The following is a 72089-nucleotide window of genomic DNA, read 5'->3' on the forward strand; positions in this document are numbered from 1 at the left end:
TCCGCACCTTCTTTATGATCGGTGTTAATGACCCCATCCACTCTTCTACGCGCATATGTAAGATGTTGATGCTGATTTCAAATGATGATTTTGTGATCATAGTCAAATGATGATTTCAAAGACAAAATGACATCTTTCAAATAACCATCAACCACCTTAGCTTGCCCCATTTTCTCCATATGTTTTGGTACGTTCCTCAGTCTATTATTGCTGCAACAACAACTACAAAATTTATGGATTGGTCTTTGAGCTAGGACAACCCAATTGGCCTTCCCATGCATATAATATTCGTGTTACTCATTATCATATTCGTATACCAAGTGTTATGACCATTTTCCATAAAGGAGGTATACTGTATTTCGGTTAGTTGCTCGGTTCATACATGACAAAACTTAATGTAAAACACGGCAAGTTGCTCGGTTCACATATGACAAAAAAATGTCAATACGACAACCATAGCGGTGGTTGCTCGGTTCTCAACTGGAATAATATGACGCAAATGTTCCTGTTTTTATCAATTAATGCATATTTTAAGTCGATGATTTGATTTATGAGATTGACACATTATCTCCGCCGCGTATCAAACAAAATTTTGGACTTTATAGCCAATTATTTAAGCTGGTTGATGAAATTGTCTAGCTCCGTACAGTGTTCTTAATGCATGATATTTTTTTTTTCTTTTGATACTTTATGATGCATGAAAATTTAACACGAAAGTTGAACTAAAAAATAATTCAACATTCTTGGCTAATTAACTAGAAGAGAGTACAACCCCCCCATTATTCGTTCTAACAAAACTCAGTGTGTCGGCAAGACATAATTCATGGTTTTGGCCTTGGAAACTAAATGCACAAAAATGAATTAAATAATAATAAAAAAACAACACTAAAATTATTTCTTAGACTTTATGCATTATTTTAGTTTAGCGAGTTCACCTGAAAAAAGTTATTAGAATTTAAAACTAACTAATTGCTTCAAAAAAAAAAAAAAAAGAATTTAAAACTAGCTTCAATTGTCTGCAAAGTGATTCTTAACATACCATGAGAAATGCCGCAATGATATGATATCACATCTGACCAGTGGATATTTAGGTACGAGGGGTTTAGGCTTAAAAAAGAACACCGGGATTGAGCCCTCATTAATTTGGGAAGCTGGAGGCTAGAGCCATGCCAAGCCATGCATGTATTCGCACCATCGCCCCTTCATTAGGGGTGTAAATTGGGCCGGGCCGGACAGCCCGACCTATTTATTAAATGGGAAGGTATAGGACGGACCGGAACATCTCTTATCCATGAAATTAAAAGGGCCGGGCGGGCAGGGTTATTTATCTACAGTTAGTACCCATGGCCTACCCAAGCCTGTTTTGTAATTTGGCTCGGGCGGGTAGGCCGGGAGGGCCTTGAATATTACAAACAAATATATATATATTATACATATATATTGTTAAAAATAAAAAAAAATAGTAATGATACACACGTTTTACTTAAAATTAATAATCAAATACGAGAATTGAGATGGGAATAAGATAAACCAAACTTTCTATAATTTTTCCTGAATTGAATCATCAGAAAAGGAAACTGTCTTAGATTTTGCTCAATATTTTCTCTATATGGTTAACAAAGTTAGACTCCAATGGAATAAAAGTTAAGAAATACATATGAAAACTATGAGGGTTGACCGTATTAAGTATATGTACCAAGTATATTCTAGGATAAAACAAATGAGAACAGTCACTTAGGCTAGGTAAATGGATAACACTGGCGGGCTAACATGGCGGGTAGCATTGACGGGATAATAGGGAGGGTATTGGGCCGGGCAAAAAAATTTGAATTGTGGCCTGTGCCCGCCCTCTTATTTAAATAGGTTAGGTCGGGCCAGCCCGTAAAGGACCACGGTCACCCATGGGCTGTCATGGGACAGGGCGAACGGTACTGGGCCTCGGGCTGCCGGACAAAATTTACACCCTTACCCTTCATCATGCCGCTGGCTCTGATTGCCAGAGATCAGTGACTGCGTAGCCTGACCTTCACACCAACTTAAAATCACACCACTAGTGAAAATTAAAATTTCTCGCCTTGGGTGTAGAGCGATTTATAGAATTACAAAGGTCTATTTTTGGTTAGTCTCTTTTTTGAGGTTTGAACTTTCCCTATCGCGCGTAATCCACAACTTAATGTTGAAGGGTATAGTGAATCTCCCTTTCATGATAATGCATCCGCGATCAGAGGGTTGCAAATAACATTTCGTTCTCAATCAATTTAAAACTTCTCAACGTCAATGGTTACGTATATATGATCCAAATTTTGTTTCATACACTACTACAAGCACATAAAAGTGGCAACATCGTGGTAGGAATATCTTCTCCGATCGGAGAATCCTTTCGATTATTCATCGCCAATCATATCTCATCTTTGGTTCGTCGCCAATCATGTCTTATATTTTGTCGAAGAAAATCTAATAATACAATCAAAATCTAATGGAAATAGATTGATCCACATATATCTCTATGTATCAAGCAATGAGTGACATACTCCAGTGACCCACACTATAACTTAATCAAAAAACTATTGCCAAATATCAACCATAATCATCAAGACAGTGATGATAAGTAGTACTTTATCAAATTTGTTCTAGTGTGGACATGTTTTTGGATAGAAGATAGGACAGTAGTCGTCCACATATATATGCCTTTTTGTTATAAACTACTAGAAGCCTTCGATTGATCAGAAAACAACTATGAAGATAGTTTATATAAAGAGACAGAGCCATATTTAGCATCCACCTAACAAGGGCATCAAGTAAAATTGGGACTCTCATGATCCTTTTGTGTTTAGCTAATTAATTTAGTGTACAGGATTGCGAGTAAGCAAATTTGGCCTGTTAGATTGCGACCGATGTTACAGAGCAACATGGCAAAACGACTATAGGAGTTTACCAAATTTCATGGGGTTACCAACTTCTATATGATCGAAGTGTGGTTGGTGGTGAAAACAGGTAACCTGTGAAATTTGGTACCCTCACGGCAGCCTTGCAACTCAGGCAATGTGCAAGTATGTTACATTTGAAAATCACATGAGGTTTCATGTAAAATAATCCATCAACTTCAGGTTGTATGTAGTTTTTCTTTTGTAGTGTAGGTCGTAGATAATAGGATACAAGTAACACCTCTACTCATAGAGTCATAGAGAAATAAACCTTGATATTCAATGGATGAGTGGGATTAAGACTCCATCTTATTAACATCATGAAAATATGCTACGACACTAATGTTAGTGGCACCAAAAGATCTTATCATTTATAGTACTCGTATATTATAGATCCATTAACATCATGGAAACATGCTGTGACGTTAGAATTATAGATTAACAGTAAAACAACCCCTATTTTGTCAAAATAATAATAATTATAGGTTAACATAGTCTTGGTATTGACTTTGTACATATATATTTGGGTTTTGTAATCTATACCTACACACAACACAAGAGACGATCACACTTACTGCTAATCACTTTGAGATTAAGAATAGTTAGTCATTAATACGTACATATCAAAGATTAAAGTAAACAAGATAATACTCGTAGTATCTTAATAGTAGTCGTTAATACATGCATATCAAAATGAAGTAAACGATTATCTCAACAACCCGAAAATGCAATCAGAGAAGAGGACAAAAGACATGGTCATACATGGTATTCGTTGTATGTCTCTTCATAAACAGACATACTTGTACTGACGGATTTTTATACGTACGCTACTGATGGCGACTATAATTTTGATCCTCCCTTGTTAGTGGCAATCGGTCTCAACCAAAAGAGTTAATCACGGATTAGTCTCGGTCAGTTAGTCTCACTGACTCAACCAACATACATGTTTATTGAGCCAATGTACGGCTAGATATAATCCGAACAAGAATCCCCTATCAATCTCCTAACCAACGAATCCTTTAGCCATACGGAGTTTGATAATTAATCCTCGTCGAGTTTATAATTCCCTGCAGCAGTTGAGTAAATATTTGGCATTCCATGAAAACCAGTAGTACTAAGAATGGATGCAACTTAACCCAGTTCGGTCAAATCGTTAACTGACACTAGAAATATAGACTAAATTGACTCTGTACATAATTTAGTCTTATTTTAATTCATGTTCGTAATCTATACCTATCTACACACAAGAGACGATCATCACACTTATGAACCCATGACTGCTAACCACTTTGCAACAGTAGTTACTCATTAATACATACATATCTAGAATCACTAAGTATACAAGATCATCTCCACCAAAAAAATGCAATTAAATAAAAGGACAAAAGACATGGTCGTACTCGTATATATTGTTGTATGTTTTTTCCGTTAGTTATTGAAGACTAATTAATTATTTTTTAAAGTCAGTCGTGATTATTTAGGGAAGGGATTTCCTAAACCGGATAGAATTCTTGGTGGCCAAGTTTGTAACCCACATAAGTAGGTAATTAGGCCTTATAGAATTGTATCGTGTAGAAAACGATTAAGAGATCGGTGACGGATTTCTTGTATAGCTTTTAGGTCTAAAGCTAGGGTTTCGTTGTGAGAGCATATTGGTGAGGAACAAGAGACAAGGTTATCGTCTCGAGTAATTGTTGCGGTGTAACCAAGGGTTTGCTGAGATTCACACGACGCTGTAATCGTTTTTCTTCATAGTGGATTTGAGTTGGTGCGGCTCAAAGTGGACGTAGACAATATATACAAGTTGTATGTATTGGTCGAACCACTATAAATCTTGTGTCTTGTGAGTTGATTTATCTTTCTCGTATTATTATAGTTGCTTGTGCTTGGTTTACTTATTATTCATCATAATATCTCAAGATCCGTTATTCCGCGGTTGTCAGTGATTATTCCCTAAGAAAATCCTGACAACTGGTATCAGAGCTCGGGTTAAAGCTTTAGGGTTTATCGTAGTACGATTTGAGTGGGAGTTATGGGTGATAATAACGAAAGTACGGTAGCTAGAGTTAAAGTTTTTAATGGGAAGAACTTTGCGTTTTGGAAGTATCAGATGGAAGACTACCTATATGAGAAAGACATTTCCGATCCATTGGGTGGAGTTGCGAAAAAGGGAGCACGCTAAGACGATGAATGGACAACTCTTGATCGCAATTGTGTAGCCTTGATCCGTAGATGTATAACAGAGGAAGTCTACAATAACGTACAAGAGGAAACTAGTACGAAGGTTCTTATGGATAAACTTGAAAAGTTGTATCAAAAGTCATCATCCTCGGGGAAGATTATGTTGTGTGAACAATTATTTAATCTGAAGATGCAAGAAGGCGAAACGATTTCAGCACATCTTGGGAAGTTTAATTCGATTATTTCTCAGCTTTCAAAAGTTAGTATTACTTTTGATGATGAAGTTCAAGCTTTACGGTTGTTGTCGTCATTACCAAAGAGTTGGGAGACTGCAAGGACAACCATAAGCAATTCTGCAGGGAGCGAGAAGTTGAAGCTTGATGATGTGCAACAAAGGTTAATTGCTGAAGAGGAGAGAAGAATAGAACAAGGTTATGTTTCTAGTTCTTCAAGCTCGGCTTCAAGTACGCATGAAGAAGATAGAGGCAGGAGTTCAAATAGGAACAACAACAACAAATCCAAATGGAAGTCTAGAGGGAAGTCTAGAGGGAAGTCTAGGAGGAGATCTCAATCTCGACCTAGAGGTGTTGTTGAATGTTGGATGTGTAAGAAAGTAGGACACTTCAAGCGCGATTGTCCGGAAAACAAAGGTGTTAATAATGGTGGAAACAAAGGTAATCAAGAAGAGGTCAACGTAGTTGCAGCTGCGGAACCGATGAAGGTCCTTGTTGATAACAAGAAGGTGATTACGGAAGGTTTTATACTACTCTATGAGAACAAGCAAGATGAGTCTTGGATTATAGACTCGGGAGCTTGTTTCCATGCAACGGGTGATAAGAGTATTATGATATCTTATAAAGAAGGATACTATGTCCAAGTATTCTTAGGTGACGGTGAAGCATGCGACATCATTGGTTTGGGTGATGTGATCTTGAAAGTCAACGGTTCGACATGGAAATTGAAGGATGTACGACACATTCCAAATTTGAAGAAAAACTTGGTGTCTGTGGGCCAAGTTTGTGATGATGACTGTGAAGTTGTGTTAACGAAACAAAATTGGGAAGTAAATAAAGGTGCTATGGTGTTAGCTCGAGGAGTTAGAGTCAATACCATATACCGGACTTCAGATGGAACTACTTTAGCAGTGGCTAGTAGTGGTGAAGACACTAACTTATGGCATAGAAGATTAGGGCACATGAGTGAGAAGAACATGAAGATTCTATGTTCGGGAGGATATCTACCTAAGGTGAAGTCTGTTGATATGAGTTTTTGTGAAGACCGTGTTCTTGGAACACAAAAACGGGTTAGTTTCCGCAAAGGAGGAAGAGACTTGAGAAGTGCAAAACTTGATTTGGTTCATACCGATGTATGGGGACCAATTGATGTTGCATCTCACAGCGGATTCCAGTATTATATAACCTTTATTGATGATCACTCAAGGAAGGTGTGGCTTTACTTCATGAAGAATAAGTTCGAGGTGTATGAAGTGTTTAAGAAGTGGAAAGCTTTGGTTGAAACAGAAACAGGTCTGAAGTTGAAGTGTCTAAGGTCAGACAACGGTGGTGAGTATGAAAAAACAGAATTCTTACAGTTATGTGCTACAAATGGAATTTGTTTGGAGAGGACAGTTCCAAGGACACCACAGGAGAATGGAGTAGCAGAACGTATGAATTGTACATTGAATGCACGTGGAAGGTGCATGAGGTTGCAGTCTGGTTTTCCCGAGACCTTCTGGGCACATGCAACAGAGACGGCTGCTTATCTAATTAACAGGACACCTAGTAGTCCATTAGATATGAAGATACCAGAGGAGGTTTGGACTGGCAAAAAGGTAAATCTTTCCTATTTAAAAGTTCTTGGTTGTGTTGGTTATGTTCATCTTAGTCCCGGTGAGAGGTCTAAGATAGGTGCTCAAGCAAAGAAGTGGATATTCCTTGGTTATGGAATTGACGTTTTTGGGTATAAACTTTGGAACTATGAGGGTCACAAAGTTATTAGAAGTAGAGATGTCACTTTTAATGAGAATGAGTTGTACAAGGACAGGAATACAACACAAGTTGAAGATGTCAGGTCAAGCAACGTCGATAAGGAGTTGTATATCGATATTGATGATGTTTCTGGAAGAAGTGTGGAACAAGAAGAGCATCATGTTGCTCATGGCAGAGAAGTACAAGTTGAAGAGACTTCTACTGCATTGGGAGTTATTCCTACAGTTTCACAAGAAGTATGATTATCGTCAAGAACTCCTAAACCAAACCCAAGGTATGCTTTGAATTATCTATTACTTACGGATGGAGGCGAACCTGAAGATATTAAGGAAGCACTAGCGGCTGATGATTCAGGCAAGTGGAAACTTGCTATGGAGGATGAGATAAATTCACTTGATGAGAATGGATCTTGGGTGTTAGTAAAATTACCAAGAGGTAAGAAGGCGTTGCATAACAAGTGGGTTTATCGGATGGAATCTGAAGCAAATGGAGAAATTCGCTACAAAGCGAGGTTGGTTGTGAAAGGTTTCTAGCAAAAACCTGGTGTTGATTACAACGAGATATTTTCTCCAGTTGTGAAAATGACTACTATTCGAGTATTGTTAAGTCTAGTGGCTTCTGAAGATCTCTACCTTGAACAGTTGGATGTAAAAACATCTTTTCTTCATGGTAACCTAGATGAAGATATTTACATGAAGCAGCCACAAGGATTCATAGTAAAAGACAAAGAAGAGATGGTGTGCAAGCTAAAGAAGAGTTTGTGTGGTTTAAAACAAGCCCCGAGACAGTGGTATAAGAAGTTTGATAACTTCATGCATAGAAGTGGTTACTCACGATGTAATGCAGATCATTGTTGTTACTTCAAAAGGAATGGTTCTGACTACATCATATTACTACTGTATGTTGATGATATCTTGGTTGCCGAAACATCTCTACAAGAAGTTGAGAATTTGAAGAAACAATTAGCAAGTGAGTTTGCTATGAAAGATCTTGGTGAAGCAAAGCAGATTCTTGGTATGAGGATCATAAGAGACAGAGCTAAGGTTGTACTTATGCTTAGTGAGGCTGAATATATTGAACGAGTGTTGAAAAGATTCAATATGGAGAATGCTAAACCAGTTAGTTCTCCACTTGGAAGTCAAATTCGTCTTTCAAGTATGCAGTGTGCGAAGACAGATGAAGAAAAGGAGTACATGTCTAACGTACCATATTCTTCGGATATTGGGAGTCTAATGTATGTTATGGTGTGCACGAGACCGGATATTGCACATGCAGTGGGAGTAGTGAGTAGATATGCAAGCAACCCACGAAAACAACATTGGGAAGTTGTGAAGTGGATTCTCAGGTATTTGAGAGGTAACACAAACGTACCATTGTGCTATAGAAAAGGTGGTTCTATCTTGAGGGGTTATGTGGATGCAGACTTCGCAGGTGATGTAGATAAAAGGCGAAGTACGACCGGTTATGTTTATACTATGGAGTCAGCTGCAGTGAGTTGGAACTCACGTTTACAGAAGTTGGTGACATTATCTACTACGGAAGCGGAGTACGTAGCAGTAACAGAAACGAGCAAGGAGATGATTTGGTTACGAGGTTTGTTAGATGAGTTGGGAAAGGAACAACGAGATAGTGTTCTGTTTAGCGACAGTCAAAGTGCTATACATTTAGCCAAGAACTCAGCCTATCATACTAGGACGAAGCATATAGATATCCGTTATCGTTTCATTCGGGATCTCTTAGAAGAAGGAGAGTTGAAGCTCGAGAATATTCTTGGCTCGAAGAATCCGGCGGATATGTTTACCAAGGGAGTTACATCAGACAAGCTAAAACTCTGCAAGGCTTTAGTTGGTATCTCAGAATGAGGATCTGGGAGGGGAGCCGCACTAACAAGGAAGATGTTTTAGCACCGTCAATCCAAAGTTGAAGAATGGAAGACAATCAATAAGTCTTCAAAGTGGGAGATTGTTAGTAATTGAAGACTAATTAATTATTTCCTAAAGTTAGTCGTGGTTATTTAGGGAAGGGGTTTCCTAAACCGGCTAGAATTCTTGGTGGCCAAGTTTGTAACCCATATAAATAGGTAATTAGGCCTTGTAGAATTATATTGTGTAGAAAACGATTAAGAGATCGGTGACATATTTCTTGTATAGCTTTTAAGTCTAAAGCTAGGGTTTCGTTGTGACAGCATATTGGTGAGGAACAAGAGACAAGGTTATCGTCTCGGGTAATTGTTGCGGTGTAACCAAGGGTTTGCTGGGATTCACACGACGCTGTAATCGTTTTTCTTCATAGTGGATTTGAGTTGGTGCGGCTCAAAGTGGACGTAGACAATATATACAAGTTGTATGTATTGGTCGAACTACTATAAATCTTGTGTCTTGTGAGTTGATTTATCTTTCTCGTATTATTATAGTTGTTTGTGCTTGGTTTACTAATTATTCATCATAACATCTTAAGATCCGTTATTCCGCGGTTGTCAGTGATTATTCCTTAAAGAAATTCTGACATCGTTCATCAATAGACATGCTTGTAGCGACGGATATCAATACGTACCCTACTGATGGCGACCATAATTTTGATCCTCCGTTGTTCGGGGCAATTAGTCTCAACTAAAAATAGGTAATCCCGGATATATCTCGGTCTCAACCTGCACTTCTTACATGTTGATTGAGCAAGAGTAGGACTAATAAGGGCTGCTATATAACACAGTCGGATTAATTAATCCTAACTATTTTCCGGTGATATCTATAATCTTATTACGCATAAGTTACAGAATTCGGGCTTTTCACTTTTATATGTCTCGACTCCTGTTAAGGAAGATCTTACTTTACCAATCATCACACATAATTTCCATCCAGTTTTTTTTATATATTTTCTTAAGCATTGTTGTTTAGCAAGAAAAGAAGCTATTATTTGTATATGAAAGATCAAGCAGGTTGAGGGTTGAGTGAAGACGAGTGGGAAAAAAACATTCCCATGTAACTTTTCTCTTGTATTGTCAACACACAAGTATCTCTCATTGCACTTACCGACAGTCCTTAGGATCTTTAAGGCTTTGCTAAGTCCTCGTGTAAGAATTGAAGGATCCAATGGCATTACTTTGTTTTTTTCTTTTCTGAAAGATAATTCAATGGGATTACTTAAGTAATAAAAGCATCATTGAATTAGGACCCTATAATGATTATAATTAAGAACCTAATGATATAAATTAAGAAGAGTTAACTAACTTTACTTTGTTTATTTATTAAAAGAGATATATTGCATCAAATCAAAGACATTTCTAATGTAGATGGTGTGTTTTTACTCTAGTAATATAGGGTTGCAGTTGGCACATCATCATCATCCTATGCCTTGTCATAAAGATCCTTTTTGCGAAACAGAAGATTTTATACTGTACTACTGCTAAAGAATGTATGAACTTCCTTTGAACTTCATCTGCAAAAGGCACATTTGTAGTTTTAATGGATCCACGCCTTTGTATTTGACTTTTGCAAGGTGCATTTGTACTTCATTCATTCTCTTCATTCTCCAAAAGAGGCACATATATACCTGCATAATCAAAGCATACACATCTGTCGGCACTGCAGTGGCACCTCCCAGTAACATTCAGCTTTAGGAATAGAAAAAAGAAGGTGCATTTCATCGTGAAAAACAACAACAACAACAGAGAACTTGCAATGTACAAAATTTTAAACCCTGGTTTTTATTCAGTAAAATGCAAAAGAACATAATGGCAATGCTACTATAATTGGGATTCTTTGCCATAATGGACCATTCACCATTGTTTTAGACATTAAAATGTCTTTTCCTTCCCATCACGTACGAAACAACTTGGAATTGGCACGAGCATTTACTTCAAGTAGATGTGAATTTAGACTGGTCCAAGAACCATGACTCATAAATACCCAAATCATAAAACTAATTGTCGATGATTTGGCACACATTTGACTAGTCGCCTAGTCCATTTTTTACGCACATTCAAAACTTCTTGTTGCGCCAATTTGGTGTGGTAAATTGACGGCACCGTCCTTTCTGTCTATGGTTCCACTTACTATACGTACTAAAGTACTCGTACCAATTATCAAAGTTTGATTGCTCATTCATGACCCGCTCATTTGCTTGATGACAAAAATATAATAAGGGTTTTTTAGTTTCTCTCAAACTGTTGTATGCGGAGACCTACACAGATAGCCGCAATAAAAATAAGCTCGTCGGTACTGTCATGCAAAACACTGTCCGAGCTTATGATTATATGGAAAATTGAATTGTTTTACATGGATTTGGTCAATTCCAACAAGAAAATAAATTTGCTTAGTCATGCTAATTTGTAATTACCAAACAACTACTAGCAAGTCCAATTTCCTATATACAATACCAAAACAGTAGTAGCCTCATATGAACACAAACATACCTTCATTAGTCAGTTTGACAAGATAGATTCACCAACAAGTAGGGTGGAGATAATGCAGTTTGAATTGAATTCTCATGGCCAAAATATCTAGAGAAAAGAGAAGAAAGAGCACAGATTGCTTGAATACAATTCCTATACTATTTTTCATAATATCTTGTTATGACAAAAAAAAAAAAGATAACTTCCTATCACCACCACCAAAAAGTATTTATTATCATCATCATAAAACTGCAAGGTATTTTGTGTCTACGTCTAACCCCCAACCCCATGCATCATCAACCTCCTTATCATCTCTTCCCATTGTATGGTGGGCCAATTAATCTCTTCCTATTTATATCAAGTTATCAACTGTGGTACTGCCATACCTTCCTCATAAACCCCAGCTATCCTATAGCTACTACCTATAGCTCTTAAGACTTGAGCAGCATCTGCACAATCAACAATGTCTTCTCCTTCTTCTTCTTTCATTAATACAATTGTGCTCTTTATACTTTGTTTCTTTATCATCACAACTATATTCATGGTCCCTTTAACCAACGCACAACCTTCACCTGGATTCTCCCCTAGTAACAAATTTAGGACTATAGGCTTTTTCCAAGGCTTTAGAAATTTATGGGGTCCTCAACATCAAAAACTTGAACAAAATCAATTAACCATTTGGCTTGATAAGAGCTCAGGTGTTTATCACTTTCACTCCCTCATTTTCTTTTTTCATTTTGTAACTAAGCTTGTTTAACAACAATTGTATATGTAACTTTTCTTTCTTTCATTTGAGCTCATTTTTGTTGATCGATTTGATGAATCAGGGAGTGGATTCAAGTCGAATCGAGCATTCCGATCGGGTTACTTCGGTGCCGCAGTCAAACTCCATCCTGGTTATACTGCAGGAGTCATTACATCTCTTTATGTAAGAATCACTTCTTGTTTCTTTTCATTCTTCTTTGTATATGTTTTGAGATGAATTTGGGTAATGACTCGTTGATTTATATATATTTCAGCTCTCGAACAACGAAGTTCATCCTGGAAACCACGACGAAGTTGATATCGAGTTTCTTGGAACGACGCCTGGAAAGCCGTATACTTTGCAGACAAATGTGTATGTAAGAGGAAGTGGAGATGGGAGTAGGATTGTAGGAAGAGAAGTGAAGTTTAATTTGTGGTTTGATCCAACTGCCAATTTCCATCATTATGCTATTCTCTGGTCACCCAGAGAAATCATGTAAGTGCAGTAGTAGTATGATTTCATATTTAAAGTTGGGTCTAGAAAACTTGGAGGTTACCCCTTAACAGTTTCCAGGGACAATAATTCACTTCTTTGGTGAAATTTCCAAATATTTTCTAATTATTACTTCTAAATTGTGGGTTTTCAGATTTTTGGTAGATGATATTCCAATAAGGAGGTACAAGAAGAAGAGCGACTCAACTTTTCCTACGAGACCAATGTGGGTATATGGCTCAGTATGGGATGCATCATCATGGGCTACAGAAGGTGGTAAATACAAAGCCGATTACCAATACCAACCATTCTACGCTAGATATACGAATTTCAAACTCAGTGGTTGCCCTGAGAATGCACCAAACTCATGTGGCGCCGTCTCAGCTTCGCCAAATCCGGCCGGTGGATTGAGCCGTCAGCAGAACATGGCTATGAAATGGGCTCAAAATAACCATATGGTTTATGACTATTGCAAGGATTCAAGAAGAGATCATTCTGTTACACCGGAGTGTTTTATGGCTTAATTCTCTTCATCACCATTCCTAGTCAAATTTGCTTCCCTTGCTCTCTCTAAAAAGATCACATACGAAGATCATCATATACCCTGTGATTCTATATCAATCATATTCTTAATCTTAAACCAGCTCTTGGAAATTCTTGAGATGGGGTGTCCAACTTATTGAAGAGTTGTTAATCGTCCAAGACTCCAAGGAGTTGATACTTTTCTTTTTCTTTTTAAAAATTGTTTTTTATTTTGGTTTGTAGCTATTGTTGTGTGCATAATTATTATAGTATGGAGAGAGCAATTAAGGGTGGAGTGATGCAAGGAAAAAAAAAAAAAAGAAGAAGAAGAAGAAGAAAAAAATGAAGCCCATACAAAGTGATGAGGTTGTATTAAGTGTACCCATTTCTTATATTTTTAAATAAAGTTTCATTATTTTTTCTCTTTTTGTATATATGAAATGCATGAAATTAGGAAAAAAATATATGTAAAAATAACCAAATCATTTCCAACAGGGAGTTAGTTGATGGAAATTATTAAGATTACAAGATCTTTGAAAGAAGAAATAGAGCATGTCAATGCTGTTGATTTTAAGAAGATAGTGATTTATTGTAAGTTTAGCCAATATGTCTTAATCAAAATATTTTCAATTAATTGAAAGAGGGATTTTCTTAGTCAAGCTTTTATGTTTTACGTCTATTTTCTTTCTATGCTTCAGAACAAGAAAAGAAAAGTAGAAGCAGATTCTTCTTAAATTTTTATACTTCCATTCAAGTTGGAGAAGCTTTTCCTAGTAGCCAATTTAAATATTGGAAAACACTTACGGCAGATCTTGCAATAAAAACCTTGCTGATATTACTAATCGTATCTCAAAAAATGACCCTCTATGTAGAATCCTAAAATGTTGCAGTATGGGTTTTTGACATGTTCATTAATCATTAAAATCTCATATAGTATCCCAATATGTGATAAAGAGACATGGAAACTGAATAGTTTAAAGTACTTTTCTTTCCTGTTGTAGATTTCGCAACCTTTACACGATCAACTAGATCTGTGATCATGTCGATCTATTTCGCCTTTCTAACATTATTTTTTTGATCTAAATAGTTTTGTCATCATCCCTGTTTATAGTGTATTGGCCTTTTGCGATCGAGAATAGTAGACATGAGATCAATCATGCATACTCAATTATCAATCAACGCCCAAAGTTGCAAAAAGTGCACGGATGGGTCATAATGCTACTTGCATGTGTTCGGTCATAGAAGATCCAACTTATAGCCACCATACATATTTGCTTCAAACAAACATAACCAGAACACTACTTGCTCGATCGTTCCAAATTCAGATTCCACATAGGGATAAGCTCTCACATGCCCATCTCTTTCTCAGCTCTCATAGGGATAAGCTCTCATAGGGAGAATTTTGGCGGTTCATTGCGTTACGTTATAGAGCAGTTGAGTGATGCTTGTGACAACTAACTGAAGTAGTAGATATATAGATAATACTGTTAGGATTTCCGGATCATATTTTTTGTTTTTCATATTGGTGTTTTCTTCTTCGTGGAGGTTTGGTTTGCTAAGAGGCTTGTGGCAGAAGTAGTAGTAATCGTGGCATATTTCCGAACTTGACAATAAGTCATGTCAGGGGTGTCAACATCCCACAAGTTATATTCAACCTTCCATTTCATTTAAAGTAGAAAAAATCTTCACCAATTTCACTACCCAATATCCATTAAACTATGTGTCAAGAATTGCTCAATCTCTTCGGTCCCTTTCTCATTGATTAATTAAGTATTTATACAAGACTCAAATACTTGAGACTCAAGACTCAAATATCTTATTACCTAATACAATTCTGAGGCCTACCATACGGGACTTAAGAATAGAGACCAAGCAAGACTTTCCTATATGTGGTACCTTCAATATCGGTCTCAGATTTTCTACCAACTTCGTTGGTGATTATACACGTACCTTCCATATCAGTCTCAATGTTACGTGTCTTAATACCCTCCCTCAAGACGGAGCATGCAGGTCACAAATGCCCATCTTGGATAGAAGACCATGAAACTTAGCTTTTCTTAATGATTTTGTGAAAATATCCGCCAATTGCACTGTGGTAGAAGTCTAAGATGGCGATACAATTCCCTGTACTATTGCATCTCTGATCAGATGACAATCCACCTCTATATGCTTGGTACGCTCATGGAAAACTGGATTCTTAGCAATATGTAATGCTGATTGACTATCACAAAGAAGACTCATTCCTTGTGCATGCCGAACTCCCAAATCCCGAAGTAACTGTTTTAACCACTTTAACTCACACGTAGTAGCCGCCATTGAACGGTATTCTGCTTCAGCTGAACTTCGTGACACAATATGTTGTTTCTTAGTCTTCCACGACACTGGCGAATCCCCAAGAAGTACAAACCATCCTGTTAGTGAACGCCTAGTTAAAGGACAACTTGCCCAATCTGAATCACACCAACCTTTCAAGTTAAGATTACTATCAGAACGCAACAGAATTCCTTGTCCAGGATTCTTCTTCAAATATCTAACCACACGTAGTGCGGCTTCCCAATGCTCCAATCTTGGTTGTTGCATAAACTGGGACAAAGTATGCACTGAATAAGCAAGATCTGGTCGTGTGACTGACAAATAGATTAGACGTCCAACCAGTCTTCTATATCTCTCCACATCTTTGAGCAAATCTCATTTTGCCAAAGCAAGACGATGGTTTGTCTCCATTGTAAATTCTGCAGGTTTTGCACCCAATAAACCTGTCTCCATGATAATATCCAACGCATATTTTCTCTGGCATATGTCGAAACCCTTTTTACTACGAGCTACTTCCAATCCTAGGAAGTATTTTAATTTTCCCAAATCTTTCATCTTAAAACATTGACCCAGGTATGACTTAAACTTTGTAAGTGCAATTAGATCATTACCTGCAATAATCAAATCATCAACATACACCAGCACATTAAGTTGCATCTTTCCCTTGATCATAGTAAAAAGAGAATAATCTGAATAGGATTGACGGAATCCATAATTTTTCAACGTTGTTGACAACTTTGCAAACCAACACCGTGGAGCTTGTTTTAAGCCATACAATGATTTCTTCATCTTACAAACCATATTAGGATTACCCTTGGCAAATCCTGGTGGTATCTTCATATACACTTCCTCTTCCAAATCTCCATGAAGAAATGCATTATGTACATCCATCTGATGCACTTCCCACTCCTTAGCCGCTGCAACAGCTAAAAACATGCGAACAGTTGTCATCTTTGCCACTGGTGCAAACGTCTCATTATAATCTAATCCTTCAACTTGATGATTTCCAAAGATTACAAGTCTCTCTTTTAATCGCACCAACTTCCCGTTTTCATCATACTTCTCTGTATATATCCATTTGCTTCCCAGTGCCTTCTTACCGGGTGGTAATTCTGTTAGATTCCACGTTCCTTGTTCTTCCAAGGCTCTTATTTCTTCCGCCATAGCTTTCCTCCATCCTGGATGCTTCATTGCTTCTCTGAAACTCTTAGGCTCAGACTTTGCAGTTAGTGCTGCAAGATAAGTTTTATGTACTGCATAAAACCTATCACAACTAACATAATATGTCAAAGGATAAGGTGTACCTGAGGATGATGATTGTGTGGAATCGAGCTGAGATGGACTATGTTCTCGAATGGTGTGCTTCACAAATCCTTTTAGCCTACTAGAAGGGATCTTCTGACGCTTGCCCTTACCCATCTCTTCTTCATCCATGACGTTATCGTGAGTACCAACATCCACTTCTACAACAGCATCCTCAGTTGGTTGTTTCTCCATGTCACTGTGTACTTCCACAGTTACACCTTCTTCTGCGACTGTGCTTCCCTCATCGTCGCTGTACACTTCAACAGCAACCTCCACTGGACTGGACTGACCAGAAGTATCTTTCTCAGCAGAGTTTTTAATCAAACCACCAGACGTATCGGTCTCAGTGGAATTATTAAAATTAGACTGATTCATCACAGTCGTATCATCCTTATTCAACCCACGTTTCAAGTTCGGCTCATATGGAAACTGATTTTCATGAAACTTCACATCTCTCGACACCATAAATTGTCTTTTGTCTAAATCGTAAACTTGCCACGCCTTTTTACCAAAAGGATAGCCAAGAAATACACATCTCCTTCTTCTACTCGCAAATTTATCTCCTTTACTGCTTTGATCATGCACATAGCACAAGCATCCGAACACCTTCAACTGATTATATGGTGGTTGCTTTCCAAACAAAATTTCATAAGGAGTTTTATTGTTTAGAATAGGTGTAGGTGTACGATTAATTAAGTATGTCGCGGTCAGTGCACATTCTCCCCAAAATCATATTGGTAAACTTGCTTGAAATCTCAAAGCCCTTGCCACATTCATTATATGCTGGTGTTTTCTTTCAACTCTTCCATTCTGTTGAGGAGTACCTACACACGAAGTCTCAAAGACTATCCCATTAGTCTTAAAATAACCACGCAATGCATTAAATTCAGTTCCATTATCACTTCTAACAATTTTGACTTCTTTGTTAAACTGCCGTTTTACTAAAGCAACAAAATCACGAAATATTGATTCAACCTCAGTTTTGTATTGAAATAAATAAATCCACACACCTTTTGAAAAATCATCTACTATTGTCAGAAAATATTGAGCTCCACTTGATGAATGTATCTTATAAGGTCCCCATAAATCAATATGAACTAACTCAATAATACAATTGGACTTACTCAAACTACTAGAAAAACTACTTCGACGATGCTTTGCTCGTGGACAAATATCACAAGCATCATTATTATTCTTTATTAACCTACTCACTCCTTGTAACTTTTGTAATACTTTCTCTGAAGGATGTCCCTTACGTCAATGCCACAGCTCATATGTATCTTCACTTACAGCCATAACTTCCACTTGAGGCACACCACAGAAAATATATAGTCCACCTTGTCTCTCAGCCACTCCAATCATCCTCCTCGTCAACCGGTCTTGTATAATACATAAACCATTAGTACATTGGATAATACATCTCATCTCATCAATGAGTTGTGTTACTGAAGTTAAGTTACAGGTTATCTGAGGTACGTAAAGAACATTATCAAGTCTCATTCCACCAGTAAGAATCACATATCCTATTTTCTCAGAGTGCGCATATTTTCCATCAGGCAATCCAACTGAACATGCCTTAATATTTCTTACGTTAACCATGTCAAGAAGTTCACACGTGACTTGATTTGTTGCTCCTGTGTCAACAATCCAGGATGTTTCTTTCTTTTTACCTTGTAGATGAGAATTGGTCTTTCGTGAGTTTAAATACTCCATCACCTGCTGAACCTGTGCAGCTGTAACTCCTACCAATCTTGATCCATCAGATGTTGACGCACCACTTGTTTGATTTGCAGCTGATATATGTAAGTTATGTGCATGAACGGTGTTACCACCTTGTCCTCTGCCACCTCTTCCGTTTGCATTCCCAGTACCAGTACGTCCACGTCCTCTTCCTCCTGTTCTACCTCCTCTTCCATTCTTTGGTCTGTCTCCCCACCATTCAGGGTATCCAATTATTTTAAAGCAGCCATCATCAGAGTGTCCTTGTCTGCTGCAATGTTTACAGTATTTGGCTGGATCACAGGTGTTGAGAAGACGTTGATCAGCTTGCACCTTGAAAGCCATGACATTCTCTTGTACGTCTGAAGTAACACCTCCATCTCCGATTCTCAGACGTTCTGAGTTGACAATCGCTTGGTATACAACATCTATTGATGGCAGTGGATCCCTAGCTAGCAGTTGTTCACGCAAAGAACTGTAGACAGAATCCAGACCAATAAGAAAATAATGCAAGAAATCTTCTTCTCTTAACACACTTACCTGAGTCGCAATATTACACTTGCACAGTCCACACTTGCACTGAGGTATCTTCATATAAGTCACCATCTTATCCCATATTTTGTTCAATCTTCCATAATATATAGCAACTCCCTCCGTTTTCTTTTGTTTGCAATCACTCAAGGATGCCTTTAGCTGACATATTCTGGTTCCACTCACAACACAGAATCTTCTCTTCAAGTGTGTCCATAACAGACTTGCATCATCATAGTCTCCAAGAGTTGATCTAACTGAAGCTTCCAACGTATTATTGATCCATGAAACTAACATTGAGTGAACTGCAATCCATTCTTCCAACTGATCTGGTTCTACAGGTTGTTTGATTGTTCCATCAACAAAACCGAATTTTCTTTTGGCTATCAATGACCTTCTCATTGCTCTAGCCCATTCATCATAGTTAGTTCCTTTTAGAACAATCGGTGTGATGATTATTCCCGGTCCATCACTAGATCCCATATGATATACTGGGTTCTTCTTCTGCGTATCATATTCAATCATCTTTCCTTTTGATGATTCTACTTCTTCAACCATCTTTAGGGTTTGAACAGTTTCATTTTTTTTTTTTTTTTTAGGGTTTAGGTATCGTAACTGGCTCTTGATGCCATGTAAAGAATTGCTCAATCTCTTCGGTCCCTTTCTCATTGATTAATTAAGTATTTATACAAGACTCAAATACTTGGGACTCAAGACTCAAATATCTTATTACCTAATACAACTCTGAGACCTACCATACGGGACTTAAGAATAGAGACCAAGCAAGACTTTCCTATATGTGGTACCTTCCATATCGGTCTCAGATTTCCTACCAACTTCGTTGGTGATTATACATGTACCTTCCATATCAGTCTCAATGTTACGTGTCTTAATACTATGTGCACAATCTCTCTATTTTGTTCGTTTTAGCATTATTTTCTTGATGTTAATAAGTTTGTCTCGTGTTTTTTCTTCCGGTTTAGTCAATTGACAATTTGTGTGTACGATAGTAGACATGAGATCATCCATGTGTATGTTCATTTATCTCTATGCCTATCGTTGTAAAAAAAAAAAGGTTCGGATGTGTTTGGTCATAATAGTAGAACCTTACAAGTTTGCTTCAAACAAACATAACTAGAGAAACACTGCTTGGCTTCATCAAATGTTCCAAATTCAAACTCTACGGATAGATAAGTTCTCACATGCCCCATAGGCCATATCTCTATTTCATTGTTGTATTGTTGTCCATATAGAAAGAGAATTTTGGCGTTTCATTGTGTTCCTTTATAGAGCGGTTGAGTTGGGTGATGCTTGTAAGTTGGAAAACTGTTAAGATTTCTGGATCACGTTTTTCATTTTGTTTTGATACTGATGAGTTTTATTTGTTGTTTTCCCTTCAAGTTTTTGGGGTTTGATAAAGGATTGTGGTCGAAGTAGTAGTTATCGTGGCATTCTCTAAATTCGACAAACGTTAATTTGTCAGCCTTTCATTTGATCACCCATACCTCCATTGAGAATTGATGAACACGCGTGTTGATAAATAAAACATGGAGCTGTTTTTTTTTTACTCCTACATAACCGGTACGTTCATACTTCATATCATGCTAATCAACGGAATTAGGAAGCGTAACTAATTGACAAACTGTTAAGATATAAAAATTCTTTCGAGAAGATTGTCAACATCCGACCTTAGCTCAGTTGGTAGAGCGGAGGACTGTAGTAGTAGCCGATAATCCTTAGGTCACTGGTTCGAATCCGGTAGGTCGGAAGGAAATTCCATCCTGCTTTTATTCGTCTAAGCACAATAATTTTCTGACATATATTAATTTACAAACTATGAATCTAATCAAGTTAACATTCGAATAAACTTAAAGGGGACTGCTCCGATATTATAATCCAGTTATCAAGAAATACGGGCTTGTTCAGAGGCAATCATCTTCCACCAAATCAGAACCTTTTAAGAAATTTTTTAACCGAAGTTAGGGCCTCGAGGCAAATAAAAGAGTTGCAGCTTGTCTTCACTTACACAACCAAGTAATCCTCTCTCTGAAGTACCCGAGTACTTCACGTCAAGAATAGCATTCTGATTTCGGTTAAGACTCTGGGAAGTAAATAATGATGGCAACTCCCGCAAGCATAATCCACTAGTTGATTCATCTCCATATGCAAACAACGGGTTGCGATTCTCCAAATTCAAAATAACCGATTTTGGCAGTCGAACACTATTTACACACGTCAATGTAGACCCTATGTGGTGATAACTGTTGCCACCTACTCTTTTGACAAGAACATGAGAACCAGTTACTCCTTGTCCGCGGCCAGCAGCTGAAGGTGATAATGAAGTCTGAGTAGCAACCACATCATTTGCTGTGTGAACTCTAGGACGAAATGAAGCCACAATATCATCAGTAATGGGACTATAAGCAAGCGATATACATACTCCTTGATTTTCCAATCCAGGAACCACGATTGGCCTTTCTCCAGGAATACCAGTTTTCCACACACAAGGGCCAATAGAAGAAGCAGTTAGGACTGATCTGCCACCATTATGAAGAGGGGAGTTGTCTGGAAGAGAATGTATCGTATGAATAGGGTGAGAGGTGAGACCGTTCATGGACTCCACAGGTCCCGATGTTTGGCGCATGTCAAACAACAATAACATTCCATTCTGCGACAATTATCAACAAAAGAAAAGACCAAGAAGGTTAACACTAATTCCACCATTGCAGAAGCTTGAGAAATTGGTAGATACACAGACCTGCAGTCCAGTGTACATGTGGTGTTCACTGTCAAGATCCCATGAACAAGACCAAGCGGGAGCCTATAATATAGATATATAAAATAGTTAAAAGACCCTGATAATTGTACTGTTGATAAGTGACGCTTAATTTGATGAAATAACATATGGCTTAAGATAAGAAGCAAGCTAAAGAACATTCTTTTTCATATACCTGAATGACAAGTTGTGATCAGATAAATAGTTCAAATCTCATAGTTACTTTAGAATCATAGAGATAGTAACAGAAAGAAGGTGTAAGACTTACTGGCAATTCATATTTGATAACAAAATTGTTCCTTTCCATGCTGTAAAACAATCAAAATATTCAGCACAATTATGGCATTGAGAATAGACGGTACAGTACAAAATTGTTAATGAGTTTAGTAAAACCTGAGAATAGATGCTTTCTTCCCCAATGAAGCACAGAGTGCAAGTTTACCAGAAGGGGAAATATGCAAGTCCTTAACAGCTTTTGAGCCAGGAGGAAGTTTTATCCTCTCACTTTCATAGGGATGCAACAAGCTAATCTGCACCAAATTCAATATCGTGTGCAGTGGTTTCAGTATTCAGTACTGTAAAATGCAATGATTTTGCAAATTAGTTCTCACATTCAACCAAAAATTTACCTTGGTAAGCACATGCTCTACATCCATTGCATGTTGTCTTTGCGCTAGAAGTAGGATATCATGAGAGAAATCCATATCGAATACCTTTCCACCATCTACTGCTAACTCATCCTGCAAAGTTAAATCTGTTAGACTAAAGCTAGTAAGGATGTCAAGGGTTTTGATTTACTAAATTAACAAAGAAAAAGATAAGGAAACAAAATACAACTAATGTATTGTATCCAATCAAAGAAAAGAAATGTCAGCCCAATCCAGAATTTTTGTTATAATGCTTAAGCATCACTCTAGGAACAACATGGGAACTGAAAAGAGTGTAACTAACGGGGTTCACTTTTCTCGGCATTAAAATTGAAAAAACATCGGTATTTAAGTAACTGCTGTCACAATCTAATAAACATACGAGGCAAATGTTGTGATGAGGTCAAGGTTCTACTTGGTAAACAAAACAAAAAACGAAATTTGAAGTAAAGTGAGTAATTGGCTAAATTTCTCAGTTATTAAGAATTCTCAAAAAAATATATAAGCAAGGATACTTAAGTGACACATGAAATTTCTCCTTCACGGGAGAATTCATAGAAGTTAGTCATGCAAATCAGGAAATTGAATCAGAATGAAAAGGCTATACAATCCATGACGTACCATTAATTTAAATCTGCAAGGGGGATAACCTTGTCCGGTAGCAGGATTTAACCCAAGATTGCGTCCTACATAAATATCACAAAAGTTAATTAACCAACTACTACCAATGGATACATTCTATCCATTCTTGACTCCTCATTTCTTAAAAATCCAAATTATTCCTAGTTTAGAAATTGTTTTAAAGAGAGTAGTGCAGCATGCTTTAGCACCATATATATTTTCTTCTTTCCTCCCACTAAATGAGGATTTTATAATGTATAATACATAATGTGTCTCTGCTATGTCTCATGCTCCAGTGGGAAAAGAATCTTAACTTGGAACAGGCCCAACACGTTGGATATAAAATACAATAAACCTTACTCATTTGCAGACAAAGGAATAATACCATTTAACATCTGCTCCGAATTGCACCTCACTGATCTAATACCCGCATCTCCCAGTGATGTATTTTCCACGCGTTGCCGCTTCTACAAAACCAAAAGTCAAGCCTACAGTTTGAGATAAAGAGAAAAAAGGCATGCCTAACAGGAGAATAGAAAACATTCTTAAAATAATACAAGCAAACATTTACAATGAAGGCAGAGACCCTTCAAGAAGGGTAACTGAATTTTATTGGAATACACAAAAAATCCACGATTCCTCTTTACCACTCTCTCTTTGTTCCAAGCTTCCTTGTCTTGCTTTATTTTCTCCTTCAAGTCAGCTATCTGCATGCACAATGTGAAGGATAAGAGTGACACTAACCAAGGATTGATCAGAATGCTAATATTAATATCACTATTAATGAAAGGAAGTAGTCCTATACAAGATTGTTAGCCGGATATACATGGTAAAGGCTGCACAGATATTTTTAGAAGACTATGTTGTCCTACAGTCAGTTGCCATACCTGCATCTTAAGAAAATCATTTTCAGCCTTAAGAGAGTGAAGTTTCTGCAGAAAAAGAAAGAAATATTAACAAAACCATAACATCTTGTGAACAACATCTGGTAATATGAATCCCAGTTCTGAGTCTTCTGACCTGTTCTTGCGCTCCATCAGTAACAACCAATCGCGAAACATAAAGCTTTATTATATTCTTCACCGTACACTTACTACCACATTGAGGACACTACAAACATACAATAAAATGAAAAATGATACTGTCAATACTTCAAAAAGCAAATTGAATAACAGTTAACTGACTATTATCTACAAAAAGTAAACAAGAACTACCTTTGAAGGACCTCTCCTACTTTGTTGAATCCATTTCTTTATGCAAGCTAAACCATATACATGTCCACACGGAAGACAACTGTAACTCAAACACCATATAAATCAATAAGATAAACAGACTACACGAATACTAGAACGAAGCAAAATTTTAGAATCCGAAAAGACAAAATTTGTGATTATAACAAGAACAAATTAGCAATGATTAGATTGAGAAGGGAAAATATCGAAAAAACCTACAAAATCAAAATTTATTTAATTTTTCCAGCTCAAAACCCAGAACTAACCAGTTATGACCTGAAATGATGGTGGAAAAATGGGTAACCCCAAAACAATTGAAGTTATCAACGAAGTATAGAAATAAAAATTCGTAGTATACCTAACTTAATGATCAACTTCAAGTGACCAAGGCTCCATATACCATCCATCTTGATGATACACAGATGATCCAGAGGACTTGCTAACAAGAAAGATATCTATGGTTGAATGCAGAAATTCCTGCTTTTTCTTTGAAACTATCAACTATGCTGTGAAAAACTCTATCACAGTAATTGCTGCAAATCTCTACCTAACTGTTGTTGCATTTCGTCTTCCCCTTTGTACTGCAGTGTATACACCCTTATACACGGTTTTACTACCTTCCCCAAATAACAAATCCTAGAAGTGAACTATCATCGGATAGACATGCTTCTTTTAAGGAAAACGAAAATCCAAGTTCTAGAAACCATGGCACTAAACCATCCTAGATCACGAATATTACTTGTTAGGAAACTCTATGGATTAGAAACCCTCCTGAACTAACCAGAGATACTCCTGTGCTAGTTTATCTACTGCTAGAACAACCTTTGTGTTCTTTATGCAGCCTATACCATATAGATTTAAGGTAAAACTCTCAGACTTCGTATGAATAAAGTTTGTTATACATTTGCAAACTAACCCAAATTTTAAATTCTAACAAGAACAAATCAACATTGTTTAAATTACAAAGTAAAAACCCCAAGAACAGCCACAAAATCACATTTCTTGAATTTATCAGGCTTTAAATCTAATATTAATCATAGATCTGGACGGTGGTGCAAAAATTGCGTAACCCTAAAATTATTAAAAACTCTCAAGAAACATAAATCAGAATCATATATACCTCAATTGATGATCACCTTTAGATGAAAAAGGGCCATGCAGATACCACAACATTCGCCATCCATCTCAATTCCTAAATCACCGTGACTCTGCTTCACTGATTCCATATTGAAACTTTCAACTATGCTGTAGAATTCTATAATACAATAATTGCTGGTAATCTCTACCTTCCTACTGCTGGATACACGCCCTCGCACAGGGTCACTACCTACTAAACTAACCAGAGATACTGCCGTAGTAGTTTATCTACACAAACAAATCCTAGAAGTGAACTATCATAGAATATACACACTTCTTTTTAGGAAACTCTAAGTATTAGAAACCTAGCGAAACTCTAAGTACTAGAAACCCTAGCTTTAAACCACCCTAAATCAGGAATAATACGCTGTTGGGAAACTCTATGAATTCGAACCCCTCCTAAACTAACGAGAGATACTACCATCCTAATTTATCTACACGAACAACCTTCTTATTCTTTATCAAATTACAGGCTTCACAAACACAAAGTCTTACACACTTACAAAATTAACCTAAATTTCAAATTCTAACAAGAAGAAATCAACATTGTTTAAATTACAAAGTAAAATTCCCGAGAAAAGCTATAAAATCAAAATTCTCCGGTTTATCAGACTAAAAACCTAGAATTAATCATACATCCAAACGATTATACAAAAAATTGCGTAACCTTAAAATCATTAAAAATTCTCAAGAAATATAAAATTAAAAAATAATACATACCTAACTTGATGATTACCTTCAGATGACCAAGGTTCCATACAAATCCCACAACATACGCCATCAATCTCACTTCCTAAATCACCATGACTCTCCTTCGTTGACGCCTTACATGTTTCTCCCTCTTTTTTCCCACAATTTTCTTCTGAATCTTCAACATTAACCACTTCCGACGGAACAGCAGGTACTACTACCTCTGGTTCTCCCTCACCTTCCTCTTCCTCCTCTTCTTCTTCTTCTTCCTCTTCGGTTTCACTTGCTCCACTTCCACTTTCAGTTTCACTTTCATCTCCTTCACTTTCAGTGCCTTCTACTACCAATCCATCGACAAAAGGAGCGTAATCGGGGTCCATCAAAACCCTAATCCTCTGAAAAAACCCCCAAAATCTTGAGGATAGATGTATTCAGGAAATGAATCTCTCTCCGGATCTTTAAAAGAAAGGGCTCGTTTTATTCATTGGTTTTTAATTTGACGATATTGCCCTTGTACCTTGTAATTTTGACTTTGCATTTGCGTGGGAAAAATATTAACGGGGCGTATTACAAATAAGAAAAAATTATGGATTACGGAGATGCTGACGAGGTTTTCCTATAGGCACTTGTTTATTTTGTATGAGCACACACTCAAAATCAACAATCAACAAAAATGTGAGGCACGCTGAAAAATATCGCTATATTTTCCCCGTGACGCTAATTGCCGGTCTGTATAGAGTTAAAATCTAAAAGAGGAGTTTGCGGAATATAGACGAAGGGAAAGTTATAGAAGGCATGGAATACAAAACTTTCGTCAAAGCTCATTTGAACTTGATCTCCCATATAGAAGCTCGTCCTGTTCTTTTTCCCCTTGCTCTTTCTCTACAACTGCCGTCTAAGCTTCTGAAAGGCATCTCTTTGTGATTTAAGGCCTCACACAGAACTGATGGTTCTTCTTTACCTGTCATTGGTTGGTTTGGATTTCATAATCAGTATTCAAAAGATAAGTCAGCAGTTGAATGTATTGTGGAAATTTAGTTGGAGGTGAATTGTACCATTAGTACTGTCTTGTGCCTTCTTGTTTTCCATCCGTTTAGCAGTCTCGGCTACACCCAATTTCATAAACATCAGTGGAGGTAGCTAACATATGAATTCTACAGTGAAATTTGGAAAGTGAGAAGAAAACCCGATTCACCTTTAATCTTGCCTGCAAACTTCCTTTTTTTGCTAGCCCTCCTCCGTTTTCGCTCAGCTTGTGTTAGCTCTGCTTCTTCTTTGGTATCTCCTTTGCCAGCAAATACCTCCTCGGGAGCCAATATGGTCACATCAGAGACTACCAAAGGCGCAATCTGCCGATATAGGACAAAACTTTCATTATCCAATACCTAGTTTTAAATCATAGCATTTACACCCACTAATCTATTTTTTCTAAGTTTGATTTCTTACGAACGAGTGAGTGGGCCCTTACCTCTTCCATTGCCAAAGCAGGAACGTTAACTTGTATTGACATGTCTTCGATAATCTGTTAACAGATACTAAATAAATATCGAGATAATTATGGTTGATATCGCTACTATGCTCAACCGAAAACTTTAACAACCATACCGGCTTAGGGGTGAAGTGGAAATGGGATAGAGCATCCAACTTATAGCAGAGCTTTTGGAATAGCAGACTTGCCTGGCCATAGTAAAAAAACACATAGAATTCAACCAAAACGCAAATTAATATTGGAAATTCAGCTAAAAAAAGGCACGTGAAGAGAACTAAAAACATAATGATTCCTTATTTACACCCAGATTCCCATATATTACTGCTGCTAACAAAGAACAAATGAAGTTTATCATAGACATGAAATACTAGACTACCGCAATCCACAGCCAAATGCATGTGCATTGTGAAAACATGTAAATCTTCACCAGACCAATAAGCATTGATTCTTCTTCTTAATTATAGAAAGAAGTACACAAGTTATTGATTTGTGAATTTGTTGGCAACAGTCTAGTCTCCATAAGTACCTGAACAGAGAGACTGAAGAGCAACCTTAAGCAAGCATATTATAACTTTACGTCAAGATATTAAAAGGACAAATGTTATGTTTTAGACCTCTTTCTTTCGCTCATCTGAGAAAGACTCTGGCACCAGACCTATCTGCTGCAAATATTCGTTCTGCACGGAGGAAAACAAACGTTTACTTAATCTCAAAACCATGCTAGTAACAATGTAGAGCATAGTTACCCGAAGACAGCCACACTGAGTGCTTTGGAAGAAGAAAAACTAACCTCATAACTTTTATGAAGCCCCTCTGTGTTCTTGTTTTCATCAATCTATTTATACTCTTTTGGGGCCGCAGACGGTAAACTTGGTGCCTTTTGCACATCATCAAAATGCCCCTAGATATTCAAAATAATTAGGCACCAATTTGATGCTTATAAATTCCCCGCGACAGGAAAAAAGAAAGAAAAAAGAGTACAGAACTAACTCATACACATAGCTGATGATAAATATCAGAAGTTCTAAACCCAAATTTTCCTTAATAAAAATTCAACTGCTTTCACGAGCATCACCAATTTTCATGATCATAAAGCTTTGTAAACCTCCTTAGTTTCAGGATTCGCAAAAGGGATTTGGCATCGATATATTTACCTCAAGAACCCTTTTCTTTATCAAATCTTCAAGGGATTGTGTGACCTCCTCTGTGATTACAGGAGCAGGTCTTACATTGTGCTCGAAATCTAGATCAACTTCAAGTGCAGTATTTTTTCGCCTTTCTTTAGCAGTAACCTGCCATCAGAAATAAATAATGGATTATATCTAAAACCTACAAATCCTAACAAGAGCGAATCAATTGAGTATTATGGTCTTCCTTATAAAATCAACATAGCTTACCTCTCCTAGCATATTCCATGACTTGGTCTCCATATTCGCTTTCTCCATCTCTTCTATTTTAGCACGCTGCTTCTTTTGTTCTTTTTCATAGGTAGAAAGACTTCCTTCCTTCTGCTAACATAGAGAAAAGAAATCCAAGCTTTATCTGAATCAACGTGCTAACAAGAGAAAGAATGACAATTTATTACAAGTTTTCACTATTCCATGCATATCAGAAAGGATAAAAACCTGATCTTCAAAGCCCTTGTCAAAATCATCCTCATCCTCTGAGTATGAGCCCTCCACTCCTTCATGAGAATCAGACTTTCTTTTTATACTATCTACCTTTTTGGCACCAAAGAAATCTTCATATCCACAGAAAACAGTTCTAATAGTTCAGAACTTTCACAAAACATTCGATACAAGCAAGACATGGTAACATGTTTCACCATCCAAAGAAAATAAATATTCAGTTAACAATAACGGAACATACTAAGAAAACTTCCATTACTTTATCTTCGGAAACATTTGAGACAAAGAGTTGCCCTGTCTAGTACATGGTGAAAGAAAAGCCTTAATCATTTCTATCAATATAAACCCAGTTTGAAGAATTTTGTCTTTTGTTGTGTGTTGGGTAATTTGGAGGGAAATAAACAGAATTGTTTTAGGAGGGAGAACTAAAACTAGGGATGAATTGAACTACTTTTGGTTATCAAGTCCACCACCATTATGTTATGGTGTTGTCATTTAGAAATTTCAGAGGATGTTCCAACTAATAAAAGTCCACTTCAGTTGGAACACTAACCTGATTTTACTAACATTTGTGCACTATTAAAACAAGGTCAACACTTGTGTTTACTATAAAGATTAAGTGGATCTCTATTAAACGAAAATTGTAAGGTCGAGAATCAAAATTGTAATAATCAGTTAGGGAACAAGAAGGACCTGGCGTTTCCCATCTCATCATCGGCATCAACTCCGAACTCTCTAAGCTACAAAAGATGGGGGGAAATGCATATTAAACAAACAAAACACCATACTGGAAACTTAAAGCCAAATTTTCTGAATTGAAGCTAGACACTAACTCAAACTAATTTTACTACCTCAAACCTATTCCAATTTCGGAAGGAGATACTCAATTAATCATATTACTAAGTTAGGGCTTAGGGTTTAAGGTTTCATATCAAATAACATAAACATTACAAAAATCAAAACACTAAAATTAAAATACTTCTTAATTGATTTTTACCTCATCAGAATTTGTCACGCTATATTGGATTATGTAAAGATGTAAATAATGAATTACATGTATCTGGTCTTATATACAAGAACCAGAGATATAACAGGAAGTAACTTAGCTTACACGACAAGTAATGTACATAGATACAGATATATGACAGATATACAGCAGGTATATATGGAAAGGGAGATATCGCATAGATATATCAGGAATATCTCGTAATACCCCCCTCAAACTCAACATGGGATAGAGCACATGTTGAGTTTGGAAATTAAGAGCTTGAGACGCGCAGAAGACAGCGCCTTAGTAAAGAGATCAGCAGGTTGCAGCTCAGAAGAAACAAAGGATAAGTTGATAATCTGTTTCTTGTACTGATGACGTACAAAATGACAGTCAATTTCGATATGCTTGGTACGTTCATGAAAACCATCATTGTGAGCAATGTGAATAGCAGCCTTGTTGTCACAGTACAGTGGAGTTGGTTCTGACAGAGTAACTCCCATATCCCCTAGAAGCCATCGCAGCCAAACAATTTCTGAGGTTGAGTGTGCAAGAGCTCTATACTCTGCTTCAGCACTAGATCGGGAAACTACGTTTTGCTTCTTACTTCGCCAAGATATTAATGAACTACCCAGAAATATGCAATAGCCTGTAGTTGAGCGTCTATCTGTAATATCTCCTGCCCAATCTGAATCTGAATATGCACGAAGGCAGAGATCAGAAGTGGACGAAAATGTAACTCCTTGATACAATGTCCCTTTGATGTAACGTAAGATCCTGAGTACAGCTGCATAGTGAGTGGATCGCGGAGCTGCCATGAACTGACTAACTATATGCACTGCATGACTGATGTCTGGTCGAGTAATGGTTAAGTAGTTTAGACTTCCCACAAGCTGGCGGTACAAGGTAGGATTAGGAAGGAGTTTTCCATCAGAAGGACTAAGCTTGCTATTCAATTCAAGAGGTGTGGATGCAGTTTTATTATCCGTTAATCCAGCACGTTGAAGAATATCTGAGGCATATTTTACTTGAGAGATGAAACAATCATCAGATGAGTGATCAACTTCTAAACCAAGAAAGTAACGTAAGGAGCCTAGATTCTTCATTTCAAAACATGAACTAAGATGAGTTTTAAGAGCATCAATGTCTTTCATGTCATCACCTGTAATGACCATATCATTTACGTAGAGGATTAGAGTAACCATACCCCTTGCAGTGGAACGACTAAACATGGCTGAATCATATGCACTTTGAGTGAACCCGAATCGTAGAACAGCATTGGAAAACTTTTCAAACCAAGCACGAGGTGCTTGTTTGAGTCCATAGAGAGGTTTACGAAGCTTACGTACTTGATTAGGAGAGTGAGACATTCCAGGTGGAGGTCGCGTATACACTTCTTCTTGAAGATCTCCATGAAAAAAGGCATTTTTCACATCCATTTTATGTAGATTCCATTTTCGAGCAACAACAACAGCAAGAAGAGTACGAACTGTAGTCATACGAGCAACAGGGGCAAATGGTTCTTCATAGTCGATACCATACTCCTGAGTGTATCCTTGAGCAACTAGACGGGATTTGTATCTAACTATCTTGCCGTCTGAGTCAGTTTTAATTTTGTATACCCATTTACTTCCAACAACAGACTTTCCTGGAGGTAGCACAACCATATCCCAAGTATGAGCTTCTTTGTGTGCAACTAATTCGTCCATAGAGTGTTGCCAGACTGGTAGTACAGATGCTTCCCTGTAATAAGTTGGTGCATGCACAGATAAAATCGATGATAATGAACAATGATAGTCTGCAAACCTGACTGGTGGTCGACGATTTCGTATTGGTAAAGTAACATTGTCAGATATAGGATCCCCTTCTTGAGAAGCTGCGTCAGGATTAACCATAGAGTGATCTTGTATAGCTTCTCTATTTTCAAGAGGAGTAATATCTGTGGAGGGAAACTGAGTGGATGTTGATGGAGAACTGGACTGAGACGTATCCTCAAAGGGATCTAGATAGGAGAATTGTTCTAAGTTGGGAGATTTACTAGTGGGGAGAGACCAAAAGGGTATATTTTCCCAGAATGTAACATGTATGGAAACACGTAGTCTTTGACTCTCTGGATCGTAGCAGCGATAACCTATTTTTTCTATGCCATAGCCTAGGAATACACATACAACATTCTTTTTGCTAAGTTTGGTTCTTTCTCTCTCAGTAAGAAGAACGAAGCAGGTTGACCCAAAAACACGAAGCTCAGAGTAATTTGGTTTCTTGTTGTATAACCGTTCATATGGAGACATTCCTTCTGTAACTATGGATGGAATACGGTTTATTGTGTAGACTGCAGTCAGGACTGACTCACCCCAAAATTTTGATGGAACTGATGCTGACAAAAGTTGTGTTCTAGCTGTCTCTATGATATGGCGGTGTTTTCTCTCTGCAATACCATTTTGATGTGGAGTTTCAGTGCATGATAATTGGAGAAGGGTACCTTCTGTTGCAAGGAATTCTTTGAAAGGAGTTGATATATACTCTCCTCCTTGATCAGCTCTGAATGTCTTGATGGTTTTTCCGAATTGGGTCTTGATCATTCTAGAAAAGGTTGTGTAAATTTTTAAAAAATCTGATCTAGAACTGAAAAGATATATCCATATGAAACGAGAGAAATCATCAATGAAAATAACATAATATAGTGCTACTCCCTTAGAGATAATAGGAGATTTTCCCCATACATCTGAGTGGATGAGATCAAAAGGTTCGACAGAATGAGTTATACTATTATTGAAAGGAAGAGCAGTTTGTTTTCCTAACTTGCATGAGATGCAATAAGGTTCTTTATCAACCTGAATAGTTCCTAATAATCCACTATTTATCATATGAGTGAGACGAGAGAAAGACACATGGCCTAACTTAGAATGCCATGACATAAAAGGAGACACAGACGGAGAAAAGGAATTTGCAGTTGCAGTTGCAGCAAGCTCACTCTTTGACAGTCTAGGGAAACCATTCTTTCGAGAAGGTACAATCTTCCTACTCTACGGCCTATCCCAACAAGCTTCTCTGTCTTGGGATCCTGTATCACACAGCCAGAAGAGAAAAAGTAAATGTTAAATCCCTGATTACATAATTGTACAATTGATATAAGGTTCATTCTTATCTTTGGAACAAGTAACACATCAGATATATGTATCTTGTCAGAGATTTTAATCTGACCAATATGACTGGCAGCTAGTTCAGATCCATCTGCAGTTTGGATTGTAGGTATAGTAATAGGACTTTTCTACTCAAATATTCTAGAATCAAATTTCATATGGTTAGAGGCACCTGAGTCAAGAAACCAACCATTTGAGAAGCTACCTGCGGAAGTAGATAGTGCAGATGCTGCTGTAGAGTTATTGTTTCCCATTGAAAGTGCCTGTTGGAGCATTTATTGTATGTCAGCTAGGTTATTTGGTATAGATGCAGGTGCTGCATGAGTGGATGGTGCAGGTACATATCCAGTTCCATTAAACCTTCTTCGTTATGTCATGTTTCTGGAAGATGGTGAGGTGCAGTTTGCTACTGTATGTCCTGGTTCCTTGCAATAGTTGCACTGAATTGGAGAACTTGATTTTTTTTGGATTCTTTGAGAAACTTAAGTGTGAGGTCCACTCTGCACTGGTGTCATAGTGCAGTTCTTGGCTAAGTGGACTGATTTCTTACAGTTGTAGCATTGAGTTTGTGAAAAATCACGAGATGTCTTCTGTGTATTGAAGTGATTGTTAAAGTTTGCACGTGAAGGAGATGCAAACACGGCTGGTATATCTGGCTTGATTATTTTTCGAGTTTCTTCAGTGATGAGTTCTGACAATGCAGCCTCAACAGATGGAAGAGGTGATCGATGTAGTATTGAGATTCTTACAGTCTCAAAATCATCTTTTAATGCCATTAAGAGCTGAACTAGTCGTGATTCTTCTCTGTATTTCTGCCATACCTCTATGTCAGCTGTCCAGTTGGGTTCCATAAGTGCTAACTGGTTCCATATAATTGACATCTCAGAGTGGAAGTCTGAAACATATTGTTCTATTTGTTGGTTCATAGATCGGATATCTTGTTCTAGCTTGTAACGTTGAGCAAAATTAATTTGGGTATACCTTTTTGAAAGAAAGTCCCATGCATCTTTGGCAGTTTCAAAACCTGTAAGCTGCATGCTTATGGAAGTTACAACTGTGTTGCTTATCCAGGTTAATATCTTGTGATTGTTGACCTCCCATCTTTCAGCAGTTTCTTCTCCAGCTTCTTTTCCTTTCTCAGTGATAACGACACTAGTTGCAGGCTTTTTGGCTCTTCCATCAATATATCTCCACATGGCTTTTCCCTTGAGAAAACTTCTCATTAAGAAGGACCAATGATTGTAGTTGGTTCCATCAAACTTCACAGTAATGGGTTGATAATCTTCACGTGACATGTTAAGTGATAATGAAAGAGGATACGTGATACTAGGGTTTGAGTTTTATGATTCAAGTACTGATTATTGGTTGTTGTTTGTTGCAGCGGAAACACGATTTGATTTAGGGTTGAGAGGAAACTGGCTCTCTGTCATGGTATATTGGATTATGTAAAGATGTAAATAATGAATTACATGTATCTGGTCTTATATACAAGAACCAGAGATATAACAGGAAGTAACTTATCTTACACGACAAGTAATGTACAAAGATACAGATATATGACAGATATACAGCAGGTATATCTGGAAAGGGAGATATCGCATAGATATATCAGGAATATCTCGTAATACTCATCACCATCCTCGTCTTCATCCACGCCAGCATACTCCCTAGCTTCATCATCTTTCATATACTCCTTCATATCTGTCATCTTCAAAAACTTATCTTCGATACCTTCACCTTCCTCGTCATCTTCACCATCCTCATCTAAACTACCGCCAATCTCCTCAGCATCTTCCATATCCTCATCTGAATCACCACTCTCGTCATCTTCCTCATCAGAATCACCACTCTCACCATCTTCCTTATCAAAAGCCCCACCTTTCTTCTCTATTTTCCTAATCAATCCATCAAAACCCTTTGAAATTTCATCTGGGTTTTTCTCAAAATGCTTAAATTCTCGTTTAAGATTCAATACCAAGTGATTCGACTGAGTATCAATTTGTTGCCATATTGGTTCAGCATCAAATCCTTTAACAAGTAAATTTTGAAAAGGAGATTTAGGGCAAAATGGATGAAGAGAAGAGTACAATTATTGTGAAGCTAATCGAGTGGCTTGAGATAGAAGACTATTATTGGGCGTCACATTCCATTAGAGGGGCGTCACCTAATAGGACAAAAACGGGTCACCCATAAGTAATATCAAAACCCCTTATCTCAAATAATTTTGTAACGACTAAACAACCCTTATTTAGTTAATTTTAACTTAATTTAATTAGATAAAAATTAAATTAATGAATTTTATTATATACTGAATTCTGAGACAAAGTTTTTGTGGGAAGAAAAACTGGCCGTAAAATAAACTTCTACGGTTGGAAATAATCCAAATCTAGACGTAAAAATCACTTCTACGGTTGGAAATATTCCAAACCTGGACGTAAAATCACTTCTACGGTTGGAATTAAAAGATAATTGGACATCAAAACAGATTCTACGGTTGGAATTAAAAGGAACATGGACGTAAAATGAGCTTCTACGGTTGGAACTAATTCAAACCTGGACGTAAAACTACATGTAAATAAAATTCTACGATTGGAATTAATCCAAACCTGGACGTAAAATCACTCATACGGTTGGAATTAAAAGAAAACTGGACGTAAAATCGGATTTTATGGTTGGATTTAAAAGAAACCTGGACGTAAAATGAGCTTCTACGGTTGGAACTAATCCAAACCTGGACGTAAAATTATATGCAAATAAAATTCTACGGTTGGAATTAATCCAAACTTGGACGTAAAATCACTTCTAGTTAAAGGATAATCTAGACATTTTGTATATGTGTTAGAATATCCCATAACCACTTTTTTGGACATTAAGAATCCAAGTGAAGCCCCTCTATTGGAGTGTGACGCCCCAATAATAGCCTTCTTGAGATAGAATTGGAGATGGTGATAGAAACAATGGAGGGTCTACTGATTTTAATTCTTTTAGTGTGATGTTAATTTTTTGAATGATGCTGTAGTAATGAGGTTCAAACTCTCGGACTTGTGAAGATTAAATTTAAAGATTTAATAAAATTTTATACAAAAATATTAACAAAGTGGGCGAGAGGTATGAGAAAACAACCAAGACACTGATTCCACTATTACACATGAATTAGTGATGGTAATAATCCAAAACTCTGATTATCTTTTAAGTCCTTTATATCTTAACTCACTAATAATCAAACAAATTCTCAAACATCAATTGTATCCCTTAAGCATAGATTATCTAAACAAAGCATAACCTATCTAATTGAATCAAAACCGATTAGGAAAATTACGCAAACAATTTAAAACTCTGCAAAAGCATTGATTGAGTGAATTATAATTAAATATTAGAGAAAATAAAATAGTTACCAATTATTCATGCGTAAATAGCTTCCTCATTGCATTGGTTGTGGGAGAATTAGCAGCTCATCATGTTGGAAATACGCTCAAAAATCATTATTATTGCTCAAAGGGTGTTTACAAATGATGAAAAGGGAGAAATAATTCAAAACCGGGTTTGTAACAATTATATATGTTACAAACCAGAGAACTACGACCCTCGGCAAATAAGACTGTCCCGCGACAGTAACAAATAAGACTGTCACTGTAAAGAATAAGACTGCCAACCGACAGTCTCTGAAACTGTAGCAAAATAAGACTGCCCGTTGTGGGTCTTATGTTCTTCGTGTTCTTCACCAGCAGCAGAAAAATGGCAGCTCTGTAACTTGATTTTTTTCTTCTTCTCTGGCTCTCCTCAGCCCCCAACCTCTCGACGCCCCTTCTATGATACCTTGTGAACATATCTATACGTTATTGCGACATTGAATCTCCTCCATTAACTCCAAATAATCTTCATTTACTCGGGATATTTTCTTTCTTTTTTTTATCAATGATTTTGATTTTTACGCATCTGCAGCTGGATTAAATTTCTTATAAATCTTCTTAACGTTCCAAAGTGTTGATTAAGGCTTCCAAACACGTGCATTACACGTTTAGATTCACCACAACTCGTGTAAGCTCATGTTTTCCCTCCAACTCCCTGTTTGAATTAAACCAAGTTATCCAAACAAATTTGATTGAAACAAACACCCATACTAGCTTTTTTAGGACATATCACAACTACCCATGAAGTTTCAGCGATTGAATCGCACAAAAAATCCTCCAAAATCTGATCGAAAAATCTGCCTGTGAAAAGAAATATTTTCCCGCCAAAATATTTTTTTGAATTTGTGAAGAAGGTCACCCCTTATCCAGTGGTCGCCCCTTATCCATTGATGGAGTCCGAATAACAAATGTCCTTTGGGGTGCCTTAAGTAATTTTTCTGGGGTGTTTCCAGCATTTTTTCTGGGGCGTTTTTAGTCTCTATCCTGGGCTATAAAACACCACTTTTCGAGCCAATTTCGCCGCAAGAGCTTATTTTTCCAAAAACATCTACAAAAACATAAAACAACACAATAAGTATTTAATCGAGTCTAACAATATACAGAACATTGAGAACAAAATAGACACATAAATGCGTCTATCAAATACCCCCAAACTTTTTGCTAGTCCTCGAGTAAAACTAAAAAATAAAACCGAGTTAATCTCGGGAGGGTTTACCAGAGGTGTAACCACAAAACCATTACTTCTAATTGGTCACAAGTATCCAAAGAGCTATGAGGACATACATATTCTCAACCTATCTCCAAGTAACTAGAATGCCAGAGAAATTAAAGGTGTCAGCTCTAAAGCTGGCTGAAGAAAAGGGGAGACACATCCGCAACACTTCTAGATAAAGAGATATCCGCTACACAGCTAGATAAACATTGTAAGATGCGTCCGCTACTTTACAGCTGGATAAGATTAGGAGAGAGACAAAGATGAGAAGGACATCTGCTACACAGCTGGACTAATTACGTGTGATGAGTTGAACCAGTGCTAGAAAGATCTTGTGCCATATGGGAAGCGGACTAACAAACCAAATGTATCTTTCTTCGACTCTCTCATAGTGCTCAGTAGAAACAACGTCCTCTTCGGTCTTCAACTGTTGATGATAAACTATCGAACCTCATAGAACCTTGACAATTAACTCTTCTCTTCGATTTCTTGCTTGACTTATAAATTTCTACTTCCCTTTGGCCTTATTGAACAAAACGTAACGATGATTTTTTTTCATTTTTCATTTTTTTCATTTGTTTTTTTTTTTTTTTTTTTTGGAAACAAAAATTACAAGACAACAATTTACATGGCCATGAGAGAAGGACTTTCAAAACTTGGATCTTCGCAACTTGTGATGTCTTGGTATCGTGGATTCTAACAACTTATATCATTTTCTCTTATAACTTCAACTTTGATTTTTGAATTATTCTTTTCTATTGTTGCTTCTAAACCTAAAACGTCTTCAACTTTCTTCATAGATTTTGATGTCGCTCCGCTTGTTGATGATGATAAGTTTCTACTGAGAGAGAGTCGCAATCCAGTAACTAAGACTACATTGTGAGGTTTCTTTGTCTTTCTGGCATTTCCTGACCTACTTGCCTTTCCATCATGTATGGTTAGGTCCATCACGGTTACCCTCTAAAAGGAACAAGTTCTCTCCTGAATTTCAAGGATCTCAATGTCTTTTTCTCTAATGTCTCAAAAGGTTGTTATCCCTAGCATTCCAATTTCTATCTTTTCGGTGAGAAACAGTATGTAAACTTAGCTAACCGGGTACCATGTGACGCTAGAAGTTTCAAAAGTGCAACTAAAAAGTTCTTCCCCACCCCCAAACTTAAATCTAACATTGTCCTCGATGTTCTAAAGATAAAATTAAAAGCATGAACAAGGAGGAACTGTTACCACTTGAAGAAAAAGAGTTAAGGAAAGATATTACCATGTTGCATGAGCATGGGTTACCTCCCAAGAAGTACTAAGTTTAAAGTCTTCAGCCAGACTTAGGAAAGGATTAGTCAACTCGAACCGTATAACAGTAGCCGGAATAACTGTGGGTCTTCAAAACCAAATAGAGCTGACCAAAGGAAACTGCAGTAAACCAAGAAAATGAACAAGACTAGCATGCCCTTACCTAGTTCCTGATTAAGACAACTACATCTAATTGTGGTTCAGGTTCAGGTTCTATAAAAGGGTCTAAATATATTTCTTTAGGCTGCAACTCCTCAAAAGTGAGATCCGAATTATTAGGTCCTAGAGTCTGTAAAAACTCAAATAAAAATTTAGAAGCACATAATAATAACCTAAATAATTGAGGATCCTCTAAGTCAATCAGGTTTGACTTACAAAATTGACCATAGTGAGGGTAGTAGTCATTCTTAAGAAAATGTGTTGATTCTAATTTCCTAAAGCATTTAGGTTTAGTCTCACAACTAAAAATTCGACACATTTGAAATATAAACGTTCCCACATTTGGAAGAAAACTATTTGGTGGGAAAACAAAGTCAATAAGGGTATCATAGCCTGGGCAAACCACATCAACCATAGGATAGGTATCTAATGACTGAACTTCTTTCTGGACATTATTAGGTTCGGGAAAACGTGTATGGAGATAATCTTGTACGATGGTTGAGGCACAAATGTCAAGCGCTACACGAGGGAACTTTCTAAGAGTTAAAGGTAAAGCACAGGGAGAATGATAACCACCCCCAAACTTAGAGTTTTGGGTGTCTATAGGTATACTAACTACAATTTCCCTAATTTCTAGATCATCAGAATCCTGAAAATTGTCAATTGCTTCTGTTAGGTTATACTCAGGTGATGCATCCTCACTCATAATTAAAAGCTCTACGAGTTCATCTTCTTCGTCTAAGACTATTGTTTCTAAATCGCTAGACTCTAAAACATTATTCTCAGAATAAACTCGTTCCTCTAAATCATTATCGGCTTTGTAAACAGTAAATACTACATCGTCTAAAACGAGGGTATCTCTAGTCAAATCCTCGTCATTTTGAATATGTGAATAATTATTAAAATTATTTGGATTTGAAATAGAAATAATATTATCATTGTAAAGCTCAATTGGAGTATCCATTTCCTGATCAGTATTCCTACATAAGTATGATTCTCCATCAACACTATCCTCATCATAATAACATGAAAAAGATCGAACCTCATCAAAACAAGTAGTGCTACCAATTCTAACATTGTTATCTTGATTATGTAAATAACTATCTTCATTCTCAAGGGTATTATTGGATACACTATATTGGAAATTCAAGTAATTTCGAGCAATTCTTTCGTTCGTCTCAGCTATCCGCTTGAGGTGGTCTTCTAAAGAAGGTTCACTCATTATTGTAGTTCTTTCGTCTATAATTATACTATTCATCTCAGCTAAATTACGCGTCGACTCAGCTAACTTCCTGAGGGACTCTTCTAAAGGAGGAATAGGAACAGAGGGATCATAAAAAGGACTACTTTTCACTAGTTTGATTGTATCCTCTAGAGACGAAGAACTAGTACTATAATCTTCTTGCTCGTAATACTGATGCATGTGTGGATAGTAATTGGGCTCACCAGGGTATGACCCATATCCTTCCAAAGGATGGTGTTCCCAACCAATATTCCCAACATGGTCATAAAAAGGATGATGTCCATATTCAAATTCAGGTCGATAATCATTGTATTGGCTTCTATCATACCATTTCGACATTCTTAATTGTAAGGGAATTCTACACAATCACAAACAAGGCTGATGATAGACGCATTTATGTGTCTAATATAGCTCATTTGTATATATTGTTAGTGCTCGATATCGTACTTATTTGGTTATTTTATTTATTTGTAGGTGTTTTTGGAAGAATAAGACTTTGTGGCGAAATTGGCTAAAAATATGGCATTTGGACCTCCGTAGATAGCATACCGGAAGCTCCCTGAAGTGTACCGGAAGTACCCCAGAAATACCCCGGAGGAACCCCGAAAAAGTGCGGAAAACATCCCAGAAAAATTGCTAAAGGCACCCCTAATTTGGATAAAGGGCACCCCATTTCAGGGCATGTATTAAAGGGACACCGGAACTGGATAGGGGGAGGTCATCTTCAAAGTTTCAAAACTGGATTTTGGCGGGAAAAGAACTCTGCAGAAGAACAGTTTTAGGGGTTCGACTTTGAGTGAGTTTTAAGGAGATTCAACATTGGATTTTCACTGGGCTGGACTTCCTAGACTATAAAAAGATCAGTATAAGCAATTTAACCCAACCAATTGGGCTGGAATAACCGGGAGAATGGATCAAAGTCCAAACAGGACAGTACCGTGTTGTTCACTTTCAAATATTTGTGAGAGATTTGTGGAAGACTTTTACGCTAGATAACTATGCATCTAGTCTTGTTCAAGTCTTAAGAGAAGTTTGGAGCGTAATAACTGGCCAGAGGACGCGTACAAAGCAACAGAAAAGAGATTATTCTCTCAACTGCTCGAGAAGAAAAAAAGAGAAATACTCTCGGATTTGCACGAGAATTTTGGTTCTGTTGGCTATATAAAGCATTGCTTCGAGTCTTAGAGGGGTTAGAAAAGTTTGGAGAGAAATAGGAGAGAGTTCAGAGCCGAAACGAGGAAGATACCATTGATTGTTGTTGCTGCTGCTGCTGTTCAAGGAGGAAGACAAAGAACGAAGTACAGACGCTCCTGGAGCGTCGTTCTTCAATAGTACCTACAGCAGCATAACTGTGTCGTTATTTTGCTGCAGTTCAGAAGTATCGTTTACAGGCAGTCTTTTTTCGAACATTGTAACAGTCACGCTGTAACATTTATACAGCGTTGCAAAAATTCTGTTAAACACCATATCATCAATAAAAACATCTATTTAGCCATGAATTTATCTTGTGAGTGTGTTTTTGGGATGAGGAGCTAAACCCAAACCCAGGGGTGACAGAGGAAGCCATTCTCACAATAATTATGTCGTAATCTCTATTTTATTAATTTATGCAATATTTTTATATGATTGATTGCATTGATAAAAATGATTTAAATGGTTTTTATTAATCAACTGTGTTTTCCCTTGATAATGCATGCTTAGTTTTAAACTCTTGATGCATTATTCTTGTGATTAACATTTGATATTTTGGAAAATCTGCTTTTGGCAATATTTAGAATCAACCCAATTATTTAAATTGCATAGTAAAAAAATATTAGATCACATAAGTATTGTTGAATGGTGGAATCTTAACCCCTATTTCTCAATAAAATTTTACGTCAGTTTGCTATTTTCCTAAATTTTATTTAAATCTAGAAATTTTGTTACCTTCACAAGTCTGAAAAGAACCTTTTTACCACTACAACTACAACCAATTTGAAAAAACCATCAGCTGACTCGACCAAATCAGACTTATAAAATCTAGCAAACAACAAGCATGATGGCTCCACTTAGATTGTTTCTAGACCAGCTTCTAACCTTTCGAAAAGGAATTCGTTACAATCTGAGCAAACCTCTCTGGAATCAATCCTAGTTTAAGTAAGTTGAATTGAGACGAGGGAAGCTGCGAGGAGCTTTGATACCCAAGGTCTCACCGGTATTATAAGGCGCCGCAGTCACGCATTCAACTCGCATAAACCATCATGAACTTCAAAGTATGCTCAAAAGAGTAACCAATATTTTTCGAACGACTTTCCTATTAAGCTCGTTACCCTATAGGTCTCGTTCTAGTCAAAATTTTAAGCTTAGGTTCACGTTTGGTTTCGTTTTTCTAAGGAGGGCAAGAAGGAAACGGTGATGAAATCCGAGTCCTTATCTTAATTTGGCCAGGCCTTGCCCTTTACTAGGAAATTAAAACAACCGTATTCAAATCCTCGGCATATATTCACCTTAAGGCATACAATAAAACCGCTTCCAGGGGATTCGCGGGTGTTTCGAAAGCTTACCTCCCGTACCAGACGGGCGCAGAACCGCTGAAGTCGACTCGGGCCACGACTCCTATGTCATGTGCAACCCGAGGGGCCGAGACGATATTGTAATCGTCGTCCTTCCCTGCAAACAGTTTTATATTTAATGTACCCTTCCTTAGGGTTTAAAAAAATAAAAATAATAATTGTCCAAGTCCAAAGTCCAAATAAAGTGCAAAAGAAAATAAATTAAAAAAAATAATAATTACAAAAAATGGAAGGTCTCTAAAAAAAATAAAAAATAAATAAATTCTCTCTTTTTTTTTAATTTTTTCTTTCGCTCTTTTTTTTTTTTGCTTTGTCTTTTTCCTTCTCTTTTAGTTTTAAGCTTTGATTCCAAGTCTTTAGTATCCAACTTCAAACCTGTAATACAAAGACACACCCAAAGAAACGTAAAAAGAACAAATGAAATAAAAAAAATCTAAAAACTCTACCTAAGCACAAATCCGCGTCGACGGCGCCAAAATGATGTTAATTTTTTGAATGATGTTGTAGTAATGAGGTTCAAACTCTCGGACTTGTGAAGATTAAATTTAAAGATTTAATAAAATTATATACAAAAATATTAACAAAGTGGGCGAGAGGTATGAGAAAACAACCAAGACACTGATTCCACTATTACACATGAATTAATGATGGTAAATAATCCAAAACTCTAATTATCTTTTTAAGTCCTTTATATCTTAACTCACTAATAATCAAGCAAATTCTCAAACATCAATTGTATCCCTTAAGCATAGATTATCTAAACAAAGCATAACCTATCTAATTGAATCACAACCGATTAGGAAAATTACGCAAACAATTTAAAACTCTGCAAAAGCAGTGATTGAGTGAATTATAATTAAACATTAGAGAAAATAAAATAGTTACCAATTATTCATGCGTAAATAGCTTCCTCATTGCCTTGGTTGTGGGAGAATTATCCGCTCATCATGTTGGAAACACGCTCAAAAATCATTATTATTGCTCAAAGGTGTTTACAAATGATGAAAAGGGTGAAATAATTCAAAACCGGGTTTGTAACAATTATATTTGTTACAAACCAGAGAACTACGACCCTCGACAAATAAGACTGTCATGCGACAGTAACAAATAAGACTGTCACTGTAACAAATAAAACTGTTGGATTACAGTCCTGAAACTTTAGCAAAATAAGACTGCCCTTGTTGGTCTTATGTTCTTCGTGTTCTTCAGCAGCAGCAGAAAAATGGCAGCTCTGTAACTTGATTTTTTTCTTCTTCTCTGGATCTCCTCAGCCCCCAACCTCTCGACACCCCTTCTATGATACCTTGTGAACATATCTATACGTGATTGCGACATTGAATCTCCTCCATTAACTCCAAATAATCTTCATTTACTCGGGATATTTTCTTTCTTTTTTTATCAATGATTTTGATTTTTACGCATCTGCAGCTGGATTAAATTTCTTATAGATCTTCTTCACGTTCCAAAGTGTTGATTAAGGCTTCCAAACACGTGCATTACACGTTTAGATTCACCACAACTCGTGTAAGCTCATGTTTTTCCTCCAACTCCCTGTTTGAATTAAACCAAGTTATCCAAACAAATTTGATTGAAACAAACACCCATAATAGCTTTTTAGGACATATCACAACTACCCATGAAGTTTCAGCGATTGAATCGCACAAAAAATCCTCCAAAATCTGATCGAAAAATCTGCCTGTGAAAAGAAATATTTTCCCGCCAAAATATTTTTTTGAATTTGTGAAGAAGGTCACCCCTTATCCAGTGGTCGCCCCTTATCCGTTGCTGGAGTCCGAATAACACATGTCCTTTGGGGTGCCTTAAGTAATTTTTCTGGGGTGTTTCCAGCATTTTTTCTGGGTTCCTCCGGCGCATTTCTGGGGTGTTTTTAGTCTCTATCCTGGGGTGTAAAACACCACTTTTCGAGCCAATTTCGCCGGAAGAGCTTATTTTTCCAAAAACATCTACAAAAACATAAAATAACACAATAAGTATTTGATCGAGTCTAACAATACAGAACATTGAGAACAAAATAGACACATAAATGCGTCTATCATAGTGCTTCAGGACCTCCTTCTCCTTCGTTTTCAGGAATCACCATACTTTGCTGTATAGCTCCCTCTTCTCTGTAAAACCCTAGGTTTTTTGTTGATCACAATGAATGGAGAAATATACAGCTCGGATGTTCTTCTTTCTTCCTGAAATTCAATGTAGGCGCCTTATTATATGGCGGCAATGAACCCTCGATGACCCCAGCCATTTGGGCCGAACCACTACCATCTGAGCCAGGCCAGGACATGCCAGTCCAGCACCTTTCTTATGGGGTACATTAGTAACCAATAATCAGTCGTCCAACCGAGTCTTCCCGAAATTTCACGCAAACATATTGAAATTTCATATTCATTATTTTAAAAAGGTATGAGGTTTGTGTCCATGATAGCCAGGACTATCAGACGGACGTCGTTTATCGAGGGCCATCATCCGAAGGCCGGAAAGCTCCGGATAGGGTTTTTCAATGGACGACTAGCAAAGTTCTGGTTGATTTGGGTGAACCATATATTGGGCGGGTTTAAACTCTAGCCTTTTCTCTCTATTTTCCACCTCCAGCCGAGCAGTAGAGTTAGAGAGGTTTCTTCTTCAACATACTCGGTTTTTCTTGGTTCTCTGGCACTACCACCACCACAATTACCCCAGAATTTATAGTTCTTCTCCTTCACCACAATGATTCGAAGTGAACCACACATCATCTTCTCCTTTTTTTTGTTGATTTCAGTTGGTCATGGATTTGCTAGGTAAGAAGAGATTTTGGATTTTATTAATATTTCAGAAATTAAAACCTAGGGTTTCATATATCTGGGGGGTAAATTTGGGGGATTTTAAATATATTATTATAAGTTTTATGTTTGTTGTGTTAACTTGCTAAGAAATACCTATTTATCAATTTCTTATATGATGTTTAGGGTTTTTTAATTCGTTTTGATTTTTTTTTCTACAATTTTATTAATGAGTTTTTGCAAATTTTTGGGTAATTCAATTCTGTTTTTGCAAAGCCAGTCATCTTACTAGGGTTAACAGTGCCTTCATTAGCTTCTTACAGATTGATTCCATACATGAATCTCCTAATTATCAATTATTGCTCACAATTGAGTATGTGTTTGACACCTGAATCTATAGCACTGTTAGCAAGTAGTAAACATAACAAGTGATCTTTTATTAGATAAGAGTTTAGATTTACTTCAGTTTGATCTTTTAGTGTTTATGTCCCACAAATTATTGCAGTTAAAATATATTGGTTCAAGCACTCTAGAACTATGGTTTTAACTCTTCCCTGACTTGGCTTAGATTATTTCAAATTCTTTGAATTCGCCCAAGAAGTTACTTATTTAACTCCTGTAGTACACTTGATATGAGACGGTTGGACCAAGTCAGAACTGTGCAACATATGGAAGTTCAAGTAGCATGTCACTTATTTTTTTCCAGGCTTTTATATCCAGCTGAAGCATTAGAAAAACATTACGGTATATTTTCAGTGAATTTCTCAATGTTGTTCTAGAAACTGTTTAAGGAAGAAAATATACGTTTTTCAAAACCACTAAAAACTTGCAGCTTGAAACATTCATGTATCTTTCAGTGATTGTCCTTAACATTAATCACTGAAAGAGGGCTATGATGGTGCAAATAGGGTGGTGGAGGAAATCACTGAATGGGGGCTATGATGGTGCAAATAGGATGGTGGAGGAAGCTGTTGTTGCTGGTGACGATGGTCTTAGCGTTATCTTTCAGTGATTTCCCTCAATGTTGTTCTCATAATTAGGTTTACCTATATGAGATTCCACATATTCGGTGAGTTTCTTAGTATAGGTTTACCTATGTTTCCCCTCTAAGGTCGTCGAGTGTATAGCCTGCCTTTTACTGTTCCACACATGTATCCAGACTGCTAATGTTTTCATGTGAAACGCGACCAAAACCAAAATACTCATTGAATTGGTTGGTGTTATTTAGTCTGCCCTGCATGTCATAAGAAAGTTCTTGAGGGTGGTGGTGACCTGTGGTGGACCAAAATGCCCGTCGAAAGTGGAAATTCCCAGAGCAAGGTTGACATTCTGGAGTATATATTGTAATTGTCGTGTTTGTTGGAGCGTGTCAACCCGTTATTCTATGAACATGGTCATCCCGTCCCATTTACAATGCAAGTTCCATTACACCGGCTGGATTCAAATTATCACACATGAGCTAAACTGTTGTTGCTGCTTGGAAATTGCGGTTGATATTTCTAATTACAGATCGAATATAAACCTAAACAGGGGTTTCGTTTGCTGCCAAACTCGGTAATGTAATGGTTGAATTGGTTTTAGGAAAAAGTCCAGCTAATAATTTAAAGTTATAGATGTTTGCAGTGAAAGAAATTTACAAGCTAATATTATGAATTGCAATGATCTAATCGTATGAATTAGAACATATGGGTATAGCTGACTAATAATAATTACTTTTTTTTCGTGTTGCAGGAAGATGATTTGAAAGAGAGAAGTCCAGAACATGAGCTTGCGGAGATTCCATTAGGAGGATTTCATCAAGCACGCTCTAACGGAAGTTGTACGAGCTAACAAGAATAGGTAATACTCTATAGTGTGCTTCTGTTTTTGTTCAATAAATTTCATTGTCTAATAATTAAGTTTTTTCATTTTTGGTGAGTGATAAGGCCAATGGAAATCAGTACCTAAATATTGCTCCCCTTTGTTTCTTCTCTCTAGGTTAAACTTATGAATATTTGTTTTATGGTTTAGAAAGAGAGACGGATGGAGCTAAAGTCAGGGAAAATTGTGTTGTAGATGTGGTTGCTAATGAGTGGAAGGATGAGAGCATGCATATTTAGCCGGGGGTTAAAGATCAAAAGTTTTTGCAGGTATTTGTTTCTCTTTGAAGCTGATTAGACTCCGTGATCTTATCTATTCATTACTTGCATTTTTTTTCATTTTAATTTTTCTGAAACTAGCGTTGTAAGTGTTTTAGATCCTATCTGTTAGTCATATTTTTCGCTTGGTCTTAAGATAGAACACTAGATAATTAACTTTATTTGATACATATTTCTCATTAGGATAGGTAAATGGTACTATTCACTGGTGACACGATGCAACTAAGAGATACATATTTTTTGGTCTGTATCGTTTCAGTAGTTAGTAAATAGTTAACAGTTTAGCATTGTGGCATCCAGACTTTAATTAAATTGGTGCATCTCTGAATTTATATGTAATCTAATTAAATTATAGTAAATCGCATTCAAAGTACTTATCTTCTGTGAGTGATAAATATCGAACTCAAATGTCTGACTGATTCATGCATATTATAAGCATGATTATTAACAAAGAAATTTATGGTAATATCATTATGTAATGTCAAAGCTAACCAAATCTTCATAAAAGTTCAGTTGGTTAAATTAGAGTATACCAATCTGTATAATTCAATTTGTTAAATTATAATGTACTGAACTATATAATTCATCCAACCCTCTACTAGCAATATGTTTAAGTTTCCGCGAAGTAGTTTGTGAACCGTATCACCTAATTAGTCTCTTTAACCAACACATTAACGGATTATTATCTGACTTTATCGTTGATTTAGGTAGTCGTAGACAAAGTCTGTTTGATCAATGCGCCGGTGCAGAGACGGCAAGCAACATATCTCATTGCTGGAAGCAGTGTTTGGATAGGTAAAAGGTACGAGGTTTGTGTCCATGATAGCTGGGAAAATCAGATGGACGTCGTTTATCGGGGGCCATCATCCGAAGGCTGGGAAGCTCCGGATGGGGTTTTTCAATGGACGATCGACTAGCAAAGTTTTGGTTGATTTGGGTGAACCAGCCGTGCAGTAGAGTTAGAGAGGTTTATTCTTCAACATACTCGGCTTTTCTTGGTTCTCCGGCATTGCCACCACCACAATAACCCCAGAATTTATAGTTCTTCTCCTTCACCACAATGATTCGAAGTGAACCACACATCATCTTCTCCTCTTTTTGTTGATTTCAGTTGGTCATGGATTTGCTAGGTAAGAAGAGATTTTGGATTTTGTTAATATTTCAGAAATTAAAACCTAGGGTTTCATATATGGGGGTAAATTTGGGGGTTTTTAAATATACTGTTATAAGTTTAATGTTTGTTGTGTTAACTTGCTAAGAAATACCTATTTATCAATTTCTTATATGATGTTCAGGGTTTTTTAATTCGTTTTGATTTTATTTTTTTTGTTTCTGCAATTTTGTTAATGAGTTTTTGCAAATTCTTGGGTAATTCAGTTTTGTTTTTGCAAAGCCAGTCATCTTACTAGGGTTTACAGTGCCTTCATTAGCCTCTTACAGATTGATTCCGGACATGAATCTCCTAATTATCAATTATTGCTCACAATTGAGTATGCATTTGACACCTGAATCTGTAGCACTGTTAGGAAGTAGTAAACATAACAAGTGATCTTTTATCAGATAAGAGTTTAGATTTACTTCAATGTGATCTTTTATTGTTTATGTCCTACAAATTATTGCAGTTAAAAAGATATTGGTTCAAGCACTCTATAACTATGGTTTTAACTCTTCCCTGACTTGGCTTAGATTATTTCAAATTCGTTGAATTCGCCCTAGAAGTTACTTATTTTACTCATGTAGTACACTTCATATGAGACGATTGGACCAAGTCAGAACTGTGCAACATATGGAAGTTCAAGTAGCATGTCACTTATTTTTTCCAGGCCTTTATATCCAGCTGAAGCATTAGAAAAACATTACGGTATATTTTCAGTGAATTTCTCAATGATGTTCTAGAAACTGTTCAAGGAAGAAAATATATGTTTTTTAAACCACTAAAAACTTGCAGCTTCAAACATTCATGTATCTTTCAGTGATTGCCCTTAACATTAATCACTGAAAGAGCGCTATGATGGTGCAAATAGGGTGGTGGAGGAAATCACTGAATAAGGTCTATGATGGTGCAAATAGGATGGTGGAGGAAGTTGTTGTTGCCGGTGACGATGGTCTTAGCGTTATCTTTCAGTGATTTCCCTCAATGTTCTCATAATTAGGTTTACCTGTATGAGATTCTACCTATTAGGTGAGTTTCTTAGTACATTTCATATAGGTTTACCTATGTTTCCCATCTAAGGTCGTCGAGTGTATAGCCTGCCTTTTAATGTTCCACACATGTATCCAGACTGCTAATGTTTTCATGTGAAACGCGACCAAAACCAAAATACTCATTGAATTGGTTGGTGTTATTTAGCCTGCCTTGCATGTCATAAGAAAGTTCTTGAGGATGGCGGTGACCTGTGGTGGACCAAAATGCCCGTCGAAAGTGGAAATTCCCAGAGCAAGGTTGACATTCTGGAGTATATATTGTAATTGTCGTGTTTGTTGGAGCGTGTCAACCCGCTATTCTATGAACATGGTCATCCCGTCCCATTTACAATGCAAGTTCCATTACACCGGCTGGATTCAAATTATCACACATGAGCTAAACTGTTGTTGCTGCTTGGAAATTGCGGTTGATATTTCTAATTACAGATCGAATATAAACCTAAACAGGGGTTTCGTTTGCTGCCAAACTCGGTAATGTAATGGTTGAATTGGTTTTAGGAAAAAGTCCAGCTAATAATTTAAAGTTAGATGTTTGCAGTGAAATAAATTTACAAGCTAATATTATGAATTGCAATGATCTACTCGTATGAACTAGAACAAATAGGTATAGCTGATTAATAATAAATTACTTTTTTTTTTTTTGTGTTGCAGGAAGATGATTTGAAAGAGAGAAGTCCGGAACATGAGCTTGCGGAGATTCCATTAGGAGGATTTCATCAAGCACGCTCTAACGGAAGTTGTACGAGCTAACAAGAATAGGTAATACTCTATTTTGTGCTTCTGTTTTTGTTCAATAAGTTTCATTGTCTAATAATTAAGTTTTTTCATTTTTGGTGAGTGATAAAGCCAATGGAAATCAGTACCTAAATATTGCTCCCCTTGGTTTCTTCTCTATAGGTTAAACTTATGAATATTTGTTTTATGGTTTAGAGAGAGAGACGGATGGAGCTAAAGTCAGGGAAAATTGTGATGTAGATGTGGTTGCTAATTAGTGGAAGGATGAGAGCATGCATATTTAGCCGGGGATTAAAGATCAAAAGTTCTTGCAGGTATTTGTTTCTCTTTGAAGCTGATTAGACTCCGTGATCTTATCTATTCTTTACTTGCATTTTTTTTCATTTCAATTTTTCTGAAACTAGCGTTGTAAGTGTTTTAGATCCTGTATCTGTTAGTCATATTTTTCGCTTGGTCTTAAGATAGAACACTAGATAATTAAATATATTTGAGACATATTTCTCATTAGGATAGGTAAATTGTACTATTCACAGGTTACACGATGCAACTAAGAGATACATATTTTTTGGTCTGTATCGTTTCAGTAGTTAGTAAATAGTTAATAGTTTAGCATTGTGGCATCCAGACTTTAATTAAATTGGTGCATCTCTGAATTTATATGTAATCTAATTTAATTATAGTAAATCGCTTTCAAAGTACTTATCTTCTGTGAGTGATAAATACCGAACTCAAATGTCTGACTGATTCATGCATAGTATAAGCAGGATTATTAACAAAGAAATTTATGGTAATATCATTACGTAATGTCAAAACTAACCAAATCTTCATAAAAGTTCAGTTGGTTAAATTAGAGTATAGCAATCTGTATAATTCAATTTGTTAAATTATAATGTACTGACCTATATAATTCATCCAACCCTCTACTAGCAATATGTTTAAGTTTCCGCGAAGTAGTTTGTGTTTTTTTTGGAGAAGATAAAATTCATTCATTAGAGAGTGCTGAGCTAGCACTAAAAGAAACAACACACAGCTATTCAAACTGGACAACACAAAACGAGTAAAGGGGAGTGTAAAACATGGAACAGAAAAACATTTCCCCTACTACATGTTTGAAGCTAGTTACTACTTAAAAACCTCCCAACCGTGTATGAAATCCACAAACTTAAAAGTAGTTTGTGAACCGTATCACCTAATTAGTCTCTTTAGCCAACACATGAACGGATTATTATCTGACTTTATCGTTGATTTAGGTAGTCGTAGACAAAGTCTGTTTGATCAATGCGCCGGTGCAGAGACGGCAAGCAACATATCTCATTGCTGGAAGCAGTGTTTGAATTCCTTCTCATTTGCGGATTTCACTATGTTAGTGACCTTGATAGCATAGAATGTAAAGTATCTTGAACCTTCTAAACTGGGTGTCGCAAGGATTACAAATTAATGAATATCGCTCAGAGGGTACATAGGAAAAGGTAGAGCTTGGCAGAAGCACCGACTGACTTTGTTCTTTTGTTTGCATTACTATACTCTCAAGGGTTATTTGTCCCATTAATATGCATTATTTTTCCTAAATTTTTTGTCAGTTAACTCTATCACATCTTTTCCAGGTTCTCTTGACTTCTTCCAAAGTGGTACTATCTGCTGATTCTGCTCTACCCTCTGCATTACTTGCTGAATTGCAGGTGCTAAGAGATGAAATAATTATCCACTATCAGGCGCAGCCTAATAGCGGGAGGTACTGCAAACAGGTACTACTGACAAGTAATTACTCCCTCCGTCTCGTCTCTAAAAGATAGGCAGTGTATAATTTGCAGTTAGGAATCTCAACGGAGTGTTCGGAATTCTTAAGTGGGTCTGAAATTTTTGAAGTTTATTAGTTAATACTTTCTTATAACTTGGAATAGAATGTCAAATAATATAAAACATAAATATTACCCATTTAAGAGATGATAAGCTTGGACCTACATGTAGACGTAGTGATTTGGTATTTCAAACATGATTTCTTCTTCTTTTGTTAAACGTGGTCTTTCAGTTTACAGATTACTCCTTTTGGTACTATTACTTTTAGACCAGAACTTGGTGTACTTTGCTTTTCTCCTGTTTGGATTGTTGGCATACATGAGATGTTATTCCGGTTATCGACACAAATTAGCATGTTTTTGATTATGGCATCTTCTTTACCTGCACAGCATCATATATCAGGGTCATTCAAATTACCCCAAGAAAATTAATTCTAGATTTCCTTGCTGTCGGCGATCAACTGTGCAATTTTATATATGTGACGATCCATGGCTCCAAGACTCTCGACTTATTAATGATATCTCTTCTTTTGGCATTAACTACTATGCCTTAGTCTTGGAGAGTTAATCCACATTTCCTTCGCACACCCGTCTTCTATGCCCTGTCAACATGTAAGTAGAATCACATATGGACACTTCATTGTGTTATATAACTACAGGAAACCGGAAATTCGAAAATGCTATTCAAGCTACTTTCTTAAAAACCTTGATTTCCTTTCACGTTTTTGAATTCCATGATAAGCATTTTAGAAAACCCAAGCTTGATGTCCAGAAGTCTCATTTGAAACTTCAAAGTTCAAATCCAACAATAGCACATGGGTTCTATCATCGCCGGAACTGAACTCTCTCTTAGCTTCCTCTATTATTTTTCTGTTTCAGTTTTATGTTGGTTTATATATGCAATATACATAACGAAGATTAAAAGGCAACTCTGTTTGCCTAAGGTTATAGTACTCAAATTTTGTATTGATTTTATTTTGAGCTAATGGTGTAATTTAATGTATGTCCTCCATTTGTTGAAATTAATGGTACAGGTGTTAATGTAGGAAGATGCGTCGTTTTTGCTTCCAGTGCTTAGGACATCACTGGGTTGATGAGCATTATAATTGAATTTATGTTAATTTACAACGTTGGTGCCTAGGTGTGCTTCTTGGTGACGTTATGGTATTGCAATGTGTTTGATGTGTCCTGCACCACCTATGATTTGCGTTCTAAACTACAAACAAAAATGGTCAAGGGAGAAAGTGGATGGCTTCTGATTCTTCAGTGGGTCAGCTCGGATTTATAGTTCCACTTATATTGGTCCATGGCCGCTGAAATTTACAGCAGTTTGGGTATATGATTGTTTGCAACTTCTATATGTTGTATCTGTCTTCATGCTTTTATGGTTAGTATTATCTCACTCAATCTCAACATTGTCTAATCCTTAATGCAATGGTTATTGTAAAAGCTTTTGGAGTGCCATTTCTGTCTTGCTTGCTTTTCTAAATTATGATATCTCCTCTGACAGGTATGTACTCTGCAGTCTGCACGGTATTCGCCTCAATAACTGCGGTCATGGAATGGAGCAGTGTTCTCTGTTCTACTATGATTCATGCTTGAGTAGAAGGACTATGCTGGCCACACATATGGCTTACAACTTTAATGGTCTTTATGGTTCCTCCCGTTGTTTGCAAAGGAGGAGTTAGAGAACAAACCTGCATTTCAAGATCCATATTGCGTCGAGGGCTTCACTGAAACAAAAACTGATACCAAATCACACATGAAAGCTATTTGTTGAGTACATAAATGAAAATTTTGCTTTTATGTGCATTTGTTAGTTTATTTTTTTGCCTAAAAAAATAACAAAATAATTCACTTCAATGATTATAAACTTATAATTTAATCTTTCCAGCACTGAAATTCTCTTTAATGTCATTATAGCTCATGGAGAACTTCATGGTAGTGACCGAGAAAAGCGTCAATTTCACCCATGGTTAACCCGTCTAAATTGAATGCTTTATTGTATTGTCCGGGTATGTATAGCTGCTGAAAAAGCGGATTTAACAACACCACCCAATATTTCGCTTAGCAATTTGTATGGACTAACTCCGAAACATTTTCTAGAGAATCAACTAGACAGTCAGACTCAATCTAGGTAAAAGTATCTCAAGAAGTTAATATCTCTCTCTTGTTTTGATTTACTCAAGCTAACAGAAATCAGCGAGTCTATAATCAAACACAAGGAACGACTTGGACGGTACCAAAGACCAATGTCCAAGGATCAATCAATATCAATCAACAACTAAAGGTCGGATTTCCAATTGATTGATTCAAATGCACAACCTGTATTATTTCAATTATATAAACAAATATAATGCAGAAATAAAAATAACACAGACACCAGAATTTTGTTAATGAGGAAATCACAAATGCAGAAAAATCCCTGGACCTACTCCAGATTGAATACACAATGTATTAAACCGCTACAAACATTAGCCTACTCCAAGCTAACTTCGGGCTGGACTATAGTTGAACCCCAATCAGTCTCCCACTGATCCAAGGTACATTTGTACTCCCTACACCTCTGATCCCAGCAGGATACTGCGCACTTGATTCCCTTAGCTGATCTCACCCACAACTTAGAGTTGTTACGACCCAAAATTGCAGGCTTTAACAATAAACAAATCTGTCTCACACAGACAAGTCTATCAAAGGATCAATCTGTCTCCCACAGAAAAACTCTAAACGTTTTTGTTCCGTCTTTTAATAATAATGAAGGTGAACAGGAACCAATTGATAATTCGGTCTTATATTCCCGAAGAACATCCTAGATTAATCAATCACCTCACAACAATCTTAATCGTATGGTAGCGAAACAAGATGTCGTGGAGTCACAAACGATGAGACGAAGGTGTTTGTGATTACTTTTTATATCTTGCCTATCGGAGAACTCTCACGATCTCAAGCCAATCAATATGATTGTACTATTACGATAAAAGATGCAAGATCAGATCACACAACTACGATAAAAGTAGTATCGGTCTGGCTTCACAATCCCAATGAAGTCTAAAAGTCGTTAACCTGGTTTTAGAAGAAGAAGAAAACCAAAGGTTAAAGGAGAAACGACTCTAGCACGCAAACTAGTATCACACGTAAGGTGTGGGGATTAGTTTTGCACAATACTAGATGTCTCCTTTATATAACCTTTCAAATCAGGGCTTTCCCTTAGTTACAAAGCAATCAATATACACCGTTAGATGAAAACCTGATTTAGATTCAAGCTAATATTTCTCAAAACCTGATTTAGCTTGTCATACACAAATGATTGTACGCTTCTAGGTTTGTTAACCGCACCCAAACGTGTACATTGTTAGTTCAACAGTAGTCTACCCAAAGAGGTTAACCATATGAGCGTTTCATACCAACCATGTTCTTCTTCACCATAACTAGTTCAATTGACTCAAATGAACTAGTTAAGAGAGTTGTTCAATTTCAAGAAAATCTTATGTAACTACACAAGACACAATTGAAGCAAATATGATTTGATTCACTCGAATCGGTTCATGAACTTTAATATCCACGGTTTGCAAATGCATTCCTTAGTCTTTTAAGATTAAGTTCAGAAATCATCTTTAGATATATAACCTTCTCAAGTTCGCAGACTAGGTTCGTGGACTTAAGACACCGGATAGAGTTTACAAACTCCAGTAGAAATTCTCGGGTTCGAGAACTACACTGGTTCGCGGACTGGGTTCGCGGACTTGGCTCACGCAAGTAGTTTGTCAACTCCAGCAGAAATTCTCGGGTATGAGAACTTCGGTTGTTCCTATTCTTGGACTTGGATGCAGCGTTAATCGGGAGTTAAATATATTACAAAATCTACCGATTATAAGTTGCCCCAAAATGAGTTTTTTCTAAAATCCTTCATGTATTGAATTTTGAAACCTGCTATAATCGGAAGGGAATACAACTTAACAACCTACCGATTATAAGGAGCCACAGATCGAACCCTTGCCATATTCCATAGGTTTTGAGTGTACACAGCCAGCCATAACCACTTGGTTCGTGTTTTGGATGCAGCGTTAATCGGGAGTTAAATATATTACAAAACCTGCCGATTATAAGTTGCCCCAAAATGAGTTTTTTCTAAAATCCTTCATGTATTGAATTTTTAAACCTGCTATAATCGGAAGGGAATACAACTTAATCGGTAGTGTAATCTAGTTAATAACCTTCCGATTAGGTATTTATAATCGGGTACAGTATAGCTTCCGATTATGTAAGGAAATTAACATATTCTCTGCGTTTTTGGACATTCCTTAACGTAGTGTATAGGTTGGGAATAAAAAAGTCACCCCTAATTCCTTTTGGGTTAGTTAGCAACTTGAAAAAACAGAGATAGGTTCGCCCCTGAAAATGCCAGGATCTTAAAAGGTCCATGGAACAAAAAAATTACCACAAAAGGTTCCTAAAAGAAACAGATCTAAGAGAATCTGAGGGCATTTCCCTTGGACTCCAAATTAGGCACTGTATTATCAGTTTTTGCAAACTGTTCACTAGAATCCTGTTTTTCTTTCTCATTTTCATACAAATAAAGTAAGAGTGAACTACTGTATTCCGGCCTTCCGTCACCAGGATAATTCTCATCTCTACGAAAGACGTTAACCGAAGTTAATGTGAAACAAGATTACTAAAATTAAATTACCTCCGATTCAGTATATGCCACGGTGCAGGATCCATTAGCCTCCTGCGCCTCAACATTTTCTGAATGCAAAATCTTGACTCACTATGGTCTTCCATCAGCTGCTCAATCTTCCTATTTTTTGCTTTTCTGGAACAAAATTAAATTAAGTTAATTTTAATTTAATTTAATTAGATAAAAATTAAATTAATGAATTTTGTTGTATACTGGTGAATTCTGGGACAGTTTTTGTGGGAAGAAAAACTGGCCGTAAAATAAACTTCTACGGTTGGAAATAATCCAAATGTGGACGTAAAATCACTTCTACGGTTGGAAATAATCCAAACCTGGACGTAAAATCACTTCTACGGTTGGAATTAAAAGAAAACTGGACATAAAATCAGATTGTACGGTTGGAATTAAAAGAAACCTGGACGTAAAATGAGCTTCTATGGTTGGAACTAATTCAAACCTGGACGTAAAACTACACGCAAATAAAATTCTACGGTTGGAATTAATCCAAACCTAGACGTAAAATCTCCAAACCTGGACGTAAAATCACTTCTACCGTTGGAATTAAAAGAAAACTGGACGTAAAATCGGATTCTACGATTGGAATTAATCCAAACATGGACGTAAAATCACTTCTAGTTAAAGGGTAATCTAGACATTTTGTATATGTGTTAGGATATCCCATAACCACTTTTTTGGACATCAAGAATCCAAGTGAAGCCCCTCTATTGGAGTGTGACGCCCCAATAATAGCCTTCTTGTGCAAACTGTTCACCAGAATCCTGTTTTTCTTACTCATTTTCATACAAATAAAGTAAGAATGAACTGCTCTCATCTCTACAAGTGACATAAACCGAAGTGAACTTAAATCAAGACTATTAAAATAAAACTACATCTGATTTGGTATATGCCAAGGTGAAGGCTCCATTTGCTGAATATGCAAATCATATCTCTCTATCGTCTTTCACCAGCAGCTCCATTTTCCTGTTTTTTGCTTTTCTGGCTTATGATATGCCTCCTTCATGGCCTTTGTCAATTGCTTGATCTCCATATCTTTCGCTTTTAATTCATTTTTTTGCTGCTTGAGTTTCCTGCGAAGGCAAGATATTGTCTCTACAGCATCTCGTCTAATCTCCTGTATTTCCTTTTTCTGCTCCTTGATTTTTCTTTCCTGCTCCTCCAATTCTCTATTCATTGACGCCACTCTTTGGCCCAGCTCCTCAATCATTTGTAAATCTTTTCTTGTCTGTCGCAATACGCACATGAAAATATTTTAGAATCTTGTATAAATAAATCTAAATAATAATCTACAGAATAATTTGCAATTTGTACAAAGCTTACAACATAACAAGATTCAGGTGAAAAATAAATATTCCAACAGTTTTTGCCACCTAATAGTTATTGTTCGTACTGCATTTCTCTGATTATATGTAGTAGTTGGAATCTATAGTAGTTAAACAGTTCTCACAAGAGCAACTCATCAGAAGATTCAGAACCAGTGACTCAATCCATCTTTGAGAGTATGAGGTCTACGACAAGCTTCTCTAACGACAGACACATGTTGCTAAGCCAAGACATATCAAACAGGATTAAGTGTGGAAATTCTTGTGGTTGTGGAATCCAAAAACACTTCCGGACCGCAGATATTAATAGTGCATCGGAAAATGTCAAACCGGAATTCTATAAGAAAACATTTGGCATAACGATGTTCCAAGATAACCTCAGTGCAATGTTGACATGATTGAGTTCCAATCTGAAGGTGACTTTACGCTTTAGCATGATAAGAGATCACATATACTTTTGCAGGTGTCGAGGATGGAACATGGTAACTATGGATACAACAGAGGTGAAACACCCCAGCTATAAAACTGTGGATCCACAAAAGAGAAAACACAAGACCTTGTTCATCTCCTCTCCCAAAAGATTAAAATAGTGCGAAGATGCGGCAGAAAAGCAAACTGAGTCTGCTAATTCAGTTTGGGAAATGAACAACTGCTAGATCTGTTAGTGTCTGTTAGATTTGACTGTTGAGAGCTAGATAACATTAATGATTAAACACTTCAATTACTGAAGAAAGGCATGTCTTTTTAAAAGACAAAGGTTCGAATGATTCTTAGTTAGCAGGATGTGAATATCATCTGTTAGAGATGTTTCCATGGATGTAAAGAAAATGGAAGCAGGAGACACTGAGACAGACTATTAAGAACAATTGAGATAGATCAGATTTGTAAGACAAGCTGTACACTGTCACTAATTACTTGTTTGAAATGTTAGTGATGGTTATAAAGCTGTGTAACTTTTTCATATTTAACTAGTTTTCCTATTGTTTAAGCTACTGAAGTTGGTATAATTGGGTTGACCGACCAATACAAGAAGCACAAATATAGAAGAAAAAACAAAACAAAACTAATGACAGTGTAGCTCCATTGAAAGAAGAAAATACAAAACTAAATTTCAAACGTAATCGATAATATATAAATACCTCATTGAGCTGCTTTTCAACCTCACAGAGATGCTGTTCGTAAGATTTACGCATCTCTTCAACGTACTCATCTTGCATGCTAGTTCTTTCTATTCTCTCACAACATTTCGTATTTTCCATCACCTCCCTTTTAATGTCAGCCAATTCTTCCTTATACTGTTAACAAAATTAAAAACCAAAATTTAGGAACAATCAAGGATAGAGATAGAATTTTGACTAACTAAATACAACCCTCAGATGAGCAATTAAAAAACAACTAAAAGAAAAGTCTCAGGAAGAGGACATGTATAGCATATATAAACATATTACTCGACAAGCTGGCAAGCATCCATCATACTAAGAGTTTCTGGGTGCACCATGCTAAGAATAAATTTACTACTTAGAATTGAGACGGGTGTTGTCTGATACAGCAACCTTGGGATGACACATTCTGGAATGAGGTGTTGGACATGGTTCAAGAACCAAATAGATGGACATGCTATAAGTAATAGGGGAAATCAATGGCGCAGTTACACAAAATTGGTGGAAGAACGACTTTTGGAAAGTTCAAATAAGCCAGATCATTTCTTACAGTTTCTTTAAATGTAAACCCCAATAAGGTAGGGTAATAGAGAGACTGTGCTCACACTACTTTGTCAACCAGTGCTCCCAAATCATTTTGTCAACCAGTGTACTGTTTATATATACGCAGAAGACGCAGCAAATCCAAAAATGCAGTAAAATTGTTTATAAGAAGATATAATATTAGTATTAAGTATCCAACCAACTTCTAATCAGCTGGTTTATCGGCAAGTACAAATCTCACCTTAGCAAAGTGCACCTTATATAAATCATCTCGAGGCTGAAAAGATACAGAATTCTGCATATACATAACACGTCTAAGTAAAAGTATAAACTAAAAAGTAAAAGTATCGTAATACAGAATATGGTCTCACCTCGTGTTTTACTCTATCCACGACAGGTAGCCATGAAACATAAAGCTTTACCACATCCTTCATCTCACACATTTGCTTGCAAATAGGACGCTGCAGTGCACAAAGAAAAACCCCAATTTACTCTTGTTCTAACCAATTGAAGTAAGGATACAGTATTTTCATCAGTAAAAAGAAAACTAATAAACCTGTGAACATCTTTGCTTAGAATGTTTAATCCATCTCTGTATGCAAGAGAAACCATAGAGATGTCCACAAGGAAGACAACTGCAACCATATCAAAAACGGTACCATTTTACAAAACACAATCCCTAATTAACAAAAACCCTAGGTTTAAGAAAAAGGAAACAGAATTACCTGACTTGATGATCGCCTAGAGAAGAATAAGGATTCATGCAAATAGAACAACAAACAACATTCTCATCATTCCCATTAGATTTTCCTCTTACTACGTTAGTAGATTTATCGTTGTTATCTCTGGGTTCCAGTTGAATTTTGATTCTATTTTTTGTATGGAGAAGTAAACTCAACTTCTCTAGCTTCAAGTAATCTTCTTCTGGTTTCAATCTCTTCTTCATCTGGTTCACTTTCTTCATCTTCAACAGACACCCACGTCGCTTCTTCTTCGTCGTCTTCTCCCCCACTGGACGACCCTTCAAGTGTTCTTCTTTGTCCCAATAATTGTCTTATTAATTCTTCTGGGGATAAAAAGAACCCATCTTGTTCATCAGAGGAGGAGGAAGAATCGTCATAGCCCGGAGGGTCAAAATAGCTGTTCATTATGTCTCGCAATCTAGAATTCGAGAAACTACAAGTACGAGGTATCTTATATACTCTCTTCTCTGATCCATAGGAACAGCCCGCACTGGGTCTATGAAATGGGCCAGGCAGCGGAATTTGGTCAAAATTAGAAGTTCAGATGAATTGCAACTTCAAGGTGATCAATTGTGAGCATCCACAAGTTTAGAAGTGAAGCTAGAGTTTCGGCATGACATTATTGGTAGGTTTAGTCCGGTCAGTTCATTAATTTTGATAAATTAGGTTATTTTAGTCCAAAGATTGAATAATATAGGTTCCTACTTGACACTCACATAAACTACCACCTCCCCTTATCCTATTGACCAAAGACCAAAAATCCGTTTCCAGTAGTAAGTACCGGGTTGGGTAGGAGACAATATTAATTCCCGAAAATTGAACATAATTTTTACGCCCCGTAGACAACTTTAACCTATTTACCATCCATATAAATTTTAAAATATCCTAATTACCACCTCTTGACTAGATGTTTACCCCCAACAATAAAATCAACCTAATAACCGAAGAAAAAAACAAAACCCTAAGTTTCAAACTAGTGGTTCTTCTCCATCTTCACCCACTAGCACCTTCTCTTATCCCATCATCACCGATCAACACCCAATTTTCCTTGTTTGATAAATAAAAAATTGAATAGAAACACATTTAGAAACTCCACTTAACAGTATCGATTTTCAAGTGGACACAAGAGTCATGATTTAGAATTTAGCTTCATATACAGTACCTTTAGATATATTGTTTACCTTGTTTGAGAATTTCGCATGAAAAATTAAAAAGAGCAAGGTATTTCGGCATCATTAATCATGAAGTTAGTTGGAAGGTCTCCAAGTTTAGAAGTTTGGCTCAACAAAGCCAACATGATTAGTTCGTCCATTTTCTAGGGTTAACAGTTTTTAATTCAATGGAACTCTAATGTCTAGGTTAATAATTTTTAGTTTTTGTGTAATGAAAATGGTAAATAATGAAGCAGAAGAAAAATGTTGCTCTAGTGAAAAGGAAGAAGAAAAATAAGAGTGGTCAACGTTGGTAAATAGGAAAAATTAAATTGAAAAGTAAAATTAATTTTGATATTGTAGTGGAGGTGGTAAATAGGAAAAGTTTGGGTGGCAAATAGGTGAAACCATAATAGTATATTGTTAATATTTTGGAAATTAAAAAGATGGGACTTCGTGATAAATATCTAGGAGTTCCTCTCTTAGGTTATATTGCCTCTCATTATCTGGTTGTGTTTCTCATGCTAAAAAAACTCACTAGCAAAATGGTTTCTATTCGGATACATTTCTAGTGGAATAAAGAATATGACACTTAATTTGGGGTTCACACGACATATTGCAATTTCATAGGCGCTTTATGATATAGGAATGAACCCTCGATTTATATGTATGTTTCAAATTAACCACTTGTATTGTCTTGATATCATAAACTTCAATAACTTTCATCCTTTGATTTTTTTCGCTCTTGTACATAAGTTTTCAACATATATATAATTCTACTCATTGTATGTTGCTTCACTTGGATCTGAAATTTTCTCTTCCCCGTACCGTTGCTTGTAAACCTTGAATGTCTTCAACCTTATTCAAATTTGTGATGCTCTGTTTGTTGATGATGGTGGTGTTTCTATGAACCTATTGCTGCCGAGAGAATGGAGCCAACTGAAAACAAGACTACAAGATAGAGTTAACGATTCTGATGACACCCTCGTGATTGATGAAATTGCACTCAAGAGATGAAAAAGTAGTGCTGAAATTGGTGCAAATTTGGGTAGCTCACAAATTCTACCCAGAATTAGCATAGGTTGGCATACACCCTGAAGGATAATTTTCTTAAAAAGCTATACAGAATTGAACAATATGTAGTCTCCACTAATAATTGATCACAACTCTAATACCAAATATGTTCCTGCACCTAATTTTCCACCAGCATAGTTAAACCATCTCGAACAAGTAAGAAATCCAAATGTTGTTCTCAAGCATGTCTAAGTTCAGTTACCTTGTAAGAACTATGTACGTAATCGTAGCTACATGTATACACGTGACTCTAAAATCTCTAAAAGTTGGAGGTTGTGCAACTATATGTACAAAAAGTTCAAAAATTCTTCCCAAAAAGTAAAAATTCTAACTAAATGCTAAAACCTCATATGAAAAATATATTAATACTCCCCTACACTTAAACTTTACATTGTCCTCAATGCAATTTCTCATCCAAAGTAAAATTCAAGGCGTGAAATTCTAATATGATATGCAAAAGTAATAAAAACTGAAGGACAAAGATATAAATACAGAACCATGGGTTGCCTCCCATGTTGCGTTTAGTTTAACGTCCTCAGCCCGACTTGACACTCATTCACATTACTTCTCTAGAAGGAGTAAATCATAGAGCTCAATCTCATCCACATTCACATAAACGATGTTTTCATAATATGGCTTCAATCTGTGGTCGTTGTGAAATGACGAGGGTACCAAGTACACCACAATATTTTTGATATCAACATATATGTATGATACCTTACGTGATCTAATATAAACAGAAACTATCAAGAAGATAGCAACCACAAGGTATACACAGTTATATAGTTACTAGTTCGAAACCGAACCTAACAATATATACGGATCAACCCAAGTGTTTGGGATTAAGGTACAGTGTATTTACTTTTAATCATTTCTAAAATAATAATTATAATTGTGGAAATTAAAATGATAGACACAACAAGATTTTTTTGATGAGGAAACCGCAAATGTAGAAAAACCCCGGGACCTAGTCCACTATTGAATACTCCCAAAATTAAGTCGTTATACAAATACCACTACCAACTTCGTATATGAGACCAAGTAAACTATCCTCGGTTACCTAGTTTCCTAAGTAACTCTGCACCTATAACCAATCTGGCTAATGCACGTGAATCCTAAGATAGAGTTCTCTATCTTTAGTTGCTTCAACCTCTCTGAAGACTTTAAACACTCAATTCTTTCGATCGTCTTCCAAACAGTAAAGGACGAATCTGTTTAATAACCACTCTCGTATCTAAGGAAGTTACTCAGAGATATATATGTTGAGCGTGAAAAAGGCTTTTTTGTTTAAAATCAATTAAACTCCTTTGTCGGGTCTAAATCTTCCAAGATCTGGATTAACAAGTTAACCAGATCTAGTCAAAGAGAACTACCAGATTCGGATACTGAAGAGTACCATGAAACGATAGCTTTTCGATCTAAATACGACTATCAATAACAAGTCTAACAAAAGATAAACTAGATCTAGTACGATACCGGCCGATAAAGTTTGTGCAAGAAGCAAATCACAAAGATACGAAAACAATAAGAAAATCTCATTTTCTTCAGATCATCAATAGTCTTCTGTACCAGCACAATAAAAAACTTGATTCCTACTTATGATCGATCATGCCCAGAACGAAGTATGTTAAAAATGGATGATCATAAGTCAACGTCAAATCTAAATCAAATATTAACTACCACTAATCTCTTGATCTAGTTTGAGTGGCCTTATGTCAGAAAAGAAGCTCTCAAAAATAATCAAACTAGCTGCAATCAAGAGTTAACAATCGTTAGTTAATCAAATCAATAATCCAAAACTAAAATAATAATGTAATTCTAGTTTGCGACCAACGATACTAGTAGACCTTCTTGATCCCAAAGAAGTTTTTGAAATAGTGGACGTAAGAGATTTCGCCTAATTAGGTTACGCTCCTCTCCGAGATAATATTACAAGTAATACTATTATTTGGCTACAGCAGTGACTACGAAACGAAGTGCCTGCCTCAGGTTGAGTTTATAAGAAGAAAAAACTTCACTATTTATAGACCGAGGTAGTTTAGACACCAATGAATTTTCATAACCGTAAATATTCTCAAGATGTGCAATAGAGCACCTAAATTCAGTTTGTCTAATTCCAACTAATATCCAACTGTAGAACCGAAACTTCTCTGGAACAACTCAATATTACCTAGCACTTAACTATTATATTTTTCCAGAGATATGTTTTTTTTGCTGCTAAAACAAGAACATATTCATTCGAAAATCTTAAAAGATTCTAAACAATTTCGGTTCGAGATCTCACCTTGAGTATCAAGGAATATCTTTAAACAATTATAAATAAGATTTCAGCTTATGTTCAAATTACTCATTATGTCGACATCTTGAACTTTTCTATTTTGCAAACCCAATTCTCAAATCACACAAACCCTAAAGTATACGTGACTTAGAGAAATTGGTTTTGCCTATTGGGACCGGTTCTACCTTGACTCCCAACATAGATTAGGATCGGTTTTACCTTGACTCCCAATATAGGTAGGAATCGGTTTCACCTTGATTCCCAACATAAGTTAGGATCTGTTTTACCTTGATTCCCTAAGTTCCAACCTTAGATCTTCTATGAAAACTGTGCCTTTCATCCTCTTGGTTTTGTTCAACTACGAAACAAGTTTGTAAGTCTACTTCCTTAAACTCATGTAATGAAACATATTTTTCTAGGTATGAAATCAAACAAGTTTCTCTTATATGGATTTTGATACACCCCCAAGAAATTTTGGTAACCCCATGTAGTAATCTTAATGATCTTGGCTTAAGATTTTCCAATGAAAACGTGTGGCCATCCATTTGTTATTTGTCAAAAGTTAATGGGAGTGGGGTTACATATTGACTCTACATAGACTTGGAATTTAAAGTATGAAATGCAATCTCTTTTCCTTCTAGTTTTTTCTCCTCTTTTTTTTTTTTCTTGTTCTTCTTTGATTTTCATTTACCATCCCTGAAGCAAGTAAGAGAATTAGATGACGAATATTGTACTGTATATGTCAGACCTGTTTACAGAGATGAAGAAATTGGTATTGAGGAAGAAGGGTGAACCGCTGTTGCTAGTAGAGTCAATTGTTTTGGAAGTTGCTCTACGTTGTTATTCAATGGTATTGGCAATAAAGAAGTAAATGAAAAAAAAAAAAGACAACATCAGTTTATTAGATGAAAAAAAAAGGCAACATCTGATTAGATGTTGCATCCCAAGTAAGCACCAAGTCAGATGCTCCTCCGGAAGTAAAGCTTGTATGGCCTTCTTGGTTGTTTTCGATTGCTTCCGATGCACTCGAAGGTTGGACTCCTCGTTCATACAACGGTTATGAGATTCTCCATGAGTTACAATCTGATCTTTTTAAAGCAAGAGATATCACGACTGGTAAAATTGTGGCTTTGAAGAAGATTAAAATACACTCTTGGGAACCTGAAGTTGTGGAAGATATAGCTCAAGAGATAGTTGTCTTGCGCAGAATGGAGTCTCATCCTGATGTTATGAAATTGGACGGCTTGGTATTAATTCATGAAGAGCAATTAAGTGTGTACCTAGTTTTCGAAGAAAGGTTGCCAATTTCGGATGAAAGAGGAGGACAAAAGAAATCCAAGTCCCTCAAACTATTTTACACTAAACAGGATTTTGTCTTCTGGGTTTGAGGAATTCGATTATGTCTTTTGGAGTATGTCTCCATGAAACATTTATAAGATTTAATTTTATAGATACTTAAATTAGGATCGTGAACTTCATGATAATCACACAATCAAACACGCAAGAATAAGTTTATATGGAGTACCTGGAATCCTCAAATCCATCATACGCCGATCATATTTGAGTAGGAATAATACCTTGTGGAGGTCATGGTTTCTCTCTCTTGACCTTAGCTGTAATGAGTGGTCATTTCTTAGATACAATAGTAATGGTTATTGTTTCCCTTTCATAGGTAGAGAGAGGACCAGGTTCCTAGGATTTTAGTATTAGACATTAGATCTCGACCGTCCATCAAGGAAGAACATAAATAGGATACTAACTCCTTATATAAACCATGAATTAGATATTTAACAATATCCTAAATATAACCAGATTTTCACATGGGCGCAATAGAGATCATTATCACACAAAAAATTATCTTACATTCTCCCACTGGTCCATGTGATAATCTATAAATGGTTAATTTCAGGAAACATAAGGCGCGCGTAATTTCTAAATAATAACTTTAGTGGTTAACGTAATACCTTGATCAAATAAGCTATTCATGCGAGTCATAGCGGTTGCACATTGTCTTGTTATCAACATGTTCCCTTCCATGTACCACAACATAAACAACTTATTCAACTAGGCGTTTAAGAGGAGTATCATAATGGTCCAGTGATGTCTTTGAGAAAGACGATTTCTGTAAACATTCATCCATTCACATAAATGTATACTAAACATGGATACAGAAATAATTCAGAATAATATTAATAAGAGCTCAATAACTATTCAAAAATAAGCACATAAAGTAGATGAAAATAATCAATTACTCCCACCGATTTTAATATTTTCTTAAGAGGTCTTAAAAGGTAATTATTCATTAAGTGCATCTCCGAATGCAATTGTGCTTAAGCGATAAATTAACAACTATTGTTTCTGAATTTCGTAATTCACGCATATATACTCAAGGTTCATGTGTTTTGTTCCCTTCGTATACATATCGTGCTTTAATGCTGCGAAACTAAGACGATAAATTTCAGCAATGTAGAAACAAACTTTAAGTCTCTAAGTATCGCAGTCATAAGTATTCAAACTCAATTGTGGGACTAGTATTAATGGATTCTTCCTTTATAGAATCCATAATCCACAAAAATTGAAGTCTATAAAAACCTAATAAACTCTTGTTGGGCTTGCTAACTAATTATAATACATAAGTTAAAATAGTATCTCAAAATTCTTGATAGCTTTCCTGTAATTTGTTCTTCGATTCTTTAACATATCAACATCTAGTTATAAGTTTCATATCAGAATTAAGACGTAATGAAGATTAAATTTATATCTTCTATCCAACATGAAATAAAATCTGTTAAATATGTTATTATCTCAAAATTCCTTGAATATTCGATATATGCCTTATATGAGAGCTTTATTCATCCATATGATATTACGATCACATGGTAAGATTCATTCATATTCTTTACTTCAAAAAACTATAGAGATATGCATAAAGTCAAGATCACTACTCGTAGGTAGTACGTCTTAACATACAAGACCAAGAGTATGAATTTCTCCCACTGATCTTGAGGTATATGCATAAATCTGTAATAATTTCATACAAAACTTGAAACATTTGTAGTTCTGTTGAATTTCATATACCATTATGGGAGGATGCTCAAATTTCATACTTGACTTTTAAAATTTGTAGACTAAAATTTCTCATTAATGAAGGCTACGTTCACATTTAATTAATGCAAATCTTAGGTCATACTGAGCTACTAATAATACTATGAAAATTCTGAATAAATCTTTCTTTGACACGAGAGAAAAACTTATTTATAATCAATGCATCGTTTCGGAGTAAAATATTTGGCAATAAGTCTTGCTTTATACCATTTAAATTGTTATTACAGTCGTATTAGGTCAGAAAGACCCACTTTCATACAACTGATTTGCGTCTTTCGAGCAATTAAACAATATCTGACAGTTGACTTTCAACCAATGATTTTTGCTCACATAGCATCAATCCATTAAACAAAATTATTATGCATAATATTTGTGAACCTAAAACCGAGTCTTTGCCATTCCATATCAAAATGTAATAAATTCTCGTAAGAAAATCACTGAAACAACATGAATAACTTTCTTTCAATCTTTTTTGAGACCTTCTTAATGCTGGTTTATGTTGTTATCAAAAAAAAAAATTTATTGGCATTGGTTATATTATGGAGTATTGGATCAGTAATTTGTGGTCTTTCATTATCTAACATTTTTATAATGAGAAGATTCATAATATCTGTAGAAATCTTAAATAAAGGGATCATTATCATGATTTCTTAAACATATATATCCACGTACTCCCACTGATTGTGCCATCATTAATAAATTTATATTTTCGATTTCAATAATTCCCATACTACGGTTAGAACATTAATGAATACCATTTGGATTATTTAGGAAAACCAATGATCCAGTAATAGTTTTCAAATCCAATTTTCATTATTTGGAATGTAAGCCCTCACCTCCAACTGAAAAACCATAACTTAAATTTGATTTAAATTAGGTTTCCATCCTTTCTAGTCCAAAGTGTGTCTTTGAAACTGCTTTACTGGAAATCTATTTAAATTACACAGTTGCAGAAAGAACAAACATCCAAAAATGTATAGCCATTATGCAAAAATTCCAAACTTTTGAAGATATTACGCAAAAGATACAGGATATTATCCTGTTTTGTCATACCTTTCACAATATTCACCACATTTGCCTCTCAATTTCAATAATGAATGTTCGAGAAAACATCCACAGATTGGGATTCATAATGCAATTGGTAGATGTACACAGTAACGCGATTTTTTTTTCAGGTGATAAACAATTTTATCTTCTAAAAAATGGACCATTAAAAGTCTACAAAATAATCATAATCAACAATTAATAAGAACAAAAACTGAAATTTATAATAGAGATAAATGACAATTAAGCTCACAATAGTTACGTACCTTCTATAAGATTCTCCTGTGGGTAAAAACCTTATCAAGGAACAATGTGAGACATGAAAAACATTAGTACATATTTTACCTTCAAATACACACAACATTATGTTTGTTTAACACCATAACTAGAATCACCTGTGGGAAACTCACGTCCTAAAATGTATTAACAAACTCCAATAATTCTAAATATGTTCAATCTAATATAATGTGAGTTGTAGTCACCTGTGGATCGCTATTATTTCACATGTATATGAAATATTTAGATAACCTTAATGCTTGTTTAAATTTTTGAACCAAAACTACTTGTGAGCAGTATTGTTCTAATAGTTAAATCAAACTAAGAGGACTCAAGATATACAACACTTACAAGATAAGAATTTAGCATCACTGTGGCGATAACTAAACAATCCAGCAAATATGTAGAATTGAAAATATCACACTAGATTTTCTTGTGACGTTTCATGGTCCTGATCAATGATATGGACATCCTTGATCTGATCATAAACTTAGTCGATTATAAACAATTATGAGTAATCCTAAAACATTAATCATAAACCTTTACTCAAAGGCATGTCATCATACATAAATTGTAATAATAATAACACCCTTTAATTGAAATGTCCAAACATAATGAACTTTTCGTAAAACAAAATCGAGCATTTAGCAAGTCTATAAGTATAATTCAATAATGAAATTTCGTTGGAGAAAAATTCTTTGATGCATCGCTCATTTAAATATGATACAAACTTAAAGATCATGATAAATAACGGATATATGATGAATTAATATGAAAGGTGTAAATAGTCAACGAGTATCATTTTCAGAAATATGAAGAAATTTATCGAAAATAAAACCTCAATTTCATAGAGGATGCAATAAGTTTTGGACAACATAATAAAATATTCATGAAAATATGAAAAAAAAATCGTAATAGGTTACTCAACTCGATAATGAGTTAATTTCTGTTAATTTTCTTTTATGCACTTTTAAGAAATAACGTTTAATCATGTGTCAATTATTTAATTACCATAATGTATGATCAGATATTGTACACTTCAATGTTATCTTAAACATGTGAACTCAAATTACCTGTGGGTAATTGTTGTTCTAATATACTTAAGAAAAACAATATTATAAGCACTTGACATAATAACGATTATGACTGGAAAAATTATTTGACATCACTGTGGTGATTGCCAAACAACTCAAAAATAATGCCATAATAACTACTAAACCTTGCCTTTACGGCTTGGCGTATTCGTGCTTACAATAAAATTATTATTATTGTTAAGACAAAACACTCTAGTATCACTGTGGTGATAACTAAAGAATTATGGCCTAAGAATCTTAAGCACAATAATTTTATATGTACAACTGAAATTATCATTAACATCGGGAGAAAAGTGAAACATAATGACTCTAGACACCCTCAAGATTCAAATCAGTTCATATCCATATAATCAACATAATCATATCATTCAGTGTTTTCTTAAATATGTGAACTCCATTTTCCTGTGGGTAAATTTTGTTCTAATATATTTAAGAAAAACAGGATTACAAGCATTTGACAAAAATTTTGATCATGACCAAAAGTGATTTGACGTCACTGTGGTGATAGCCAATCAACTAAAATAATGTCATTATCACATGATGTCGATAACTGCTAAACCTACACTTTACGGTTTGTAAATTCATTCTTGTAATAACATTATGATTATACTGAGATATAACACTCTAGTA

At 36.1% G+C, this 72089-nt stretch overlaps 3 protein-coding genes, 1 long non-coding RNA gene and 1 other non-coding gene across 11 annotated transcripts; 3 read left to right on the forward strand and 2 right to left on the reverse strand.

Annotated features, from left to right (window-relative positions):
* Positions 1-11883: 11883 nt before the first annotated feature.
* Positions 11884-13624, forward strand: LOC113313761 (probable xyloglucan endotransglucosylase/hydrolase protein 32). The gene is made up of 4 exons (XM_026562551.1): positions 11884-12181; positions 12311-12411; positions 12503-12723; positions 12875-13624. Exons 1-4 carry the CDS (start codon positions 11947-11949, stop codon positions 13242-13244), a joined length of 927 nt encoding a protein of 308 aa, XP_026418336.1. The 5' UTR covers positions 11884-11946; the 3' UTR covers positions 13245-13624.
* A 7169-nt stretch (positions 13625-20793) lies between these two features.
* On the forward strand, positions 20794-20878 carry TRNAY-GUA. The gene is given in 2 exon segments: positions 20794-20830; positions 20843-20878. It is a non-coding gene; the product is annotated as a tRNA-Tyr (tRNA).
* Positions 20874-26657, reverse strand: LOC113314398 (E3 ubiquitin-protein ligase RFWD3-like). Its single transcript, XM_026563195.1, has 12 exons — positions 26244-26657; positions 24369-24447; positions 24175-24264; positions 24042-24086; positions 23802-23861; positions 23540-23621; positions 23155-23219; positions 22516-22626; positions 22280-22416; positions 22155-22194; positions 21869-21931; positions 20874-21778 (listed from the first exon to the last, which is right to left on the reverse strand). The coding sequence occupies exons 1-12, from the start codon at positions 26591-26593 to the stop codon at positions 21080-21082; spliced, it is 1821 nt and encodes a 606-aa protein (XP_026418980.1). The 5' UTR covers positions 26594-26657; the 3' UTR covers positions 20874-21079.
* A 19281-nt stretch (positions 26658-45938) lies between these two features.
* LOC113313231 lies at positions 45939-51125 on the forward strand. 7 transcript variants are annotated; one of them, XR_003341756.1, is made up of 5 exons: positions 45939-47653; positions 47831-47938; positions 48110-48228; positions 48945-49367; positions 51094-51125. It is a non-coding gene; the product is annotated as an uncharacterized LOC113313231 (long non-coding RNA). The 7 variants fall into 7 exon arrangements; XR_003341757.1 differs by lacking the exon at positions 51094-51125 and having other exon boundaries at positions 45939-47168; positions 47328-47653; positions 48945-49544; XR_003341758.1 differs by lacking the exon at positions 51094-51125 and having other exon boundaries at positions 45939-46843; positions 46957-47653; positions 48945-49544.
* Positions 51126-58433: 7308 nt separating this feature from the next.
* LOC113308785 lies at positions 58434-61691 on the reverse strand. Its single transcript, XM_026557241.1, has 6 exons — positions 61420-61691; positions 61251-61329; positions 61066-61155; positions 60936-60989; positions 60131-60286; positions 58434-58894 (listed from the first exon to the last, which is right to left on the reverse strand). Exons 1-6 carry the CDS (start codon positions 61656-61658, stop codon positions 58613-58615), a joined length of 900 nt encoding a protein of 299 aa, XP_026413026.1. The 5' UTR covers positions 61659-61691; the 3' UTR covers positions 58434-58612.
* Positions 61692-72089: the final 10398 nt, after the last annotated feature.

This window comes from Papaver somniferum, chromosome 9, assembly GCF_003573695.1.
Source record: "Papaver somniferum cultivar HN1 chromosome 9, ASM357369v1, whole genome shotgun sequence".
Taxonomy (NCBI): Eukaryota; Viridiplantae; Streptophyta; class Magnoliopsida; order Ranunculales; family Papaveraceae; genus Papaver; species Papaver somniferum.

Bases quoted from the DNA above. Each gene is read 5' to 3' on its own strand.
- LOC113313761 (XM_026562551.1), top strand. From the start codon at position 11,947: ATGTCTTCTCCTTCTTCTTCTTTCATTAATACAATTGTGCTCTTTATA. The intron at 12,412-12,502 runs GTAAGAATCACT...TATATATTTCAG, and splicing joins GAGTCATTACATCTCTTTAT to CTCTCGAACAACGAAGTTCA. The intron at 12,724-12,874 runs GTAAGTGCAGTA...GTGGGTTTTCAG, and splicing joins TGGTCACCCAGAGAAATCAT to ATTTTTGGTAGATGATATTC.
- LOC113314398 (XM_026563195.1), bottom strand. From the start codon at position 26,593: ATGGACCCCGATTACGCTCCTTTTGTCGATGGATTGGTAGTAGAAGGC. The intron at 23,862-24,041 runs GTATGGCAACTG...TTGTGCATGCAG, and splicing joins ATGATTTTCTTAAGATGCAG to ATAGCTGACTTGAAGGAGAA. The intron at 23,622-23,801 runs GTAAAGAGGAAT...TTGGTTTTGTAG, and splicing joins CTTGGAACAAAGAGAGAGTG to AAGCGGCAACGCGTGGAAAA.
- LOC113308785 (XM_026557241.1), bottom strand. From the start codon at position 61,658: ATGAAGAAAGTGAACCAGATGAAGAAGAGATTGAAACCAGAAGAAGAT. The intron at 61,156-61,250 runs GTTTATTAGTTT...TGTGCACTGCAG, and splicing joins CTAAGCAAAGATGTTCACAG to CGTCCTATTTGCAAGCAAAT. The intron at 58,895-60,130 runs GTATTTATATAT...GTATTGCGACAG, and splicing joins TTGAAAAGCAGCTCAATGAG to ACAAGAAAAGATTTACAAAT.